Here is a 62,248-nt window from a genome sequence, read left to right on the forward strand (position 1 = left end):
AGTTCTGAAATTTTTTTGAACAGTTTTTGTTGGCATGAAGATGTTACTGTATATAAACTATTATATGTTGTATGAATCACATCAATATGTTTGGTTAATTAAATATTTTGTTTTCATCCTTCTTTCAATAAATGACTTTTGTACAATGCATGTAGAACATATTTTGGAGGAAAGTACAAGAACCTTAAATTCGAGAGAAGCTCAGTTGGAGGAAGACAATAAACTTATTGAGGCAATGGAGCATGATATCCAAGCGTTAATATATGAGCAAGACAAAGTTAAGGTATTATAATTCTGATCTCATGGGAAGTTCCTAAAGTCACATGTTTTGCTTTCTTTTGTACATTTAGGTTTTTCTCAAGTCCAACTCTGAAAATACGTGGGAACCAATGAATATTCTTACAGAAGTGCTGCTGCGGATGACTGATATCACATTTAAGCTGTTTCAGTGTGAAGACTGTTGATGATGATCTTAATACATCTTTCTGGGGCATTAGCATCCAGAGGATCTCATTTGTTTTCATTGGCCCCTTCCACTTCACCATCCTAGACTGAGTTTGTGTTGCTTTGGTCCTTATTAATGGCCTAGGACACTGTGTTAAGTCTCTCCATGATAGATGGCCAGCAATGCTAATTGCCACCAACATGGCAATCCTTGATTTGATTACTTGAAATAGACTTTTGAGCTTAGATTTGGTTCACTAGCATCCAAGGTTCCAAGTATTGGAATCGGGATTGGGATTAGCTATCCAAAAATACGATATATATCGGTGGTATTGGTTTGTATGTTAAATTATAATATAAAATATAGAAAAGTTCTAAAATTTTTTTAAAAAATAATAATAGGATATAAATATAAATTTTCATATATAAATTTAAAAATCTACAAATAAATATTATTTTCTTAATTTTATCTCTCCTTTTACCACACACTCTCTTTCCCTTTCATATAAATAAAAAAAAAAAAATTCATACTCTCCCTCACTAACTCTTCTATTAATTTTTTCTTCCACTAACTCTCTCTTTGTCTCACTTACTCTCTTTCTTATTAACTCTCCCACTACCCCTCCCTCTCCCTCACTGACTCCTCTCTCTCATTAACTCTCTCCCTTCCCCTCATCAACTCCCTTCTCTCGATCTCTCCCTCTCCAATTCTCTCTCCCTTCTCGATCTCTCTCTTCAATTCTCTCTCCCTTTTCGATTCTCTCTCCTCTCTATCTCTCTCCCACTAACTCTTCTTTTTCCTCACTGACTTCCTTCTCTCTCGGTCTCTCCCTCTTTGATTCTTCTTCGGCGATTCTTCTCTGACAATTTTGGACGAGGTATCTTCTTCTTTTTTTTCTCTCACTCCCTCTGACAAGCTCTCTTTATATCTCCCACTCTCCTCTCTCTTTTTTCTTACTCTCCCTCTCTTTCTCCCTTTCTCTCTCTATTTCGGTCAGTTTTGGCTGATATGGCTGATTCTGACCCAAAACGGGATTGAGTATCGGTCGATCCGCTCTTGCCGATCCCGATCCATTTCGGCCAATCCCACTTGGGATCGGTCGAAACTTGGAACCATGTTAGCATCATCATAGAATGACATTTCTCTATTTTATCATATTGGCAAGATTTAATTGATTGACTGTATTTCATAAAATTTGCATTTCTTTGGTATCTATATTGATAGGTAATTTTATTACTCTTATTCTACTTAGTGGTGCTTATTCTTTGCTGGAATAGGATTATACAGAGGTGGTGCCTAAAATAATTAAATGACCTTTGCCCTTGTGATAGTACATTTTTCACAATGGTTAAACCACTATGGCATAATACTAGTTGACAGCCAGAATGATTCTATTAAAAATTCTATGTAAATCGTTCCTAACAAATTTTATCCAATCATTCTATATTTGCTATCTAATCCCATGATTTAAGGAATTCACTGCAACTCATTGTAATTGCATTCTGTTAATATATACATGTGATTGCCTGGCTCTCTATTCAACTCTAATAGAGAGGAGAAAATTATTCCGTTTGTTTCTTCATGTTATTAGACATCGTTGTATAACGACACCGATAAGACCTCATAGCATCTTCTGCTTCTACCTCACAACATCTCTCACCTCCCTTCTATTGTTAATTGCTTAGACTCCACCAATTATCTCATTTGGAAGATGCAGTTCAAACTGTTTCTCCACGCCTAGAAGCTACTTGACATTGTCGAAGGTTGTGCTCCTGTTTCAACACCTACGTTCTCGTCATCTACCAAGGACGGTGTTGAGTCTACCTTCTCCTCCAATCCGGCCTATGAATCATGGCTCATCCATGATCAACTTGCATTTTGTTGGATCTTGAGTTCTGTTGTTGATGCTATTGTTCCACAATTGATTGGTGTAGATTCATCACACGAGGCTGGCAAACCCTTGCATGCCATTACTCAATAGAATCAAGCATGTGTTATGCAACTTCACACCCAACTACATCACTTACAGAAGAGCTCTCTGACAATGGTAGAGTATCTCAACAAAGCCAAGATGATTGTGGATGGTCTTGCTTCCATCGGTTGTATTACATCTCGTTTTCTACATGGGCTAGGTCTTGACTACTCGTAGTTGAGAATGGCTCTCAATGCCACCGGAGATGTTCATACTCTTGAATCTCTTCATGAAATTCTTCTTACACAAGAGGCCTCTCTATTCCTTGATCAAACTTCTCCTACTGAAGTACCGGCCACTTCTACGGCCAACATAGTGCAACGCACCTCGAAGCCTTACAAGTCCATCGTCTCGGATTCAACACCATCTCGACCAACTTATCATGGAGGAAAGGGTCATGGCAAAGGACAATGTGGCTTCAAATGCTAAGTCTGCTCTTGTCATGGCCACTCAGCCTTGGCATGCCACAATCACTTTAATTTGAACTATCAATATCGTGCTTCTACAACAAGATCCCATTCTGCAAGCTTATGTCGCTCTTCTTCCTAGTCCCAACACACTTGTTGGTGATTTCGTGTGGCATCCGGACCACAGCGCAACTCACCATGCTACATCTGACCTTGCCAATCTCTCTATTCAGTCAGGCTATGCAAGATCGGATCAGGTCAAAATCGGTGATGGTTCATGTTTATTGATTTCCCATATTGGCTCATCTTCTTTTATTTTCAATAACAATTTTTTTCGACTTGATAATAAATGACGTGTTCCTTCTATATCTCGTAATCTTCTCTTTGTTTCTCAATTTACCCAAGACAATAATTGTACTTTTTAGTTTTCTCCCACCTTTTGTCTTGTGACGGATTAGTCTGCGAGCAAAATACTTCTCAAAGATCCTTTGCAAAATCAGTTATATTGTCTTCTACCTTCTAGTCCATGCTTTTCCCCAGTAGCTCTCCTTGCTGTCTGCATCCTCCCCATCTCTTTCTACATGGCATCATCATCTTGGTCATGCTACTATGGATACTACTCGTTATCTTCTTCGTCAAGAGTCTTTGTTGTTTTCTAAAAGTAATGATATTTTCTGTTCTTCATGTGTTATGACTTATGACTAAATGTCACCAATTGCCTTTCATTAATCATATTGTGTGTTTCTAGCCCATTGGAATTAGTTCACATGGATATTTGGGGTTCTAGTCCTATTTTGTCAAAGTATGGTTATTGTTATTATATTCATTTCTTAGATGATTATTTGAAATTCTCATGGATTTATCCTATCAAATTTCATTATGAAGTATGTGAATTTTTCAAAAAGTTTTGCTCATGGTGAAACATTTTGAATGTCAAAATCAAAGTTTCTACAATCTTATGGCAATCGTGAATTTTTATCCAAACACTTCCATTCTCTTGACATATGGTATTGGTCATCGTATTTCTTGTCCTCATACACCCCAACAAAACGGAGCTGCAGAACGAAAACATTGTCATATTGTGAAGTCGGGACTTGCTCTATTGCATAAATCTGGTGTTCCATCTCATTATTGGGACTTTGCTTTTGATATAGTATTATATGTTATCAATCGTCTTTCTACTTGGTCTTTATGTTGGTCATAACCATGGGAAGTCTTACATCACAAAAGGCCTGATTATGCTTTTCTTCGTGCCTTTGAGTGTCTTTGTTTTCCCTATCTTCAACCTTATACTCATCACAAGTTGGAGCCCCGTTCAACATTGTGTTTTTTGGGGTATCCAACTGGGTACGTTGGCTCTGGTTCCCTTGATATTCAATCCGGTTGCATTTATATTTCTTGTCATGTCTTCTTTGACGAGAACGCGTTTCCTCTTTAAGTCATCTCCACCTTCTTCATCATCGTCTCCTTCCTTTATTCCTCTTTTCATCCATTCCCATGCTCGGGAGTATTTCAACCTCACCCGCCTATTTTTCCTGTCTAATGTTTGGTGGTCTGTAGGTAACTCTGGTGTTTTTGCCACATCAACCACTATTGAGTCCTTGCGACCTCTGCCACTACAACTCACTATCCCTTTGACAGAGCACCCCTCTCAGTCGTTTATTCCACCTGTGCCACCATTGCTGAAGGTATATAGTCGACAACCACATGGAATCATCATTAGTGTTTGTCCGACTACCACCAACTTTTCAGTCCAAGAACAAACACTTCCTTGCGATGTCAACTCTACTTCACACGTCAGTTCCGGGCAAAATACTAATGTTGTTTCATTTGCTCCTGATTTTGACAACACTCATGTTCATGAGGTGCCTATGCTTGGTGATCCTGGTGATCCTGTGACTACCAATTCCATGTTGGCTGTTGCTGATTCCTGGTTGGCCTATGTGATTCCTCCTATTCAGCCATGTGTCAATTCTCCCACTCCAGCTATGGTGCCTCAATAGCTGGAGTGATGACATGAAAATAAGATAAAAAAGACCATTTATCAAAAGAAGTCCAAAACTGATACGATGAAACTGGAACCGAATCCGACCAAGACGTTTCGTTTAATAACGAAACCATAACCAAAAACAAAACTTTAAACTATGGGTGAAAGCTGTTGTTTACCTGTGATAACCAAACTTTGACTAAGGATGATTTGGTTAAGAGGAGGTGGCCTGGGAGGAAGAAGGAAGGTTTTTATGTACTATTTCCTCCCTTAGCATGTGATTGATTTACTTGATTGGAAGAGCAGATCTGCTAGTGGTAGGCCATGGTGGAATATGTGTACTGCTGCAGTAATTTGGGATGTCTGCTTAGAAAGGAATAGGAGAATTTTTCAGCAACAAGAGAAGACCTAGAAGGAGATTTTAGCTAGTATTAAAGCTATTTTCTTGTGTTGGACAAATGCAGTCAGAGAGGAGTTTAAGAGCAAGGCCTGGAAGCTTATTCACACAGGAAATGAGCTAGATCCTGTGATTCTGGATGAAGATTGAAGCTGATCCCCTGTTATATTGCTGGAAGCTGTACTTTGCTTTTATTTCATAATGAAGTATATATGGGTTTAGTGGTGTGGTAAAGTCCTTGTTTTGGCTTACTGGTAGTAAGCTTGAAGTTGTAGTGATGGATAGTGGTATAGTTTTGGTGATGGTTGTTGGTCTATGATTGTAGGTAGACTTGGTAGTGCTGTCGTTTTCTGTTGATGTATTTTGGGTGTTTGTTTTTTGGTATCAGAACAGCCTGTTAGAGATGTGATCTTCTGTTGGCTTTGTTTTGCTACTAATGGTTGGAACTCTTCTGTTTTATAGTTTCAAATGAAACTGGACATTTTGTGTGTGTTCTTCAAAAGATAGTCCTAATATCCAATGGATCTTCCGTATAGCATAGCATGAGCAGTATTGGACTACCCATCTAGGAGAAATTTGATAAATTCTTAATTTTGTTTCTGATTGATTCTTTTTTGTTATATTAAGCTTGTGGCATATGGAAGAGGAGGCCCAGCTATTCTCAAGAAAGTATTAGAGCTATGGCAGAGGAGATCTCACTCTCTCTCTTCCTCTGCATGTTTTATGTAATTATATATGTGTGTGCCTGTCTAACTTTATGTGGCATTGACATGGGTAATAACTAGGTGCAGCTTTTAAAGGATGAGTCAAGAAAGATGAACTCCAATATTTACATTCTAGAATCATTAGCAAATGATTCAGAGAAAAGATTGGAAGCTCTATCTTCAGAAGTTAAGAAGGTGAGTTTTATACACAACATTGATTGCTTTAAGCATCTTACAGTAGCTTTAAGCAATGTCACTTATGCTACAAATTTGTACAGATGACTTGCATTAAATTTATTTCTCTCGGGTATTAAGTTCGATTAGTTTGACTATGTCAAACTTCAGAATTTTATTGTTTCTTATTGCAAAGCTAAGCAGAAGAAATATTGATAACTATCATATATGTTAAATCTGGGGACCTATACCAGAAAATGGTTGTAAGTTAATTTCTTGATAGATTAAATTCATGAGTCATAAATATGTCTGCTCCTCAAAATGTTTCTCAAATTAACTTAAGAAAAATCATCCATGAACGCAGCCACTTATTTGCATAGTCTAATTGTAAAACTATAAAAGTTACTAAATGGAGATTATAGGAAGTCTCAAACTTGAGGACTGGAAAGAAAGCAAATTTCTTTTGAGGAACCGACTAACTATTTGGAGTAATGCTAAAATAGTTAGACTTCGTAAATCCAGTATGAGTATGCCATACATGCTACAGACTAATAGTTAAATTCTACATGGTACATGCTAATTTACAAATAAACATGAATTATTGCTTTAGTGAAAAAAATGAATTGTTTTTTTGTTGTGCAAAATTAATCATACTAATTAAGCACTACACAGTTATATGATGGTTGTTGGTGTTGGGAAATTCAAAATGAAAAATTAAGCATGAAACAATGTCCTTGTTTTGGGGACGAGCGTTATTAAATGTCTTTTGTTATTAGAGTCTAGAAATTATGTACTATATTATTTGCTTTTCATTTTTCTTCTTTAGCTTTAGAATGCTAGAGATATTAATCATTAGTATTAAATTGGATATTTAGGCTTATTTAGCAGATAAAGGATCATTCTAGGACATTGCCCTTTGACCTTTCTGCTACTCTCTTAGAGTTAAGGACAAGACATTGTGTAATGGCTTCTGATCCCATGAGTTTCATAGAAGGCCTTGGAGATCTTGATGTAAGTTGACTATCAATCAGTCTATCACTATAGTTAGAATGTTTGTATTGAATTATGTGCCTAGGATGCGGAAAGCAAGAGTGTTTGTCAATGAGTGTGATTTATTTATAAGAATTCATGGGATCTTATGATCAATGATCATATGTCGGAAAATTTGCAACATAGGATGTCAACTTGGTGCACCTGTTTCTCTTGAAAGGTTTTCTGACTAGCTTTCTATCAATACATAAAATGCATATTGGTGATTGGAAAGCTGACGATGATCCTAGCAATCTTCTGTGGCTAACTACGGCCTAGGAAGCAGTGATTATGTGTCACCTGAAACTATTCATGCCAAGTACCTTTGTGTGTAAGGGTCAGATTCAGGTTTGACCTGAACTGAAACCTACTCATTACCCTTTTTAACTTAAGTTAAAAGGTTTCCGACTTGTGTTTCAATCAAGTCAAAATTGAATACTACCTGACCTAAAAGTCTAAAACCCTTCTAACCTAAAGGATTTCTAGGCTGGGTCCAGGTTATGTCATATTTTAAGAATTCCTTTAATTGTTTCCTGTGAGCTTTTGATATGGAGCAAGGATTAATTGGTAATGAACTAAAATCCTCTCAAATATTTTGTCTGCAAAGGCTCATACTCACACTTTTCATATTCTTCTAAATGCATTATGTTTTCAGACTCGGAAAGTATCATGAAGTTATAATCAGAAAGAATCCTTTGAATTAGTTATTTGTCTATAATGATTAGATTGAGAATGTGATTGCGGAGCAATGGATTCAAGTTCGTCAATTTGAGCAAGCATTTCAATTAACAAAGGTATGTTTCCATGCACTAATATTTTACTTTTTGGTGACACAAACAAGCAGAGATGCTCATTGAACTTGCTTGTAGATGATGGCATCAAAGGTTCGTAGGAGAAGTATGCATAGAGATGGGAAATATCACATATGGCCTAGCAAGTACATGATGTCGAAGGTACTTTGATATTTACCATGTTTTTTCTCAATTAGGGATTAATGTAGGAATGTTTGAAACTTATGGTTCAAAGGTGCATATTTTGAGAATGCTATTACATTAGCATTACCGCTGAAAATTGTTCTGATTTATTCAGAACCAAATCTGTTTCTCTTTCCAATCATGGATCAAAATTTTGATTTTGGTGTCTGTCAGTTTCTCATTCAATTCTAGAAATAAACAAAACATTTTGGCCACAATAGATTGGTTTCAGCTTGGGGTAGTCCAAAACCAATGTTGAGACCACCAATCTTGCTAGTTGAGCCTTTGAACAGTGAGTTCTGGTTATTGTTTTGGATAGTTCTTGACACAAACTTGAAACTATGGTTTTTATAGATTTGCGCTGACGGAATGTGTTAACCCAGATTGGGTATTTGACTGAGATACTAGATTTCTAACAGTACCCAAGGTGTTGATTAGTAGGGCTCAAGGTTCGAAAAATCGGGATCGGGATTGGCCTTTCGAAAAATGTTATGTATAAATCGGATCGGCCGTATCAATCGCCTGGATCGAATTGGACTTTTTAATTACATGACATTCTAAATATTATTTAAAAATACAGGAAAACTTGTAAAAATTTGGAAGCAAGTTTACCAAAAATAAGAAAAGAAAAAAGAAAAAATTGTGATGCAATAAAAATTAAAAAGAAGAAGAGATTATAAAGAGCGTAAGTGGAAGAAAATCAAACCACAAAAAAGACCATGATGCAGTGAAGAAGAAAAGAGAAGAAAAAAAGGGAGAGAGTGGAAGAAATGAAAAAACTGAGAGAGAAATAAAAAAAATTTAATTAAAAAATTATATATCGGAGTTTGTTGGAGTTCGCCGGAGTTCGTCGGAGTTCATCAGAGCTAGATATCTTCGTAAGAGAAATAATAATTATATGTAAGGAGAGAATAAAAGAAAGAAAAAGAGGAAGAGAGAGTGAAAAGAAAAAGTGAAAGAGGTGTTCGGATCGAGCCTGAATCGGGATCGGGTTCGGCCGATCCCAATCCGGATTGGCCGATTTGTATTGGGATCGGCCGATACGGCGAACTATGGGACTAGGCCTTTTTCATCTTTACTATTTTCTCCCTTTTCTCTTGACCTCATCAACATAAGTGTGGCTCTTCTTAACTCCTGAAGAGTGCATTCAATATAAATTCCACTTATAAAGTTATAATAGATCTGAGTCCTTTCATTGCCTCTGCCATCTATTGCCAAATTCACCTGTGGAGAGTGAGAGCTGGTTAATGTCCCCGGAATGGTATTCTTTCATAGAATTATGTTTCCAATATAGGATTTTGTTCTATCGGTTGAAGGAATCAATTAGTTGAGGCTTATATATTGGTTATATGGTGGTGAACAACGGGGCCTCTTTTGGCAGTCGATTGTATGCTTAAATGCCCTATTTATTTGCTATTTGACCCCTGCATTTTCCTAAAAATAGTCAAGACACACCCTATTTTTAGTTTCTGTAACAGACATAAATCTTGGATATAGGTTAATTTAACTAGACTTATAAACTTAGTAAACTGCCCTTCTTTCGATCCTTGCTCAAAATGCTATTATTGTCAGAGCCACTTGGTGTGGGTCGGCCTTTCCATCAAGATGGTCATGGTTGCTGCGACAGTAAAGTTCTGTTGAGCCTGACCTGTAGCATGTGGCAAGCTCGGTTGAAAGAACTGTGAGGCTCTCCCATTCTCATAGTAAATTGACGTTCAACCCAGGACTTCAAGAATAAAAAGTAAATACCAAGAAGAAAGAAGCATTGAGGACATGGACAATCTTGAAGTACAAGCACAAATTTCCCACTTTATAGGGAAGATAACAGTTAAAGATCAAACACCTAATCTAATCCAAAGTCCATGAAAATTCCTCTTCTTGGCAAAACCAGAATTCAAATAGAAACCCAAAGTGGCTTTTATACTATCCTAGTGTCAATGGCCTTGAAGAAAATATCCTAGTTGCTCCACTGCTGCATCGTGTGTTTGTTGCCAACAGAGGTGCTCGGTGAGGAAGCCGAGATGAACATCGTAATAAAATATAGACCACCAAATGTGGTGAGGAGAAAGAAGCAATGGGTAGCAAAGGTGGCATGGTTGCCATGGACACCACCTTCTCTCCGACCTTTCCTTTTGCTTCAATGCCAACATTTGGAGCCATGGTTTGTGTATATTGTTGTACGGCAACTTGGACGGAAAAGGGCAAAAGGTATAATGATATTTTGGGTGTATAAGAATAACGAAATTTGGAATCAAGATGGAAATTCTATTCTATTAAAAGCTTGTCCAATTAAATCTAACCCAAGACATTTTTTGCAGTTTTTTATAGAAATACAAGGGGTGAATGGAAAATAGGGATAATATAGGGTGTGAATTGCAGAATCACTTAAAAACAGCGTGTTGTTTGCAAATTTTCTATTTTATATTTGTTTTATTACTCATTAATAAAGGTTGAAAGCAACGATAGTCGTGCCACAGGCACGGAATGTGCCGACTACCGATTGGCATAGCACGGTATCGCACGTGTCATAAAAGAAGAAGAGAAAAAGGTAAGAGATATTCATCTTCGTCTTCACCGTCGTCATCGCTGGGGCTCGCATCGAGTGCCCTAGCCCGAGAGAGAGAGAGAGAGAGAGAGAGACTTGAGTTTTTTGGCGGTCGATTGTATGCTTGAATGGTGCCCTAGCCCAATAACCTCTCTCTCTCTCTCTCTCTCTCTCTCTCTCTCTCTCTCTCTCTCTCTCGATATTTCTTTTTCCTTCCTCGGGCTAGGGCACCCAATATGAGCTCGGGCAACGACGACAGAGTGCGGCGATCGATGACGGTGACGGGTAGCTCGACGACGAGGTCAATAGCGAGCAAGGCAAAACTATTAGGAGGAGTGTCATGCGGCACCTTTCGTGCCACGTGTCGGTATGCTGTCGACATGGCCATCCATAGTTGAAAGTAAGGATTGGTTTTGGAGCTAGTGATACTAAGTCCTTCAAACATTTTGGAAGTTATTGAGGAAGCATCTATTGGCTTATTTAGAACCAATTCTCATTATTCCACTCCTTTTGCTATCTTCAATTTTTCTCTTTACACATGATTTTTGAATCGTCTCTCTCGCCTTTTTTTTTACCCTTTTCCTTGTGAATTTCAATTTTGATGCTCTATGCTTCTCTTTGTCACATATAGACTCAGTAGTTGAGCTGGTGTACAGGCTATAGAAAAAGGCTGTGAGAGGGGTGCTTCTTAGTCTGTTCGTACAAATAGATGTAGAGATAGTGGGGCAGCATGGGTTTGAGTGAAGATGGTCCTGAGTGTATTTTGTGTGATTCCAGAGAGAGGAAATGGTAGTTTGAGGTCAGTGGTATGGGTTGGGTGAGGCTGGCATTTCCTAAGCTCCTTAATTTATTATTGACTTATCTTGTGTAGGAGTGTTATTGGATTCATTATATTGTGCAATCAAATGCACAATATTTATCTAGTGTCTTCCAAGAGCACTATTATCACAATTTATATATATTGTTTGAAGGCAATAGCGGAAATAGACATTCATATAACAGTTGAAACAGACATGTCATATACATTGTGGTTGTATTGATTGAGATTAATTGCTATTGTACTGGTGCCATTTTGTGGAATGCTGCTTGTGTTTTTCTGACCGTTATAATGTTCTTCTAGGTCCGACAGTTTCTTAAATGCATTAATCTCCAGCATATGACAGAGGTTGCTCTGCCTGATTCCTTCTTTTTGGGGGGTTCAGTCTCACAGTCTTTCATATCTCAAGCTTATAGTCAGAGTGAAAGAATCATGTCAGGAGCTCAAACGTATCACTATAAGGTGCCAGTCTTTCACATTCTCCTTTATTGGTTGGTAGACGACGTATTTTGATTATTCATGTTAACAAAGGATGTCTATAAGTGCAGATGGCTTTTTTTTTAAAGTCTCTTCCATCTCCTGCTATTCACGTGCAGATAAATATTTTCACTTTTTGTTAGTTCACTCTCTAGTCAGTATAGATAGCTGACAATTGCATGGATTTTTGTTCCGCAACTCATTAACACAACCATAGCTTTTTGTTGAAAAATGTTCAGTTGACCAGAATAAATACTACTTTCTTGTGTAGGTTAAAGAGTTTATGAAATATGTGATGGGATTGAACAAATATACTGCACCATTCGCAGACACAGTGATTGGCTTCTTGGTATGCATTCGTTCACCTGTCTTTCTTACTTGAGCTTTATTGTTTCCATGTGTTTTATGGCAATTCAAAATGGTGATTTGACTGATATTGTTCTTTAAACTTCAGGGACATGCTATATTGATATTCCTAATTTGGATGGCTTGGTTTTGGCCAGCCAAAGAAATCATCCATGTCCGACAGAGTGGTCAAGTTTATTTTTGTTTTTGTCTTTGTTTTTGCCTTTTCCTTTTGTACTTTTATTTCTTTTAGATAACCGAGGCTGGTCTAGATTTTCTGATCTCTTTCTTAAGCAGGTTATAATTTTTAAGTCAAATGTCTGCTTTATATAGGTGTCTGCGTCTTGTAAATATTGGTTAAAGTGATTAGAATTTTTCTTAGTTATTACTATTTTTTTGAGTTGTATCTGTATCTCCGCTACATAACAGTGAAAAAAGCATTTATATGCTCTCTGCTTATTTTTTTTAGAGAGAGAAGTGAGAATTTTGAAAATGTCTTAAATTAAATCTATGTTGCTGGAATTCGAATTCAGAAACATTCATACAATATAAATCCCTTTAGCACTATCCTATTAGCTTTTGATTGGCATTATTTTAGAAGCATTTTATTTCATTGTGCATGAAGATACCATTAATAGGTGGATCGTGAGGAACAAAACACTACGCTTGGGCATCTTTCAATTGAGAACACATGACCACTACCAACCACGAGCAGAGCATCACACAATTACCACACCTCAATTTCTTTACTCTCTCTCACCTTTCCCTCTTGTTCAGCTATTCTATCACCATACCCCTCTTCTAAGCTCTCTCTCTCTCTCTCCTATTAACCCATCTAGACATTTGTTGGTGAGTCCACTTTCCATTTCTTTTGTGTAATTTGAGTTTGGGTGCATAGTGCAAGTCTTCAGCACCACCCTGCTGCTATCCTTCCCTAGGAAAATTGGCCGATGGTTGAGTTTCCATTGGTGACCTTAGAGGTCCGGAAGGTAAGCCCTGTCAAGGACTCCCATTATAGCCCCTCTCCATCCTCTTTTATCAACCCCTAGTCGACACTCTCGTCGATGTCTTCCTTTCGAAACCAACCATGTAGGCTTCATAGTAGCAATCCCATGCCACGAGGGTGTTCTAATACCATCACTACTTTTCCTAGGTCCTAGCAATGACAACACCTTGACTCCGATCGAGCTTCCCCCTGTCGACTGCTAGAAACCTCCTCGTTGCTTCAGAAAAGCAGCTAGGGAGATGTTTTTCTTTTCAAGAGCCCATCGATTTAATTGGGCCACCCTCTTTTCCCTTTCCCGTAGTTGCATGTGTGCACAGGATTAGTGTACGTGGGTTTGCTAGTGATTGATAGACAACTAGCAACGTCGCTCCCTTCCCCTTATACTTTCCTCTTCCCTAATCGCTGTAGGCATGTGGTTGTAGAAAAGAAGTGCGTTTAGAATGGAGCCTCCTCATCACCAGGGAAACTAATGACTTCATATAAGTGGACTAGCCCATTACTAATAATTAATGATAATATGTGGTGATAAATTTATATAAGAAAGGGCCTAATGCATAGTGTAATATAATTTATTAGAAGAGTTTATATGGTTGACATAGCATGACACTTGTCATTACTCATGAATTGTCTAATTGATTGTATAGTTGTTGTAGCATGTTTACAATAACAATATATAATTATTTTATGATGACGTTGAACCGTGTATGAGTATTGATTGCCATATTGGTATCTTACTTACACAATAACATGTTACTAACATGCATGCACTAACTAACACACCTTTCCGGCCATGGTAAAAGGTAAAAAAAGTTATATTTTTATAGTATATAGTATGATCCACACTTAAAGTCTCAATTATGGATTACAAATAATAATGTATGTAGTTTGCTGAGCTTAGAAAGGTGAGTAAACTATCATTAAATAATTAAACCTCTTTGGGTATTAAAATTAGAGGTATACTGAACCTAGTGGTACTTGATAGGCACAGGGTAAGGTGCCTTTAATGAGCTCAATGATTCCACGGTTTTAATGCTTGTGTAGACGCATCATACGAGTGGTGGTTAGAATGATGAGCTCATGACTAAGGTTTTCAATTTATGCTGGCAGATGATTAGTCAGATGTTAGCTTGGTGATGGGCATACGATTTTACCATTAGGGTTTACCCAACCTCTTGGGGGTGTTTATTTTGGCCAGCAAACCTAGTGGTAAGTGTGATAAGTGAGCATGTATATGCTTAGAAAGGGTGTAAACATGTAAATCTTGTTATGTTATGTAATTTCTTAAACATTATCATGTTAGAGATAGCCCCATTTGTTGAGCATTAAACTCATCCATATTTGATTTATGATAATAGCTTAAGAAAAAAAGAAGTGACTACTATTATACTGGAAGCAATTTGCGATTATTTACTTAGTGGATGCATTATGTCTTCCTATTATTTATTTTGTAATTGCACTACTAAAATTAATTTAACCAATGTATAATCAATCACGTTAAACTCTAATTATAGCTAATTTCTTATTATGAGCAATTCATAATGGAACTCTCATGCCACAATCTAATTTATTAAAATTGATTTATAATAATTAATATATCCTCTAAAATTGATTAATATTTAAGCCTCAAGTTTGACATGATTAGTTAAACAAGATTAAAAGAAAATAAAATAGATTTAATGAGCAAATAATCCACTTCGGTCAGCCTAAGGCTAAAGCAATGGGTTGGGTTCCAACCAACTCAAAGGCCACCAACTTGACCCACTAAGCTTGGGCTCAAAACCCTAAACCAACTAAACTATGTTATGAACCAATTTGAAATGATTTGTGCGTAAAAAAATATGAAAATTTATGTAGTGGTAGCCTCAAGAGTTCGGGTTCCAATAGTTCTAGTTTCATATAAATCTGACATTGAGATGAAAAGTTATAAATAAAGGAACGGAGGAAGGTCAGAATAAAATAAAATAGTGAATATCTGACATTGCGGTGGTGATGGCTACTGGTGGAAGGTGGTGGCTAGCGTTTGAGTGCTTAAAGGTGGATCTAGGGTTATGATCTACTACTATGAAGATAAAAAAAGATCTAACGTCTATAATAAAAAATAAAGACGGAAGAAGAATTTTGGCAAAACCTAGATTCATTCTAGGACTCTAATCAACACATGTTTATTGAGTAAAAACCTTAGCGAATTGGATCCACATGTGGATTATTCGATTTATTTGAAATGTAAAGCAATAAGAGAAATCTAACTAACTGACTTAACTCGACTCGACTTAACTCACGTAATCAGATCATAACAATCTACCATGCTTCTAACACCTTGTCCTTAAGATGACTAGTCCCTTATGTCCTTATACTCGTATGGCTTGTCATGCCAATCAGTGGACTTAGGTTCATCCTCTTCGAGTTCACTTAGGAACATGATGTGGGCTGGCTGGTGCTTGCATTTATGACCGGGGGTAAATCAATCATCATAATAAAAACACAAGTCATTCCTTCTATGCTCCTCTAATTTATTAGCTACAAAACAGTGTGAGATCATATAATAGTTGGGCCGAGCCATCTGTGCGAGCTGGGTTAGGGTAGGTGCAATCTCTAGTGGCCTTTGGGCTTGGGTCGTCTTTATTTTCTTGTCTTTGTGTATCTGGTTCAACTAATCTAACTTAGACTCCAACAGAACAGCTAAGGAGAATGCCTCATCAAAAGTAGTGGGCCTCAAAGCCTTGACCTCAACTTGAATGTTAGGCTTGAGCCTACTAATGAATGTGCTCTTTAGAGTTGAGTTTAACCAAGTAGTGACCCGATTGCAGATCCATTTGAACTCTTCTTGATAAGCTTGAATTGTTGTTGACTGAGTCAACTTAGTCAACATGGCCTGAAAATCTTTGTACTGGGTTAGACCGAATTGAGTACAAATTGCATCTGCGATCTTCCTAAGACTTGAATAGTTAAGTCCGCTTAATTGATTGGTACCACCTAATCGTCACGCCCTCAAAGTGGAATGATGATAGCTATACCTTTTTATAACACTCGAACCCTAAACACATGTATGGGGCAAGTCCATACGGCACATGCAAGGCACCTAGTAACTTAATTAGTTGTCGACAATCAAATAAACTTGTATTAATACTAAAATTTTATCCACGACATCTAAACTAAGAATAACTTAAGTCTAACTGTCAATAACATACAGATAACCCTAATAGGACCCCACATAAACCACAACACATCATGAAAAGCATTTCACTATTACATATACACAACGGTGGTATATACATAATTCAACAAGTATAAAGTTACCTGCTAAAATATAAGACAAGGATAAAGACACTTTGAAATGTCAACTGATACATTATATAACATAACGCATCTAGCATATAACACTAACCACATTCTACTTTTCACCCGTTGGCAAGACCTCTAAGGGAGTATTATGCTCCACTTATTTACCTAGGTTTTTGAAAAGGAGAAAACAAAAAGAGTCATGAGCTAAAGGCTTAGTAAATAGACCTTATTTCGAATTAGAGATGTCAAATAAAGAGTAAATCATGTACTTGATAATATGAATTAGAAAGAAGTATCATGCTATGAATGAGCATATAAGCAAGTCCCCGCTAATCTTAGATTTATAATATAATCATGTTATGACTAATCAAGAACATAACTCTCGACAATATATAAATAAACCTCCATGTCACACTATCATCGTACCACTCTCAATATAACATATATGATGCATGCCAACTATGACCATGTTATGATATCAAATGCAATAGTATCTAAAACATGATAGCTACTCGATAATCATATGCAATTTTCAGTATCACAATCATCACCGACATCTTGGTATAACATCATCATATTATACCAATGTGTATAGTTAACATCGAGTACCAGGTCTCAAATCCAGCCCGAAGGCTTAGAGCATACCTTGCCAACTGTTAAGGATATCTCAATCAAATAATCATACCCTGCCAACCGTTAAGGGTATCATCATCATCTAGACCTAGGTACCAAACTAGCTAATAGAAACTATATGATGATAACTCGCCATATATGCTCTAACAAATGGCATATGTTCGAATATCTGCTATGCACACAGACTATTGACCTCAGACGTAAAGCCATAGGATCGTGACTAAATTTAGCGATCAATCAACTCCAGGCACACTCTAACCCTCGCGCCCACTTGGGTATCCTCATGCTTTCTACCAACTATCTTATCAATGAAATTTTATGCTTTCTTTCTAAATGACAGATCATATGCATATATCAATATGATAACAAGTCAATGCATAACATGAATTTAGGTGGAATAGGAGTCAAAAGAAAAATAATATAATGTAGTCTCCAACCATGTAGTCAACGCATGCATACCCATACTAGTCTATCACACTATAGATCAACTCGGCATAAAGTGTAGATAGTCTATTCATCTCCAATCATCTCTATATATCACCAGTATATTTATATCCCAGATTAGTCTAATAAAATGCATGATAAAATATGCTTAACTGAAATTATCTCTAGATAAGGTCATATAATTATATTGGAGGCCAAAATATGCATATACATAATTAAATACTCCTAATTTAAGAAAGGCATTTGGGGGATAAGACTTCTCACCATAACTGTAATTATTAAGTAACCACTCTTTCCCGTTTACTACAACAAGGAGCAATCCTCGATAGCAAGGTTCACGGGATCTTGAACATGGGGCTTAGAATCTAAAATTATTTATAACATATAATGTCAGTCTTTCCACTAATTAAAATTAACCTAACTAAAAGATAATTCATCATTGTAATCATATACTATTAATTCCTATTTTTGTTTGTTATTTATTAACCATAATTATATTATCAAATAATTTATTTGGGACATAATTATCTGCCTCTTAGATAATTAAGAAAATAAGAATTAAATTAATGCAAGTAATGTACATAACTCTAATAATTACTATACCTAGCTAGGATTAATATAGTAATTTATATTACATGTATTTTGCTAATCCTTACATAATTAGATTTATTTATTAACCATGATAAATTAGATTTAATTCATATAAATTAAATACATTATATTAACTACAATAATTAAATAACTAATAACATAATCTAACCTAATTTAAATAGTAAATAAATTAATTAAAAAAAATTACACACAATGCTGGGCTCAGCCTAGCACCTCACAGCCTTAGGGTGCTGAGCCAAGCCTAGCACCACAATCCTACGGGCGTTGGGCTGAGCCCAGCACCCAAGCGCACCCGCTGTAGGGTGCTGGCCTGAGCCCAGCACCACTACAACAAACACCTGAGAGAAGAAGAAGAAGAAAAAGAAGAGGAGGAGGAAGAAGAAGAAAGAGGGAGAAAGGGGGTCGGGCTGCAAGGGAGGGGAACAGCTGCAGGTGGCCACTCAATGGCCGCCCTCTCAACGGCGGCTTAGTCCTCCGATGACCTCGAGGAGAAATAGTGAGAGGTAGAGAACTAAAGAGAGAGGGAGAGAAGGAGAGAAGGAATGAGAGAGAGATAGAGGCTCACCGACGCATAGAAGGGCCAAGGACAGCTCTTTCCAGTGGTGGGATGTCACTAAGAGACTAGAGGGGGAGAGAGAGAGAGGTTGAGAGAGAATGAGAGGAGAGAAAACTAGAGAGAAAGGAAGAGAGAGAGGGGTCGGGGTGGTCACGTAGCAGCGGCGGAGTGGCTGGTGGGCTCGGTCCCACCTCCACACGCCACCGCGATGCTAAGGCAGAGTGGCTTGATGGAGGTGCGTGGCACCTCCACCATTTCCATAGCATGCAAAGCACAAGGCCGACCACTACGTGGCCGATAATGTTGTGCCTAGCTATTTTTTTATTACTACTTGGGTTATTACACTTTTAGTGGTGGGGTGTGTCATGTGATGCGAACTGGGTCAGATCGGATCACATCAAGGGGAGATTAGACTCAATGGATTGAGTCTAGTTATCTTATTTGCTTATTTGATTTAGTTAGAAGGTTAGGATTTTATTTAATTAGCTAAATTCAGCTCTGCATAGTTTCAGGAAAATATTCGCAGAATATTTTACAGACATCCGAATAATATCAAACTAGTGGAATAATATCACAAACCTCCAGATCTAAAACTTTGGTATTTACAACTTCTCCAGATTAGAAATATATCTACTTAGAAATGAAGGATTAATCTATGAAAGATAAAGAAAGGCTAATTTAGTTAGTTAGCTAGCTTTATTTTGTTATTTGAATTTCAAATAAATCGGATAATCTGCATGTGGATCCGATCCGCTATGGATTTTTACTTTTATAAATAGGAGTAGACATGTATTGATAATTTTATGGAATTGAATTGAGAGAAATCTGAGTTTAGTCAGTTATTATTCTCGTCCTTATCTTTTTACATTAACCGTTTGATTGTCTTTATCTTCATAGGAGTAGATCATAACCGTAGATCCCTTTTAAGCTTCCAAACCCTAGCCACCTCCTACCTCTAGCAGCCATCCTACTACACTACCGTCCACCACTACCCTTGGCCGTCGACCACCCTCCGACGACCGTCACAACGGTGGATATTACTGTTCTGCCCTCCCTAACGTATCTCCACTATTTTATTTTTATCTTTTCATCCCGACCTCCAATTTAAGTGAAACTAGAGTCATTAGAACCCCAACTCACGAGGCTATCTCCACCTAAATTTTTATAATCATCCAACGGATGGATCGTTCTAGATCTAGTTCGTAACATCATGAAATAGAAAAAAAATTGCTCCACAAGATAGGTCCAATCTAGTGGGTCTCATTTAGAGAATATTGGGAATCAAGTTTGTTGATCATCGCCAGCCAAGTGACCTCGTGGTTGAGGCTGGTCACATGGTCATAAGCCTATGGTCCGGCTCTTGTCACGCTCAAGCCACATGCAAGTTCGGCTTAGTCTTATGGTGCGAGAGTACCAAATCATTCCACCAGTTCTCCTTAGGCTTGTACTCGTGCTCGGGGATCATGCACATATCTCACAAACTAGTTTGCACGATGTGGTCGAATTGGTTCGCAAAAATCTAGCCCTCTCAAAAATTGTGCACTTCATCACCTCCATGCACTTGCCCTAGCCCTATGGCTGAAATTGGCTTCCTACCGAAGGGCGCTGTAGCCTTGGTGGATGCAAGGTAGGGTAGGTGGCTGGAGGTAGTTGCCATTTAGCAGGGTGCCAGGAAGAAGAAGAAAGAAAGAAAGAAAGAAAGAAAGAAGAATAAGAAGAGAAGAGAAGAGAAGAGAAGAAGAAAGTAAAGGAGGGGTGCCCAGCCAACGGTGAAGGGCTCGGTCGCTACTGTCCAACTAGCGGTCGGCCTCTCGCTGGCGGCTCAGCTCCGACGAGCCTAACCCCAAGGGCAAGAAAAAGATAGCGAGAGAGAGGGAGAGAAGAAAAAGAAGGGAGGAGAGAAGAGAGGAAAGGAGGCTCATCTTGGCCACTGTGGTGACGGTGGCAATGACGGCAACAGGCGGGTCGACGGTGGTAGTAATGAGAGAGAGAGAGAGAAAGAGAGTTTGAGAGAGAGGAGAGTGAGAGATAGACTGAAAGAGAGAGAGGGGAGAGAAAAAAAAGAGAGAGAGGCGGTGGGGAGAGAAAGGCGACGGCTGCGGCAACGTCGAGGCACGACACAACCAGTTGGCTGCAACTGGTTGGTTGCGACAGTGACACTAGGGGTGCGTGGCACCCCCATGCCACATGCCATTGCATGGGCATGAGGCCGGCCACACTGTGGCCAGCCACATCGTGCCCATAATAATTTTTTTAAGGTTAGGTTGTTAGAAAATCGACTAGAGTGACTCCTTCTCCTCCAATGGCAACCTCTGACTTCCTCGGCGGGATAAATGATATTTGTCTCAAGCCTCACCTTCTTCATTCTCTGGTGAGAGATCGCCTCCCCAGTGCCGACGAGAAGCTGGGCTATAGCTCAACCAACTACTAACTTGAGTAAGGCTACACCTAACCTAAGCCAACTTGCGTGGGCTCAACCCAACTCAAGTCCACCACCAACATTGAGCTAGGCAATAGCCAGCCCAAACCAACTTGGGCTAGGTTGATAGCAGCTCAACCCACCCAATAACTAAATGGGTTAGGTTGGACCCAGCCCAGCCCAACTCCCACTTAGGTTCGGTGCATGTTGGGCTACACCTAGCCCAAACACACTTGGGTTAGGCCACAGCCCAGGTCCTACCACAACACAACCCATGCAGGCCCCAACAGGCCATTTTGAATTTTGGTTTAATCACAAGGCCCCAACAAAAAGAAAAAAGATAAAAAAATTGTCAAAACTACTTATCTGCAGAAATATTGATTTTGTACCACTAATATTGAAACTCCATTTGAGAAATTTTGTATGCAAAAATGTTGATATTTTTACTTTTTATTTTATTTTATTTTTTGATTTTTTTAGCCCCGCCCGATTTAACCTCTACAACCAATACCTAAACTAGGGGTGGCAATCGAACCGAGTTAGTCGAGTTCGGGTCGGGTCAAAGTAGTACTAACACGAACATGACTCGTTTAATAAACGGGTCAATTTTTCTATACACGAACACGACCAGTTTATTAAAAGGGTAAGATGACACAATCTATTTAACCCGTTTAATAAATAAATTATATTTTTTATACAACCCGTTTAACTGGACACGACTCATTTAACCCATTTAAATAAACATATTATATTTTTTATTCAACCAGTTTAACCCATTTATACAACCCGTTTAACCTATTTAATTAATTTGGGTAAAATTGTCATTTAAGCGAATTTTCTATCAAAATAATATTGCATAAAAATAGGGTACCTAGTGAAAAATAATTGTTCTTTCATTTAGCACACTATATACAACTAACAACCCGTTTAACTAGTTTATATCCATTTAACACAACACCCATTTAACAAAAATATCACACATTTACACAAATCCATTAGATTTACAATATTACAGGAATATTTAGTAAAAATAAATTCAAATTGGCTTAGTAGCTTTCGGCGATGGGAGGTATCGCTGGAGTTGGCAAAGCGGCGGTGGCGGAGGCATGGCTTCAGGAGCTGGCTCCAATGGCGATGAGCTTCAGATCTGTCGAGGAAGATAAGGCCGGAGAGGTCAGAGGCGATCAATGCGACCGAAGATGGAGAGGCTGTCGGTGCGGCAAGAGATGGAGAGGCGATGGCAAGAAGAGACGAGGACGGAGGCACTGTGGCAGGCAGAGACAAGGACGGAGGCACCGCGGCAGATGGTTGAGACATGTAGAAACAATGAACGGGGATGACAGGCGAAAATGGGGAGCAGAGACGCAACGGTAGGTGGAGATGGAGACGCGAGAGGCGGCAAGTAGTAGGCATGGGAGGTGGCAAGCAGTAGGCGCAGGAGGAGCATGCGCAAGGTAGGTGTGGGAGGCAACAAGCGCGGCGGCGCTGGAGAAAGAGATGGGGCGATTTTTTTTCTTTCGAAATGCTGACGCAACTAGAGAAAAGAAAATGAAGAGATTGAGATTTAAGAGAGAGTTATATATATATGGGTTAGCGGGTTGACCTAACCCAACTCGACCCATATTTATAGGTCAAAGATAAATTTTTTAATAAATGTGCCAAAGCGACCGAGTTTGACAAAGATAATTTAATAGACCTGTCCACCTCCCTCTTTGTACGCACTAGCAAGGATGAGATTTTTTTTTGGCAATATCTGCTCTAGATTAAAAGATATGAAGATCAAGTATATTTGTTATTGGAAAAAGGATATATAGTGGCAAAATTATTATTTTGGGTAATAGGACTAATCCTGAAACCTCTATTACTTTGGCTCAACCGTAACCTTTATATTTATAGGTGTAGCTTGCTTCAAGTTATGAGAAGTTGAAAAACAAATTAATAATCTAAACAAGTTCCATCCTCTAGCCTTGTCAACAGAAATTTCCATCGGTTTGGGACCACCTTTTAATTGTTCTCCAAGACAATATATGTCTTCTACTCCATATGGTGGTAGGGGTGTAAACGAGCCGAGCCTAAGCGAGCCAGCTCCGATTCAGGCTCGGCTAGAAATCAATTTTAAGCCTTAGAATTGGGCTCAAGCTGGGCTCAACTCAACTTGAGCCAAGTTTGAGCCAGGCCAAACCGAGCTCGAGCCAGAAATGAGCCTATCATCAAGCCAGATCAAGCCCAAGCTAAGCTGAAGAAAAAGAAGAAGGAGGAGAAGGAGGAGGAGGAGGAGGCGGGTTGGCGGGGCACCGCGGCGGCTTGCCGCTACCGAAGGAGGAGGTGGCAACACCGCGGCGACTTGCCGCTGCCAAAGGAGGAGGAGGCGAGGCACCGCGGCCACTTGTGGCTGCTAAAGGAGGAGAAAGCGGCATCGTTGTCGAAGGAGGAGAAAGCGGCACCGTTGCCGAAGGAGGAGAAAGCGACACCGCTGCCGAAGGAGGAGGAGGCGGCACCGCTGTGACACCGTGGTGACTTGTTGCTGCCGAAGGAGGAGGAGGCAGTAGTCACGGCACCATTGCTTCAGAAGAAGGAGGAGGCAGGGCACCGCGGTATTGTTGCTACAGAAGAAGAAGAAGAAGAAGAAGAAGAACGAGGAGGAGGAGGGGGGCACCACGGCTGAAAAAGAAGATAAAAGAGGAAGGGGAGGTGGCACCCTTAACAAGCCTATCGAGCCAAGCCTGAGTGAGTTGGCTCTAGCTCAGGCTCGGCTCGACATTAATTTTAAGAGGAGGAGCAGGGGGGTGTGCACCACGGCTGAAGAAGAAGAAGAAAGAAGAGGAGGTGGCACCCTTAAGAAAGAGGAGGAGGTGGCACCCTTAACGGGCTCGGCTCAGCTTTGCCCTAGCAGAGCCGAGTCTGAGCCAAGTTCGAGCCAAGTCCGAGCCGCTCGTCGAGCTTGACAGCCCTATCTAGTGGTAGACCAAATCACTGGAGAAGCAACTAAGGCAGCAAAGCATCAAAGGCAACCATTATAGGGCTCCTCTATAGGGGACATGAAGGAAGAAACCCATCAATTTGACCCAGCAAATTTTGCCACGTGCTATGCCATTCGCTCATTGGACGACGGAGATATATGGTAAGAATTAATTACTTCTAGCTTTTGAATGTGATCATCTTTATTTATATATTCTTGTGGGTTCGATCGGAGTTGGGGTGAAAACGGATCGGATAGTACTCAACCCATATCCAAAGAAAATTATTGACTCTAAAGATATGGTAATATGGAGAAGACAAAATTGTTTCCCACCCGGTACAGGCATGTGTACGCCCATGCGCCCACACGGCACGTGCGGCACACACGACAGGTCGGGCAGGGCCTGTCACGCACAGATACTCTCCTATACATATATAATCATGATATCATCAAATAAAATATGCTAACTTATCATGATCACATAATCCATCACCAAATAAATCATACTATTAACCAAATAATTTTGTTAACATATGAATATCTAAGTTCATAATAATATACACTAGACCACTACATAATCTGGCAGGACCCACATAGGCCACAATAAACCATCAAAGATACAACTAAAACAACTAATACAAGAGTACGCTATAATTCGACTTGTATTATATAAATCATCGTCTAATACAAAAGAGTACAAATATCAAATACTGGTACAACTCAATTTCTATATAAACTATCATCTATAGCTCACCTCATTTTTGCTCTAAAATATCTCATCAGGATATCTCAAGTCGGTATCATGTACCATAATATCTATGGAGGTAAGAAAAAAGAAATAAAGAGAGTCATGAGCAAAAGGCTCAGTGAATAGACTTTACCCCGAATCAGTGATGCCAAATAGAGAGTAAATCATGTACTAGATAATATGAATCACCAAGAGCATCATGTTTTGAATAAGTATATGAATGTATCCTCAATATAAATAAAAAGTAGATAACATGTCATAACTGATAAAAATATATAATCCTCGACAATGAGTAAACAGATCTCCATGTCATACTATCATCACAACTCTCTCTCAAATATGACATATGATGCATGCTGATCATGAACATGACTATGCTATGATATCAAATGCAACCATATATAATGTATATTGATCACTCGATAATCAGATAACCAAATAATAATAAAATTATATACATTTCTTAACATCTTAGTCATCAATATCAACTCTATATGTTATCATCATACTAGACCACTATACACAGTTAACACTCGGTACCCGATCTCAACATCATATTCGAAGGCTCAAAGTATACTCCGTCACCCACAAAAGTATCTCAAATATAACCATACCCCGCCACCTGCTAGGGTATCAACATCCATCCAGACTGGGCACCCACATAATTGATAGAAACCTTGTGAGAATAACTCGCCACATATGCCCTAGCGAACGGCATGTGTCCGAATGTCTGCTGCACACAGAGACTAACGACCTTAGATGTAAGCCAACAAGATCGCGATTATGTCGAGCGATTAATCATCTCTAGGCACGCCCTCGCGCCCACTCAGGTATCGTCACGCTTTCTATCAACTATCCTATCAATCACATTTCATGCTTTTCTTCTAAATGACAGATCATATGTATATATCCAATACGATAACAAATCAATGCATAACAGAAATTTAGGTGGAATAGGAATCAAGAGAAAAATGATGTAATGCAGACTCCAACCATGTATCTGACACATGCATACTCATGCTAATCTATTACATGCATACTCATGCTAGAGATCATCTCGGTATAAAATCATAATAGTATAATTATCTACAATCATCTCTATACATCACCAATGTATTCATATCCTAGATCAGCCTAATCAAATACATGATAAAATATGCTTGACTGGAATCATCTCTATATAAAGCCATATAATCATGCTGAAGGCTAAAACATACATGTACATAATATATAATATATCTTAATTTGAGAAAGACGTCTAGGGGATAAGACTACTCACCGTCTGATTAGAAGACCCAATACACGTATCCTTCACGTCCATCGATCAATTGTCACAAATCACTTGCAAGGTTCCCGTGGTCTCAAATAAGGGGGTTGGAATCTGAAAATGTTTAAGTAATATATAGCTAATTTTTTATCCAATTAGGATCCGTTTGTGTAACATATAATGATATATTAGGTTTAGAATTTTTTCTTTTGTATTTATTAAATAATTTCATTTACATCATATATTCAATTATAATAATATTAATATGTTATTATTCTAATGGTAGATTTATTTATAAAACCATAGTTTGCTAATTATATATTTAGTATATAATAGTCAATCTCTTTTAATAAAAGAAATCGTAAAAGAGCTACATGTATAATGATATAATTTAAAATACATGTACATATATTATATAAGAATACTTTAATTATTTTGTCACGACTACTCTTACTAAATAAATTAAAAGTTGCATATAAATAATTTTTACTTAATCATATAATATAAACATTAAGTAAGACTACTATTTTATTACATGCATAATAATGTATAATAAGTTGTACATCTATATATATATACATATATGTATATGCACCTTATTGCAAAGACATGTATTATTCTAATAAAAATATATCAAGTTATAAGTATATTTATGTACAAATATCTATAATTATAATCAATTGAAATTACACCAATTACACTTATCCATGTTACTAAATATATATTCTTAAAAGGGAGGCTCACCTAGGCTGCGGCGACTGCGACGACGGCAGGTCGGCGTCGATAAGAGGAGAGAGATAGAGAGAGAGGTAGGTGATTGAGAGAGTAAGAGAGAGAGTAAGAGAGAGAGAGGGAGCACGAGAGTCTTAGAGAGAGAGAACTATAGAGAGAGAGGCGGTGAAGGGGTGCGGCGGCGATGATGGCGACGGCGAGAAGGAGAGAAAGAGAGAGAGAGAGGAGGGTAAGAGAGAGAGAAAGAGAACGAGAGTTAGAGAGAGATAGCTATATATATATAGAGAGAGAGGCGGTGGAGGATGCGGCGGCAACGACGACGACGGCGTGAAGCCATCGGCTAGAAGGAGAGAGAGAGGTGCTAGAGAGAGAGAGAGAGAGGAGGGTGTGGCGGCGACGACGGCGACAGCGAGAAGTCGTCGACGAGAAGGAGAGAAAGAGAGAGGTGCTAGAGAGAGAGAGAGAGAGAGGAGGGTAAGAGGGAGAGAGAGAGTACGCGTGAGTTAGAGAGAGAGCTATAGAGAGAGAGGCGGTGGAGGAGGTAAGGCGGTAGCTACGGCGGCGCCAAGCCCGCCGCAGCCAGCTGGCTCGGTTTTGGGCGCACGTGGCGCCCACTATTTGCATGGCAACACCAAAACTTTTTATTTTTTTAATTTTTTTTAATTTCTTTCCTTTTGTCTTTTTTTTAAATTTAATTTATTATTATTATTTATTTTATTTTATTTTTATTTATTTATTTCTGGGTTATTATATTATATAATGTATTATTAGTAATTAGGGCTGTCAGGCTTGACGAGCAGCTCGGGCTCGGCTCGGGTGAAGCTCGGGTGAAGCTCGAGTCCGGCTCGGCTCGATCAGAGCTGAGCCGAGCCCGAGCCATTATAATAGGCTCGAAATTAATATCGAGCCGAGCCTGAGCTGGAGTCGGCTCGCTCAGGCTCGGCTCGATAGGCTCGATAGCCTGAGTCCCTATGACTAAGGACACGTGGCATAAGGAAATATTGCCACGTGTCCTTCACTAACTCATTCTCACCCGTAACCTACCTCAACATTCATCATCCTCACCTACCCCACCCTCACCTACCCCACCTTCATTAATTACTTCACATTTCCCATCACATCACCTTCCCCATCATCAATTCCCCCACCCTCACCTTCACTCTCACCCTCATCCACCCGATCACCTTCATTCTTCCCTCCCCGTCGGTCTCCATCGGCAACGACGGCAAACCACCACCACGGCACCACACCTTCCTCCGTCGTCGGCCTCCTCCTCCTCCTCCTCCTCCTCCGTCGTCGGCCTCCTCCATTCGTCTCCGACTCCTTCAGCAAGCCGCCGCCCACGTCGCCACCGCCCACGTCGCAACCGCCCACGTCGCCACCGCCTTATCCTCTAATCGAGCTCGGTTAGGCTCAGCTCGAGCTCGGCTCGGGTTGAGCTGAGCCGAGCCTGAGCAACATTGTGAGGCTCGAAACTAATTTCGAGCCGAGCCTGAGCTAGAGCCGGCTCGCTCAGGCTCGGCTCGTTTACACCCCTATTAGTAATAATATTAATATTTACTATTTAAATAAGTAAACTAAAAACTGTAAATTATTCAAAAAAAATATGTGGGTAAATAGATATTATTCGAATTTTTTTTTAAATTCTATCCGTATGATTCGTATTTAAATTGGATTAAGATTCGGATTCTATGTATTGAGATTCGGACTCTATCCGGATCCGTATCCGAATCGGATTGAGATTCCAAATCTGGTCGGATATAACTCCGACCCGTTTTTCACCCGTTTAGAGTCCCGTCTCTTCCGTCTCAAGATCGGACAGAGCTGCTCCTCCTCCTCTTCCAATGGCGGCCTCTGACTTCCTCGGCGGGATAAACGACATACGTCTCAAGCCTCGCCTTCTTCGTTCTCTGGTGAGAGATCGCCTCCCCGGCGCCGACGAGAAGCACCCTTTTCCGAACCCATCGGAGCTTTCCTCTATTCTCGCCTCAATCAAAACCCACGGCTTTCTCTCGGAGGATATTCCTGACCCGCCCAATGAGAAGTTGGCCGAGGCATGGCGGTCTGCCTTCGACGCCTGGGTCGATCGCGTCCTCTCGCTTGTCTCCAGTGCAATGGTAGTTGATTTTTTTTTAATCATATATTGAGTGTCTTTTAGTTTGCTGAGTATGACCGGGGAAAATTTGAAATAGGTAGAAAAATATATCCTTTCTTGAGTTTTTTCTTCTTTTATTTTGCATCCCTTGATAAATGCAAGACTCGATCGCTCAGCTGGGTTTTGACCTTTCTATTCTCATATGTTCATGTGCGAAGAAAAAAAAAAGGAGTTTTAAGATGACTCGGAAAATTTTATATGTTTGACAATTGATATTTGTTGGAAAAAGGACAGGTGAATTGCTTTCTAGAGTTTCCTGTGGAAATTATGCCATGTATATGCTGTTCTAACACCTGAGCAAGGAGATTTTATTGCGAATATTCACTTGTATGCTCTTTGTTATGTTTTGTTCAACTTCTTTAGAGTAAAATATTTATGCCATCTTTTGTGATCTTTTGTCATTTTAAATGATCTAGCCAGACAAATGTTGGGCGGGCACTTGTTTACTAGGCGTGACCATTGCAGAGTGCAGCACTGATCGTCTGGCAGGATCATATTCTCTTTGGTTTGAGAGACTTCTGCCAATTATTCAGGTTATTTATATTGATTGTTGTGCTTTAGATGCTCTCTTTCAGTGGAATCTTCTTGCTAGATTGTTTTTCATGTTTCCTTGGAGTCTCAAATCAAATGTATAGATTATATCAATTTCTGGGGTCCGGTGCCTATCTATGCTATATAGTTATCTCCCTGTTCTGGGAAGAATGAAATGCTTCTTAGAGGCATCTCCCATTGGCTTCTGTCGTAATTTTTTTTTCTCCAAAACCAGCAGAAGAATGTTTGTATGAATTATATGACGTTGAATATTTGATTTCTTACTGCCTCATGGAGGTTTAAGTTCTTTAGCCTTTAAGTTCTTTAAGGTGCATATCATCTGTTACTTTTTATAATGTCCCTTTTATAAACACTAGAGAATTGGTGTTTTCTTTTATATGTAGTCCTATTAAGCTAAAAGGTCTACTTAGTTTTTTTAGGGCACTCCCTTGACTCCACTACATCAAAAGTATTAAGCTTCAGAATTTTAAGTTGTCCTTAGAAAGGGAGATTTAGGGGCATGTGTTTTCTTCTTAACTTTCTTCTATGATCATGACTATAAATGTAGTTCCAAGGGGCTATACTTCATACGCTTCTCAGATGGGAGGAAAGATTAGGGGATTCTTATTTTGGAGCTAGAGACTAAACATCACTAACATTCTTTCTTGGTACGTCAACTGTTATGAAGTATGGATAAAGATACAGATAAGGGATAATGGTTGCAACACAAGATAGAACACCATACGATAGATCTTGAAAAATAAGGATGGAATATGCTTAAGATACATAGCTCATACATGTATATTTATCATAATCAAATTGGACATTTGACTTGGTAAGAGGTTGTCATTGGTTATAGCTTCAACCCATGGGTTACCCAGTTGGACTATCGATTTATCTAAAATAATTTTAATATTTAAAAAATTTATACATAGTTCTAACTAATTCTAAAAACCCAAAAATTATTTATAAAAGTAATATAATCGTAGGTCTTTTATTGTTTAACTTTTTTTTACTAATCCTTACATTTATAAATACATCAAAAGCCAGCCACATATCAATCAATTTCTGAAGTTACTAACTAAACATATTCCACACATAAATGCAGTCATTAACAAGAAATGAGATAAAAGGCTACTCCATTTGATAAAATTGATGTTCACAAAATTTCAAAACATAGTAGAATTTAGCTGACTATGACTTATAATAGAACTATATCATATTAGACTTATCAACTATCATTTTGTTAACTTATTGAGTGCTCCTATTCCATTCAATTCAATCCGTGCAAATCTCTAAACAGGTAATTTGGTTGCTATTATCTATCTCATCGTTAAATGTAAGGTTCAAAAACTCGTTATCAGAATTGAGATCGGATACGTATCGGCCGTATTAGCCATTGTATCGGATTGGACTATTTCTAATTATGTAAAATTCTAAATAATATTTAAAAAAACACATTTTTTTTAAAATTTAGAAAAATATAAAAAAAATTTATCACATATGAAGCCTAAAAATTAAAGAAAAAACCCACTCAAAACCATAATGAACTTCGATTTAAATTTGACAAATTTGTATATTTATAAATTATTCATGGTTCCTAGTTTCGGTCAATCCCGAGTGGGATCGGCCGATACCCGATTCATTTCGGGTCGGGATAGGCCGTATTGGTCGATCTCACCCGAGACGAGCATGAGTAAGAAAGAAAGAAAAGGGAAAGAGAGAGAGAAAGAGAGGGAGCAAGAGAGGGAAAGAGAGGGAGCAAGAGAGAGAGGGAAAGAGAGAAAGAGAGAGAAATTTAGCAAGAGAGGGAAAGAGAGGGAAAAAAAAGAGAGGGAAAGAGAGGGAGAAAGAGATAGAGTTTGTGGGTTGCAGCAATAAGAGGGAGAGGGAAGAAGAGAGAGGAGAAGAGAAGAGAGAGAGACATGGAGAGAAAACAAAAATTAAAAAACTATGTTAAAGAGGGAAAGAGGTGGTAGTCGGTAAGGGAGAGGGATAGTTTTTAAGGGAGAGAGTTAGTAGAAGAGAGAGTTAATTAGGGAGAGAGTTTGATAAGAGAGAGTTAGTGAGAGAGAGTTTAATAAAAAAAAGAGAATTAGTGGAGAAAAGGTAAGAATTTTTTTTATTTGTATGGGAGAGAGAAAGTGTGAGTGGTAGAAAGGGGGAGAAATAGAAATTAAGAAAATAGTATTTATTTTTTAGTTTTTAGACTTTATATGTAATTTATATTTATATCTTATTATTATTTTTCTAAAAAATTAAGAATTTTCTGTATTTAAAAAATTATTTTAAAATACAGGTCGATACGGACGGTCGATACTGCTGATCCGTCGATAAGGCCGATATGTATCATTTTTTCGGATGGTCGATCCCGATCCCGATTCCGATACTTGGAACCTTGAAATTATTATTGCAGAACAACAGTGAAGGAGAAGATCTCTTTCTCATTGTTGTTCTACAATAGTAAAAATAGAGGAGTTAAAGAGTGGGTGAGAAAGAGAAAAGAGAAATGGAAAAAAAAAGAAAAAAATGCTCACTCGAGTTTACTAGAGCGCAGAGTAGCTAGAGAGCTCACTGGATTGGTCACCGAATGACTCGGTAAAGTGTGAGAGGTAGGACAGTGTGTATGAGAGATATGATAAAAACTAAAAACTTGAAAAGAAGGCAACTGATGATATCGATTACTCATGCCTCCTAGGTTAGATATATTTTAGATTAATTTGAATTAGAAAAAAAAGTTTCGGCTGATACTAGTGTATTGAAAGGCGGCCGCGGATTGCGGGCGGTCACCCCACAGCCTAGCGCCTAGGCGGAAGGCGGGCGCCAAGGCGGTGTAGTATTTTAATATATAAAAAATTAAAATAATTATATATGATATATAATATATTCTAATATAACTAAAAATTAATACTAAAATTAAAGTAGCCAAAATAGAATCATAACTAATCCTTTTTTCTCATTTAACAATCATTGAGATCCTAAAAAAAACTAGAAAATTAAAAAAATCCCCACACTACCCTTCAGTACTACTTCAAATGCCAGCCTGTCATTCATTTATAGTAGGGGTAGAATTAGAAATATAGGAAAAAAGCTTGGAAAAGAGGGAAGTAGAGAGTGAGAGATAGCTCAACATCTTGTCGCCAGAGAGAGAGAAAGCTGTAGCGAAAGAGCGAGAGGGGGCAACAGATGCAGATGAGCTCGTGCTACCGCTTGTCGCTGCTGCCATTGCCGCTCGTGCTATCGCTGTCGCTGTCGCTGTTGCTTGCTGTCGTTGCCGCTGCTGCTACTTCTGTTGCTTGCCGTTGTTGTCGCTTGTGCTACTTCTGCCGCTTGCAGTTGCTGTCGCTCGTGTTGCCGCTTAGGGCAGAAAAGGAGGATAGAGTGAGAGAGAAGACTGAGGAGATCGATGTTATTTTTTTTTTTTAAGTTTGCTAGAATCCAACCCGTGTATATCGACCCGACCCGCGTCTAGTGGACCGCCATGCACCAAAGTGAGCTGCTAGGTGCCAAAGCGGCCCGCCCCGAGCACTAATGCGTCCTGCCCACCTTTGGTAGGCCGCATTACTACTTTGCGGGGCGGCTGGTGCGTCGCCTCGCTATGTCGGCCGTCTTTACCGCTTTTCAAAACACTGGTTGATACGATCGAGATAGATCGGCCAATATGGTTGAGACAGATTGACCAATACAGTTGATAGACTGGCCAATATGGTCGCAACAAGTTGGCCAATATGGTTGAGACAAATCGACCCATACCGTCGAGACAGATCAGTTGATACGGCCAAAACTAGCCGATCCTAGATCAAAACTAGTCTCTAGATTGGTTTCCAGTCAAGATCGAGATTGGCCATAGTCGATCCAACTAGAGATTGGCTTTTTTTGGGACCATGGTTAAATGTATTCCCAAAAGCTTTTAATACATTTGCATTCTCCACTCTAATTCTACTTTGATTATCTTGCTCATTTCTATGAAAAGAATCAAATTCACTGTGTTGATTGCAATTCTCTATCATCATCTAAGATAGAATATTTACTATTTTGTTTTAATTTTAGGACTAAATTACCCTTAGAGTAAGTAATAATTGAATGTTAAGGACTGTTAGGTACTTTTGTATAAATTCTGAACTCATTGGTTCAACAATAACATGCTCGGGTCACTAGGGCATCGATTAAAGCTTTTTTGGGTTTTACTGGGTTGACTCCTTTTCCAGTTTTATAGTGGGACGGGCATGGTGGTCGATTCACTCGTTTATTAGTCCAATCACCTAGTTTGGTCTGATTCTAATAACTATGTATATATGTAAATATTTATGTAGACACATATATATTAGTGTACTTATGTACTTGCATTTTCTTAATTGAGGAAGTAAATATTCATAACAAACAGTCTAATATTTTACTAAGATGTAAGATAAATAAGCATTTAATCTATAAATCATAAGAAATTGACCAATGCAATATGATATCCTGATATAGATCATTATATGGGCAGGCAAACTAATTCTTTTCACAAAGAGAAACTTCTAGATTTGATAAGAAATGAAAGGTAATAGTCCCCTTCAATTTAACTCGTATTAATAGAAATCTCAGATGTAACCCCAAAGTATTCACAATATTAACTTTTTTCTTGGATACTTAAAAAGAAGTTCCTGATATGTATCCGGAACTCCAATAGTATCCAATATGTATCGAAGTATCCTATGAGTATCATATCTAATACAGATGCACAAGAATATGGAAGATCTGTGCTTTCTAGGTGAACCACTATCCACCATCAATTGACAAGAAAATGGAAGATCTGTGCTTTCTAGGTGAACCACTATCCACCATCAATTGACAGCAAGAGAGTGAGATGAGGCGTTATGTGAGAGATCAAGAGCCAGGACTTAGGAGCACACCATATAGTGGTGAACAGTAGAGATTGGGTTTTTCTTCTCTTTTAGTGGGCCTTTGATACATCACATAAATCTGCATTCAAGTCTGTTGACATGCTTTTCCATCTACATATCCTCCTACTGCCATTTGCATCTGCCTCACGGCTAAAGGAGGCACCAGTCTCACGGAGGACTGACAATACGGTCCATATGTAGCCCAACCACATTCTTGGTTTGCATATACCATATGCAGTGTGGGCTGGCAGCCATCATGAATGCTACTGGATTATCAATAGAATAGCACCTTGGATGAGCTGTGCTACTTCATGCTTCAACATTAACTTTGATACAAGATTTAGAAGATTAACAGATAGATGCCACCATACCGTCCATCTTATCTAGAAAATTTGACATGTTTTGACATCTATATATCAGTATACCATGATGCAATATTCTTGCTGAAATTTTTTAAATTTTATTGCAAATAGTGTTGTGCAATATTTGAGGTGCCTTGTATTGACAATAATTTGTTTTCTATTAGCAGCTGCCATCCAGTACCTATTATGTAAAAGTGGCTTCTTGTGCTTCCTTTGCTGATCTTTTCACAAGGTTTGTTGAATATGGTACATTAAAGATTCTTCTGTACTAGAAACTATATTTCTCAATATTAAGTTAATGCTCACAATAATAGTTGCGTGGTTGAGCCATCTGCAGAACCCTCTTCTGATATTCTTTTATAATATGTGCTAATTAACAGATTTATTTAACTTATGAAAGTGCTGATTCAATCCTGCACCTTATACCAATCCTTTTCCTGATTTTTGGGTTGAACTAACTTAACATACAGTATGCAGGGAATTTCCACCTTAGGTGGCAACAGAACATAACTTTCTCTAATATTGTGAGACAAGATACTATTGATGATGAGATGATTAGAGTGATTTGTCTATATTAAGTAAACTCATGCTTTTAATTCGGAAAATAATTTAGATATATATGAACTGTATAAATTGGCAAACTAATGCATCAGTCTAATGGTTCTTGGTATTCATAATTGTTTAACCTTATGTACGTTTTGTTCGACTAGTTTTCAGTCAATAGTTTGGCGTATTTCATGATTGAACATATTCTATATTTTGCATGTACAGCCAAAAAGTTGCAGATATCGAAACATACTCTTATAGTTGTATGATATTGGCTCCTTGTTAATGAGCCACTCCTTTTCAGCATGAATTTTCAGTTTTTGTCACTTTCAGCAAATTTCTGTCTTCCTCAAAGACAAAAAATTGATATCTTTTCAGTTCTTAGACTTATTTCTTAAATTATTATTTCCTCTTCTTTCAGTTTGTTACTAACATGTCAATTTCTAGACAAGATTATGGACCACGTTGGTGTTTGTCACCCAAATTTTTTGAAGATCTATCTGAAATTAATGCTATTGGAATTCCACTAGACAAGAAAATTCTGGCAGCAATGGCTTGTTTGCTACATTGTTTAGGTTATATCAATCATGTAAATCAGTCACAGTACATACATTACACCACTGTATTATGCCAAATTTTAGCTGACATATCAGTACCATATTCTAATGCAATATTTCTTTACGGAGAATGATAAATTGATTGTACTACTTTTTTATGCTTATTTTTTTAAATATTATATTCCCAGGTATTCTTTCTTGTGATCAGGTTGGCTGGTCTTTTGTATTTGAAGAAAGATACGACTTCTCTTGCTGGGAGACTTGTCCAACCAGTGCTCCAGTTGTTAAATGAGAATGGTCAAGTGGCTATATGGGTTTGTTTCGTTTCTCAAGAAACTTTCTTTACATCGCTTCCTGGTTGTTACTAACTACAACTTTAAGAATCTTATTGTTTATCTATCCAGGAAGGAGCAGTTGATTTGTTATGTGTGCTTATGAAATTTTATCCATCATCTATCAATCGGTACTATGACAATGTGAGATTGCTTCTTGGCCCTCATTTTGTTCTTGCTGAAAGAACTCTACCATTTCATTTGTCTGTCTTTTCCTCTTGCATTCTGTTGCAATATTTTGTGCACCTTTATGTGATTGACATTTACAAAAGAAAAGTGCTATGACTCTCAGATGTTAAAATATATTTTATTTTATCCGCTTTGATTGAACTTTTCTCAAGAATCTTAATGCAATTTTAACTTTGTTGACTGCAAATGTCATGGTATTGAGTTGTCTCTGAGGTGGAATCTTCAGACGAGCAAGAGTCATTAAATGTTAAAAAGTGTAAATGCATCTTAGAAGCAACATATAAGTTATAAAATTTTAAACCAAGTAGAATTAAGATAATATCTGCATGTGTATTAACATTACCTGGAACATATAGTCAGGTAAGGTCCTGTCTTTCTTGCTTTACTTTGCTAGTTAAACTTAAGTAGAAGTATACCAATGGCGAGAACTTTAAGATTCAATACCTTCTTTGGCCTTTGTTCTCTATTCAATCACCCTCAAGATGTTTAAGATCATAATGGCCACAGATTATTAATTCAGCCTTTGCATTTTCTTTCTATATCTTCTCATGGAGATAATGGGGCAAATATAACCCTGCAAATCAGGAAGCATGGATATTTTCATGTTCTATGTGTGTCAGTGTTGTTAGCAGATAAAATAGTTGTCAAGTATTTCAAAGAAGCATATCAGATACTTATTTGAAGTACTTGAGTTTTAAAATAAAGAAAAATGGGAACAGCTAATACTTCTTCAATACTTTCAATAGCCATGCAATAGAATTAGTGATTTATCTGACCTTTCATGGTATTTAATTATTTGATCTGGATGTTCAATATTACAATTTTTGTAAACCTTTTGACTTTATTTAGGACTAAAATGAGACGCTAACTCAATAGAAATACATGGCAGGTTGAATTTGGTCTTTCATCAAAAGTTATGTCCACAAAATGCAATGTGCATATATCAAAGGTAAGGTGCAGAGATTCCTTTAACTTGAGTACCACTCTTATTTATTTGTTGATTGAAATATGAAGCAGACAAGCTCTTGGCTATGTGCTCATCTCCATCTTTCTTTGTCAGCATATTATATTTTAAAGATAATGATGGTATATTCTGTTATTGCTTCAGAAATTTGCCAGAAGTTTGGCACTACTACCGCAGGTGAGAGGTGATGAAGATAGTTGGTCCTTGATGATGCAAAAGATACTGATATTTATAGTTATGCTTCTTAATGATGCTTTCGAGGGACTAGAGGAAGGTAATCATACTGGATAAATTTTGGTGTATTCAATGTTCTCTCTTCTTCAAGTCTTCTTGGGGTTTAACAGTTAGTAACACTTGTGCACTGCAGAAAATAAACGTTCTGAGGTCATGAAGTTATTAGTTCCCCCAGGAAAAGACCCCCCTCCACTATTTGGAGGTCAGTTAAGGTATGAAGAAGAACCTGACCATGCAACCAGAAGCCTTCATGGGTCTGTTGTCCCAATGGTGTCTACTCTTATTTATTGCTGTTGTGATATGCTGACAAACCCTTATCCTGTTCAGGTTGGTCATTTCTCTATTTTATTTTATGTCAGAGATTGTCCAATCGTATACTTTATTGAAATATTTTGGATTACCTACAGAATACCTATTATTGGTCTTTTGTCTTCTGGATGCTACTAATTTAACTTTTACACGTCTATTGGTCAATAGGTAACTGTTCCTGTTCGCCCTTTGCTCGCTTTGGTAGGAAGGGTCCTCTTGTTAGATGGTTCCTTGCACACAGCCCTATTGCCTTTCACAACCTCCATGCATCAAGAACTTCTCTGTTCAGTACTTCCTTCATTTCATATGGACTGCTTGGATCTTTTGATTGCAATTATTAAAGGGTTGAGGAGGTGAGATGATTAATCTTCTAGTGGGACCGAACACTATGATTCTATGTTGACATACTTATCTTCTTCCTTCCATGATACTGTAGAACTAGTTTTCTCTCCTACATATTCTCTTTTTGTGAAGGTGTTATTGATTATTTATGTTATTCATATTGAATAGTCTTTTTGTACCTACTCTTTCTCCTAAAATATTTTGGGACTTCATATTTTGATGTTGCATTGAACAGCTTATGTTGACCTATCAATTCTAATCTTCTTGCCAACTTTGGTTTATATTTGATTCTGTAGTTGTCTAGTGTGTAGAATAGTTTGACATACTTAAGCATATTCTCATTATGTTTCTCATTTTCCTGCAGCCAACTCTTACCTCATGCTGCTAATGTTGTGCAACTCCTAAGAGAATACTTTAAGAGAGCTAAATTGCCCTCCCTGAGGGTTAAAGTCTATTCTGTCGTTCAGTTATTGCTGATCTCAATGGGTGTTGGTAGGTCATTCTTTTTCCTATTTGTCTTATTTTTCTTATTTATCTTTAAAATGTGTTTGGTTGCTAGGAAGTAGGAAAAGAAAGTGACAATTTTTTAGTAATCTATTACTTTTAAGTGTTTGGATGAAAAAAGTGGAGTGGTAATTGAATTTCATCACTTTCCTAAAGGTCATGTTTAGTTGTCGAGAAGTGGGGGAAATAAAGTGGTCTTGAGAAGTAGTTCTTAGGGAACTTACTTCCCAACAAAAATTTACCACTTTCTATTGTTTGGTGAGACCAAAAAGTGTAAGATTAAGAGTTTCTTACTTTTTATTGTTTGGTTGAGGGCAGTAAAAAACTGAAAGTAGACTTTCTCATGTTTCGGTGTTTAGTTTGAAAACAAGAAAATTGAATGTAAGGATTTAGATATTAATGAGAAAATATCTTAAAACTAAAAATGATGATTCGAATAAAAAGAAAAAGAAAAAGGACAATGATTTTGGGCTAAATGTAAATATGAAGTACTTGAGAGAAAATGACAAGTAATAAATGTACTTTAGAAATAAAAAGTTCTTTAGAAAAATGTAGATCTGGCATTAGAATCATGATTATTTGTAGAAAGAAAAAGGACAATTAGGGTGCACCTTTGTGGATCTGAAATACTTTAGAAAAAGTGTTTATACATCTAAAATGATGAGTAATACATGTCAAGTAAAACAAAAAAAGTACTTAAAAAAAATGTCAGAAGTACTGTGATTCTATTTATATTTTTTTTAATGATGATAGCTAATTAAAATAAAATTTTAGTAAATATTACTTACAATTAACAGTAGTATGATTCTTTCCTATCTTTTTTGATGGATGTTATTCTTGGAAGAGGAAGATGAAGAGATCATAAATGGGGAACTTAATAGTCAGGGAAATAGAGTTAGGAAGTGTGACTCTCTCCTCCTCAAGAGAAAAACTGGATTTGGCTAATATTATAGAAGTCCATTAATTTAGGGGAAGTTAGAAAAATCACTTCCTTACCCTTTTCTTGCAGTTAAAGAATAGAAAGTGGGGTAATTTTTGAAACTATCTACTTCACTTCCCTTCTTTGCAACCAAACATGTCCAATGTCGGCTCATTTCACTTCATCTTCTAAACAGAGAGAGTGACACTTTCCACGTTTTTTTTTTATTATATGTCATCATTAATTATTACAATTATTCACTTTCATCAAAATCTTTCAATTTTTATCAAACAATGTAAGTCATGGTGATTTACTAGGAGTGACTTCACTAGACATTTTTACCACTTTTTTTCGCCATTTTTTATCAACCAAACACACCCTAAAGAAAATTATTATTCACCTAATCATGTAGATTGTTAAAGTCTTGTTATCATTAGTGACATGGAAAAGTGTAATTCAAGGATGCTATCGATTACACCAAAAAGAAAAAGGAAAAGGAAAGAAAAAAGAGAAGAAATGAGGAAATAAAGAAGAACAAGACAATATTCCGTGCCATTTGTTGGCATCAGATGTTATCACAGTTTGCTTAAAATGTTGGTGTGACAGCTGACTTCATGCTTGAAATGCATCCTTGGTAGCCGTGCTTTCTCAAGCCAGATATGGGATGATATGAACTGTAGCTAAGCATTGCACACTTTTTTGAATGAAGTCTTAGAAAGCTCTAATGGACTTCCTGCATTAAAAACAGATTCTATTATTCTTGTCAACAACCTGAACCTCTGGTCACCATAGTTATGTTTTCCAATTATAGCCTATGCCTCTTATTTTGCCAAATTTAGAAGAAATTGTCATTTCATTCTAAATCGTTGTTCAGGACCATTCTTATGGTGCTTCAGTCTGTAATTTTGTATATTTGTCCTTCAATTCGCATTCTTGTATATGAATATGGCAATTTCCTTTATCCTCTATTATGTTGTCGTGCCAATTGGTATGAATCGATATGTATCATGCAAATTAGCAACATTGATATTCTATTATGGCTGTTCACCCATGTCTACTCATGCCACTAAAATAAAACATATTCTTCAAACAAACCCAATTTGGAGTCTTTTCCATATCTTTTGATTGATTTTTAGCTCTTGACCAATACAAATTACACTTCAAATTGAGAAATCAAAGGGAACTTTTAGTTTTCACAAAGTTATTTGCCCTAAAATAGGAAAATTTATGAGACTAGAATCTAATTTTATGTGTTCTAGTTCTTAAGGACATTAATTAGCCCCTAAAACCTATTTTAAGGCCTAGAAAGGTTTATAGATTTTTCTTTTGGGCATGCCAAAGTTATCTAGTTTGCGCACACCAGTTTGGCGTGGCACGTGCCAACAATGCGTAATGTGCTGAGCCAAGATCGACACGCCCCATGCCTCTGGCACAACAATCCTTGCCTTTATGGATATTCCATCGTGCTATGTATCTTGGATATTTTTATTTTCCTCGCATCTCTCTCCGCATGTATCTCTCTTTGCACTTAAATTGTTTTGTGACTAATTCACAAGGTTGGGCTCTTGACCAGGGATGGCTTTATATGTAGCTCAAGAAATAATGATCAATGTCTCTGCTGATCTGGATGATGGATTTGGAAGCGGTTCACAGTCTCTGAGTACATACTCACTAAAAGTAGTAAATGAGGCATCACTCCAGAGGTGCTCTAGGAAGAGGAAACGTGTTTCCTCATCACAGATACAAAATGGTGTTAATCTTGAAACCATGGCTGTTAGCAGAAAACCAACAACTCCACTATCTGTCAAGATAGCTGCACTGAATGCATTGGAAACTCTTTTAACTGTGGTATGGTTAAGATTCAAATATTTTTCATCCTTTACATCATTGTAGCTAGTGACATGCTTTATGTTAGCTTTAAATATTAATAATGCAACTTGCCAGAAAGAATTACATCTGCAACCTTGAGCTAACTTACTTTCTTAGGAAGCAGGTGAGGTAATTTCTTGGTTCAGGAAAGATTATCCGATTCTAATAATTCTTTTGTCAATCTTCTAAAGTACCTATAACATTGGAGCACTTTAAGTTGAAACTGCAGTCAAATGTTGGAGTTGCACAATAGGCCACAAGCCTATGATCAAATGGCAAAATGAAGAAAGTAGGCTTGATAATATTTAATACTGGAGCTCTACAAGAAGAGCACTAAATGATGACATAAGAAGTGTGATACTTATATGCTAAATGCTACTAAGTAGTGGATCTGAGGATGATGTATTTGTAACCTGTCAATGGATTGTATACTATTTGGAAAAAGAGCTGGTATGTAGTGCTAAGTTGCTACACTAAAATCCTTAGTTTAGATGTTTCACTTATTTTTGTTAGTTTACAGTTTTGACTCCTGAATACTTCTTATGTAATTCTTGATGGTTCTTCGTAGGATATGTTTGTGAAGTCACTAGTTTGTTTTAATTTCTCCTGATGCCCTAACATTATTTAGATGCAACTTTGGTAGAATCCTGCACAGCCAGAAATTTTGAGTTATTCATTGTTACATCGGACTTTATGCTTCCTTCTGCACTTTGTTGCATGATTTTAGTTTCTTTTGAGGCAGTGGAAACAATTGACGTCATTCCTTATTGCTCAGGGTGGGTCCTTAAAGTTGGAAAGAGGGAGGTCAGATGTGGACCTCCTTTTGATAAATGTTGCAACTAATGCCTTTGATGCGGGTTGGAGCTATGAAAGACAATCTGCCATTTCAGAGGAATCAGCTGTCTCTCGAGCAGATTTTCAGCTTGCAGCATTACGGGCACTACTAGCATCTCTGCTCTCATCCTCTGATCATTGTGGCCCTTATTTATCACAAGGCCTCGAACTTTTTCGTCGAGGTAACACTGGTAGCACATATCTATAAGTTTTTAGCTTTTCACTGGATAAAGGATGAATGAAAAGCCAATAGATTAATTGCAACAGTCCAAGATATGCTTAAAGCATGTTTTCCTCTTTTATTAAATAGATTTGCATTTCTGAAACCAACATGCACAGATAAATAGTGAAGTATATCCATTTTTACAGTGTTGCCCTTTGAACTTGGAATAGGTGTAGTTGGTTGCTTAGTTTTTTGGAATGAAGGGATCACATTCTTGTTACCTAATTTTCTTTTCAGGTATTATATTTTGTGCAGTAGTTCTTGCTTTTTTGCTATGGGAACTAGCTTCAGTTGCGCTTAGATTGCTGAGGGTAAGAGGTGTATAGTACCTTGCATAAGTGTTCAACTGTCTAAGGCCACCTATTCTTGCTGTGCATTACATTTCAGTTAGATCTTACTCCAGAACCTTGAAACCTCTGTCTATCTTTTAAACTATACAATTGTATAAGCACAAAACATCTATTTCCACCTCTGTTGCATTCCTAAGGTCCCCAAGAAATGGAGCATCTTAAAACCTCACTTTTGGATGTTTGTCTTAAAAATCATGGGATGGAGTTATATATTTGTCTTCTTGTTTTCAGAAAATTATTGATGATATACTGGAACATATTATTGTCTTGGAGGAAGTACTAATTGCTTCTTTAACATTTAGACAATCAAAAACATGAATTTTCCTATTTCAAGTATGAATGCATGCACATATTTGTTGAGCTCGGATATGGCAGCACTGTTGCAATTCCATCACCTTTTATGAGATGGGAAGTCCTGCTCATGATTAATAGATTCTGATATTTTCTTATAGTCTAGAATTCAATCTTCTGCTGATTGCTTCTTAAATAAACTACTTTAGCTAGACCAGTTTCTAGTTTCTATTGTAAATTGTTTGCTACTTTTTCTTACACAGGTAAATTAGAAACTGGAACACAGATTGCAGCATTTTCTGCACATGCATTATTGGCTTTGGATGTTCTTATCCATCCTCGGGCCCTCTCATTAATGGACTTCCCCAATGCCAAGAGCCATACATCTGATGAAGGATTCATTAATAAAGTCCCAGAGGGTACATTCTTTGGCAGTCAGAAACCTTACTTGATCCCGACTTTAAGTGCTGACCTGGGAGCCACAGATGATGCCGAGGATGCTTTTACGTACCTTTTGGACCCTGGTGAAGAGGATCAAACTGTTGGTAGCTTAACAAAGAATTTCATGGCAGGAAGGCATGCAGGAGCTGACAAGCTCAAGGATCATGAGGAAGTACGAGGCACTGAGCAGCCTTTGGACAATGATGATATGGAAATGCCTTCTCCAAGCATCGAGGGAAAAGAAAATATGGTCAAGTTGAATAAGATGGAGAACACCAATTCAGCTGCTGCTGCAGCAGTTTGTGAGGATGAGATGGTGCATAACTTGGTCACCAACAATCTGAGCATTCTCAGCAATAAAATTGATACATCCAAAGGCCTAGATGATGGTGATTTTCCTTCTAAGTCGGTAACTTCAGCTGAAGATGCAATTCCATCACTCAATACGCCTGACTTCAAAGACGGTTCAGGATATGCTTCAAAAAGCTCTACTGCCTTCAGCCAGGCAAAGGTGCATGATTCTGACTCTGAGTCACTGGATTCATTACCAGATATCGTTGTCGGTGAACCAGATTCAGATTCAGATTAGATATTTTATCAAAATTTTCTGCTAGTAGCGATGTAACCTGACATTTTGTATCATTAATTTTGCAGGCCTAGTATTAATTCTGTTTGTTTTGGCGAATTATTTATACATCTGAGTTGAGCTTTCTTTTTTGGAGATGTAAATTATGTTATTAGTGATTAAATCTACACTTCTACAACCTGGGTATTCAGAGTCAGAAATTTCATCACCCTACAACAGGATAGAAATATTTACTTAGGGTTACTTGAACGCTGGCTGTCTCAAAAGGAAAAGAGCTCCTCCTTGGAGGGTGTTGGTTTTTAGCTTGTAAATAATCAAGAAATATGATAGATATTATGATGAATTTATGGCAAAAGAACGCCTACAAGCTTAATCTTGAGCAAGTTGGTAGACTCTTTTCCTGATGGGTTTGAGTTTTGGTTGAAATGGATCATTTTGGTCAAAAGGTATTCGTTTCGAATCTAGGTTAGATGATAGATTTTAGACATGATCTGTCCGACAGCCATCTAAAACTGGTAACTTCAGTACTTCACTAGCTTTGGATAGTTTTCGATCATTCTTGATCCAATCCATTAAAAGATAGAAACAAACGAAGGGGTAGTAAATGAGTAGAAATTCTCATAGTTACAATATTTAGATTTTCCATAGATTGCTTTTGATTTTTGAAATACTTTTTTATTATTCATGTACACTTCTTGAACTAAGAAATATATTCACATATATATCTCATTGATCAACTAAAAAAGTAACTATATGAACCTTTAAATTTAAAAAAAAAATTGGTTCAAGGGTATGAGTGGTAAAAAAAGTATAGAGAGTATTTGAAAAACGATGATAGTTCAGGAGTCCAAGTGAAATTATCTCTAAAAAAATATATTTTATTCTAATATCAAACTTTTAAGTGTCTCCTAGAATTTTATTGTAATTCTAGTCTATACAAAACCATCATCACTTTTCCCATTAAAACTAATGGTAAAGATATTTTTTCTATTAAAACTGCTAATTATTTGACCATTTTATCCTTTATATTATCTTATTTTAGAATATTTGTAATACCTAAAATATAAAAGTGAGAAAGATTGAGTAAATAAGCATAAGAGGATAAAAAGGGTATTTTAATCTATTCATATTAAAATTAACATTTGTTAACTAGTCACTATAAGTTGGGGGTTAAGTTAAGTGACACAAATAAAGATTTAGTGAATTTTGTGGTTTATCCACGATGCCCCAACAAAAAAGGAAAATGGAAAAATATGTATTTTCTATTAATGCAGGATTATAACCTTGCACTAGTGTAAAATTACCTCGCAATGCATGGTTATTTTCTATTAATGCAAGTATATGAAGTATTTTAAGTCTACAGTTATAATAAAAAAATAATTTAGATAAATATGTATTACTACTACTATTTTACATCCAATTAAGAGTATTTTTATCATTTGGTATAAAACATTATTGATTCCCAAGACATTTATTATTTTTTAATACTTTAATATCAACTTTATATCACATCAATGCCATCAGCCTGACTCAACTGTTTGCCGCACATAATTGTTATAACATATAGTTCTACTTGCAAATAGTTAAAATGTAGGGCGTAAACCACAGATTAGTCAAAAGGCAAAGTGTTAAATATAAATTTTCTTTTTTTTTTGTTTTAAATTTACAGTGTTTCTTAATCTTGATATAACATGGATCCAAACGAACTCAGAAAAGGGACCTGAATGTCAGATGCTAATATTTAGGAGTGGAATTATTCAAGAAATAAAGCCAATAATTATAATTTAGAAGTTGTATACTAAAGCAACAAATGATAGTTTCCTAGAAGCACGACGATGACAACCAAATCAAGACCAAAGGATGTTGTAGTGCTCGAAGCTACTTAATCATATTCATAGTCCAGTACTACCAAAGTTGCATGTTTACAATTTTACTCAAAGATACTCAAATTCTATTCGCCAAGCTTTTGGCCTGAATAGGTGCAGAAAGATTAATTCTGCATTTAGAAGTAATTACAAAACCTTAGCGTATCTAGGTGAACGTCCCAGTTACAAATTTTATGTAGGCACAAGCCTAAGAATGATTTCAAAGAAATCTTTCAACAAAAAAATGGAATGATTTCAAAGAAAATACAGTCTGTGAATGTGCGAACCAGCCGGAGATCTAACTCAAAAACTGACCGACATAACCTGCTCACTAGCTTTATGTCGCTAAAAAGAAAATCACGTACCTCCTCTTTCATCCATTAAATGTGTTATCATATGCAGTTGTTATGCCTCTCTCTTCGAGTGATTGATCTACCCCTACGGATTCGTCGGGTTGTGAGAGCATCCAATAAGATATCCAGCGAGGTTTCAACTGCTTCAGCATGTTTGTCCAACCCAAGTTGACTGAGCTGAGGACGGAGGTGCAATTCTGAGAGAAGACCAGCAGCAGCAGCAGCCGTGCAAGTGCGATCCCATGCTGGCTGAGGCCTGTTATAAAGAAGTGTATATAGAGTTCTAATAAATTGCTCAGAATAACATAAAAAAGGTAGGGCAAGAGGACAAGCAAAAATAGAAGAGTTGATCTCACCGTAGCTTATGCATTATAGAGGCACCCAGAGTCGATAGTGAAATACAAGGTGGATTTTCCTCCCCCAATGATAATGTCCACCTCTCCTGCAAAGCAGCTCTTAGTTTACAAGGAAATTTAATTGAGCAAAGAACACCATTTTTCATCAAACAGTCACAAAAGGCATATAACATATCCAACAGCCTAAAGGCTACCATGGAACATCACTTCAGTTCCTGTCGTTACTCTCTTGACAAGGATGTGCTCAGATTGAGTGAACATACATGATAAATATTATTGCTATTTTGATTTAAAGTTCCACTCACACAAATTGGAACTTCTTTTAATTGCATTTTTTCTCTAATGACATACTGTTAAAGAAAATTATTTGACGGACTAACCACATAGAGACACAAATTCCATCTCAAGATTCTGATCTGAATTTCTGGAATAAGAAACCAATTAATTTCTTAAGAATAGAAGCACATTATTAATTAAGGGCCAAAGTTGAGAATAAATAGATATATATAGTTGTTTGCTTAGTTGTTCTGTGAAGTTAATCACTTATCTCCAGATATATAAAAAAGTAAAAGTTAGTCACAAGGAAATGTGGATTTGCATGGCAGTGAATTTCATGAAACAGCAAATTAACTTTCCAGCGATACTTGCACCCTATCAGACTCTCATCCAGCTGACCACATCCATTCGTATTGATCTTATTCTGAAATATTTATCTGCATGACTATATAATATTGGATATCAGTACATAGCATCATGAATATGTAATAATCTCATTGATAGAACATGAGAACCTTTGGCCTTCCAATAACAGTTCTCATTCCAGTATTATTGAAAAATTAAAGAAGACATTATTCAAAATTCAAATAGTAATAAAGTACTAAAGAGGTTAAATCTTAAAGCCATGCCAAAATTCAAATATAGGCCAACTTATAATGCATAATGGGCACACTTTGAAATCACACAAAAATGCTGTTAATATACCTTAGTATTAGGGTTGTAGAAATTAGATGTGAATTGAACTATTTTATCTGATAAAGAAAATATGGATTATCTCATCCAAATAGCTTAAAAAGAATGTTATCATCACATGAACAGAAACTAAAGCTCAGATTTTACCTTTAACCTTCTATACATTGCAGCAGAATTGCTCCAGGTACCATCAATCAAAACAAAGTTTACAGGTTTATCTCTAAGATCCTGCACAATACACATAAATAAGAATAAAGCATTTGAAATCACTAGTATTTGCATTTAAAAGCATACAAGATTAGCTAAACTCCTTCAGTACAATGACAAAGAAGAATTTTGGCTAAAGATGAATTGTTATATTTTTACAACAACTTGTGTTGATGCTTAAAGGTTCGCATGTATGAACAGAGAACAATAATTTCTTTACTGATTTGGTTTTGTTACAGTCATACATGTTAATGCTCTATATATATCTTTACAGCTAAGGAATGGGAAAGGACCTTAATGCTTTTAGCTCATGTAAAGTCCCAGAGATATAGACTGCAAATTGATGGGCAAACACAGGCTGTAAGGAGATTAATTTGCTTTTAAGATGAAAGGCAACAAAAATAGAAAATGCTGTTTTTCTTCTTCTATTAAATATAATCAGCAGGACTCAACATAATGGAAAAAGATTTCCCTAAAACATCTTCTAATCTGTCTAGTGTGACTTGATGAGCCATTTACAGCACTCCAACATTGGAGACTAAGTGACATCCACCTATGAAACTTCTCTAGGCACCTAAGGCTACTGCTGAAATCACGGAATAAGCGGATTAGAGAATTGAGGTAACATCAAAATTCTTATAATTGGACTGTCTTTGGATATTTCTTTTATTCTTCTCCAACTTTCGACTTAAGCTATAACCCATTCCCTTAATTGTGGAACTACTTTCTGCAGTTGATTTTTATATACATTTGAACTATAAGAAGAAAAAAAAAATTCCTCTCTTTTCTTTTCCTTTTGCACCAATACATAAGATGCCATTTTGCATAATTAGCTTCAATGAGATTCCAGCTTATGCAAAGGATATTTGACTTACTATCCTGCAATAGGATGTAACTCATTCTTTAAAAAATTTCGCCCCATCTTAAAAATATGGATGCCTGCCTGTAATTTGCACAAGCTGCAAGCATGACAGATCATCATATTCTACAAAAGAACCCTTCCAGAAATTTGAATCTTGCATGGTTGCAGAACAACCAAAATTGTAAGGAAATCAGAACATTGTGAGTTTTAACAAATCAGTTACAGGCTCAAATAACCAAAATATGAATACCCTCTTTTGATCTTCAGAACTCATAAGTTGCTCATCAAAGAGAACATCCTGAATTGACTTGGGAGATGAATTCTTACTTGGGTATAGGAACCAAACCATGCCTTTTCCTGAGAAGACGAAGGAAAGAAAAAAAAGAAGTCAGGAATAAACTGACAGATGTTCAGAATTATTATGACGAACACAAATTAATCGCATAAAATAGCACCAACATTATGAAGAAGAAAAATTAAAATCATCATGCATTAAGTGATATTCCCTAATATTTGAACTGTGATTAGCCGCTGAATAGGTAAGCTCTATTTGATATGAGAGAGAAATACTTTTCCCACTTAAGACTCGATTGAAGGCACTAAATAAGTATATTAGAGGATAGACAGTGCATCGGACAGAAACTTGACACTGCATATCTAGAGACCTAAATTCTTATTACCATGTCTATCTCTAAGACCAGCAAAGACTGAATGTTACAAGGCCCACCAAAGTTGAGAATAAATGATGCTATAGTATAGATCTCTGTTAGAGTTATACTTAATCACCTGTTGTTATAGTTATAGGTCTCAGTTAATGTCTAAGGGAGCTCAACTGAAAGAGCATGTTCGTTTCGGTGAGAGCACATCACCATTGGCAGCTCCCTAGTCCATCTTCTGATCTGATGGATAATTTCCAGGCCAGAGAAATGAGAATCCATGAAGCAGCTCGGTGGACAGGATAAACTTTTGTACAACTTATCATGGACAAGACTTCATGCTACATAGGTATCCAGATTAGGTTGTAAAGCAAATTGTCCATAACAAACTTGAAAGACAAAACAGGATACATATAATCTACCTATATTTATTTGAATTTCAGGTTGTCAAGAGGAATTTTTGGCTATATTTGACACAACTACTTGCCTTCACATGAATGCTTTGTAAAAGCATGTCACATCATAAATGTTTGAACAATACAGAGTATGTCAATGTTTTATGTATTAGAATGTGTCAATCCTTCATTCTTCTTTCATCAGTGTGACAAATGGCTTTGTCGTGTTAATTGGAAAAGAGATGCTTTGATTTTCTAGTATTAAAAACTAAAACGGCATCACAGGTCAAAAGGGTCCCACTAATGAGGGGTCTAATGAGGCTAAGATATGAGAACCTACCTCCATTTGTAGAGAGATTATTTCCGCCACTCAATCCGACGGAACACTTGGGTGCAACACAGCAAGGATTACTATCAATTAAGTGATGCAAAACATCTTAATTCCCATTTTTCACACCAAGAAGAAATTGAAACATGAAACATTTGGTATTATTAAGTATTAATTCCTAGTAAAGCTAGAATGGCAACATCTAAACTCCATTCCAAAATAAAATTTTCATTTAGAGTTCTAGCAACACTTGATAATACTTACTGGTTGGATGAAACTTAATCATTTGTGCAATCTGTTTTCCTTTCCTGATCTCTCAGATGCATATATCTTATTTAATATCCAAGACAATGAGTTAAAAGGATCTCGCACAACCTTCAATAGCAAAGAAATGTATGATAATTACCTAGTCCTTTACAAATACAAGAAAGTTCAATAAATGGGCATAAAAGTTAGGTTTAAAGTTCCAGTAGAAAGTAGAAACTGATATATGACTCTGGTATGGAGGTTTAGGATGTATCCAGAAAGTATAATTAACAAAGGCAACTAATGTCCTTAATGAGATACATTTGAAAAGCTTGAGCCAACTAATACATGAAGAAACAGTCAGCATGTGCCTACGGTTATCCATGATAGTAATGACTAATAACTTGTTTAAACTCCATGGGATAGTTAACAATTTAGTAGAAGAGATTCAGATATCAAACTAATTCAGCAGTTATCAAATTAAACCAGTCTTCCAAAAACAATATAGAATCTGATTTAATCAAAACAAATTCAGATATAACCTGAATGTCTGAATGCATCCCACATGATTTCCTCAAGTTCAGGAATGCCAAAAAGGCACAACGATGCAGCTTGAGTACCAAATATTTGCCACAACAACTTTCCAGTATTATTTTGGCGCAAGAAGTCCTGCAAAATTAAGTAAACTTAAGCACTGATGACTGAACTATCCAAATATAACAAGTTATATCAAAGGTTATATATGTTGACACACCTTTGGATGCATGTAGAGCCAAAATCTTATTCCACTCCACAAAGTGCATGGAGCAAGTCTAGAACACATACAGTCTTCCATTGGAAGCCAGCACTAGAAAAATTTAGATGAACAATTCCCACATGTGAGTAACAAGAATAATCTAGAAAAGAAGAAGAAAAAGGATTGCAAAATCAGATTAAGCAACATATCTTCTTTTATAAAAGTGACACTCAAACAAAATATTCACTAATTGTACCTTTTGGCAAAGGTATCCCCTACTCCCAAGCAATCGACAAGCTATCTGCCGAGCAGCAAAAAATTGCAGCTTCTTCTCAGAATCAGTTAAAGTTTCATAAACTGCTCTATGTTTCTTATCCTCCTGAGCCTTGAAATTTCCCTAAAAGGTTCATATTAGAATAAATGAGAAAAAAATTAACACCAAATTGCATAATGTTAATACCTCAATTTTGTAAGCCTAAGAATAAATATTATAGAAGTGATCAAGTCCATCATAATTTTCCACTTTCAATTATAAAAGGAAAAGGTCATTAACGTGATATGAAAGACCCAACTGAATGTATTTGTGTTATATAGCCTATCAATCCAACAAGTTAAAATATTATAGAACAAAAAGTTTCAAATTTGAATGATCCAACTTTCTTGGGAACCTTACTAACCTACTGCTACAAAAGATTAGGGTGTTAGAGATCTTGGACTTTATATCCTTTATATAACCTAATATTTACCCACAAATGTGGGCCTGGAGCCTCTCATAAAGGATCAACATGTATAACAATCGCAACTAAGCCTATGGTCCCAACTATTTGAAGTCTCTATATAGATCTTTTTCCTCCATCAATGTCTATTTAGCACAAGGGGCTGTGTCAAGTGTCAACAAGGGCTTTTCCCTGCATGTTCCTTCCAGAACAAATTTGCTTTTGCCTGACTCTCTGGAATGTTTCACTAGAGTGAAATCACTCCTGCTACCACATCATGTGGTGCACATTTCCATCTATCTTAATTGAGTCTCACTAACTTATCCTCCACCGATGCTACTTCTAACATGTATCACTTATAACCATTGCTTAGTCTACCTTTCCTAGTAATGCTACTCATCCTTCTCAATATCTTCATATAATTGACAACTTTTAATTTTACATATAGTTCTTCTACTTGCGGAAAATTCATTGTAGAAAGCATTCCTGGTCTTGTCCTGCAAATTTTATTTCCTCCATCTTAAGGATATATGCCAATCACACAATTCTCAATTCCATGAAATCATGCTACAATAGTATTTGTTATATCCTCATAATCTCCCCAGTCCCCACTTAATGAATTGTGGATTCAAAGTAACGGAAAAACTCCCTCTTAGGTATCTCCTGTCAGTTAAAAATACTTTTCCCTTTGGTTTGATGCCTTGAGCCCTTAACTTTCTAAAATTGCATCCAATATAACTGATCTTAGAATTACATGTTATAAAACCTCTAGTTTCTAAGTATGTTCTCGATATTTCTACCTTATGATTCACTTTTATCTTAGATTTCACCAATTAAAACAAGTTCAGTGACAAACAACATAATCCATGGAAACCTCTATTTGTTGTGTACTTATGTTAAGTAGCTTGACAACTATCCTAAAACATTGATCAAGTAAATTATCAAATATAATATTTCAAAATTAAAGATGCTACATGTGGACAGTCAATTCTTGAAATTTCAACACTAAATAGAAGATTCTGGTTGGACTCCAACTCAAGACACCATGTTATCATACGAGCTAATAATTGATTAAACTGAATTATTGAATTAGATCATGGATTATATACTATTTTAGTAGTTAGAAGCAACCAACTTACAAGAGAGATTCAGTATCTGAAAAAATAAAACAGCACCATACTTTAAAGCACGAGCTCTTAATAGTAAACACTCTGTCTCCATATTGGATAGGTATAGCTGACAATATATGATATGGAAAATGTCGTACTTAAAATTTGACGTTCTCTCTGGAAAAAGTGCAAATACTAGGATACTTGAGTAAACTCAAAATTACACCAGATAACTTTCAATTACATGAAAGGAATGTACATGAATAGACAATTACTCTGCTAGTGAAATTGTAAGTTCACATGACGGTGTCAACGAGTAACAACTTCATCACTGAAGGAGGAGAAGAAATTTGCAAATAAAAAACAGCATCTGGATTCTGGAAACAGCTTAACGAGCATGTGAATTCCCCTAATCTCACAGGATAAGCTCTTTAAAACTTGTCCACATTCTAATCTATCAAGCCCAAAATCGACTTTCGAATTCATCGCAAGTATAATAGCTCAGATCGATTATCAACTACCAACCTGGAGCTTACCACCAAGCCCACCAAAGCTCATGTTGGTCTCCATGTCTCTCTCCAATGCCTTCAATTCTTGGACCACCTGGGTCACCATGGCCGGGACGGGAGAGGAGGCGCCCCAGCCCTGCCACTCGCTCAAGCTCACTGCGTCGCTCTCTACCTCGACAACGCCTTCTTTGGGGTCTGAGGCCGCCATGGAGGACCAACGAGCTGTTAACGTGGGACGGTGCGCGCGAGGTTTATAAGGGGGTGCGCGGAATCGAGGGGCCAAGACACGGGTGGGAGTCGTGAGCATCGCGGGATATGCAGGTTAGGTGTTCGCGTGCAGGTCCGAGAGAGAGACAGTCACACCGAATGTGTTATGGAATAATAATCAATAATGAATATGGTCGAGCTCATTGTTTAGAAAGAAAGACACTATTGCGAGCCAACTTTGATGTTATCTTCTTGTATTAAACATAGGGAGATATTATTTGTAAAATATGAACCAAGAAAATTAAAAATATCTTATGAATATTAACCCTTCTCCTCCCCCAACAGCAAATCATTCATACCTTATTCTTCTTTGCCAGTGAAAGCTCTCCCTTTCTCAAATCCACATTTGTGTACGGCTAAAAGAACCAATGCGTGTAGCTGGGGCTTTTCCTTTCCTTCAAAGAGTGCAAAGCTTACGTAGATCTCATCCTTATTCTCGTTTCCACTTATGTAATGTTAAGTTTCTTCTTTATGAATTGCTTTGCTCATACTGAAATTGGAGGAGAATAAATGGGCTGGTTAGAAGAGATGTCATATTAGATAGGATTGAAGGTTATTTAGGATTTTGGGTATATGTCAATTCACTTTGTCCTTTTACATGGAAGCCTAAATGGTATTGTATTGTATTACTCTATTACATTTGATAATTTATGTAAAAAAATTCCTTATTGTACTTGGTTTAATTTTATATCTTCTAAGGTTGTGATTATTTTATGTTCTTTACTTGCTATTTCGTAGTTAAATACTATGAAATCCATAAATAATATTTTTGAATTCATAGTTAGCATCTTTGAAATCCATAGTAAGTTTGGAATCGGAAGATACCAACTATGAAGTCTACTATTAATAAGTTTTTAGTCTGGTATTACTTAATTTAGTTTTTTTATTCTGAATTTGTGGATAATACTCTAGTTAATTTGTTTATTATGTACATATTCTATTTTTTATGGGTCCCATCATAAGAAAAATCGATCTAAGAATTCAAATGCAGAAGATAGAATATTAGTCACGAGAAGATGAAAACGTTGAAGGTTTTTGAATACTCAAGTGAAATATTAGTTTGCTTATCAATATAGTTTGTTACTAATGAGATCTTTTTTATAGAGTGGATCGTAGGATTTTCTTTATGGAGTACAAGAATCATTTACGAAGTGGCTCACCGATGACATTTGTACAAAATAATATGGCTAAGCTTCGTGCAGAAATTATAACAAAAATTATAAAAAAAAAATGAAGTATCGTTAGAGGTCAAAAAATAATAAAAATTCCAAATAAAACCACAGTTACCGTAACAATAAATATCGTGCTTAGACAAGTAATAGCTCATCTACGATGGAAGAGTACTAAAGAAATCAAGCCCACGTATTAATTTGTTACGATGAAAACTAATTTTATAAAATAATAAGTTTTATTTGGAACAATATATATATATATATCTAAAATGTTTATGTGCAACAACAATTAGTCAATTTCTAAAATGTTTGTGTACTAAATAATCTATAGATAATTTCTAAAATATTTGTATACAATAATTAACTATGAATCCATACAAAATCTTAAAATATGAACTATGAAAATTAATTAGTATGGAATCCATAATTATAACTATGGGATCCATACTTAAAAACTATGCAATCTATATTTAGTAATAATAGAGTTCATAGTTAATAACTATGGAATCTATAGTTATTAATTATAGAATCCGGGATAGTAAGTATGGAATTATATTTGATTGTGTATCATAATACATGTTGTTATATACAAATATTTTAAAATTTATAGATTATTTGCTGTTGTATGCAAATATTAATAATCTACTTATTTCATAATTAATAGTCGTAGATTCCATAGTTACTAACTATGGATGCTTAGGATTTACTAGGTATTCTAGAGAAATTTCATTGAACTTAATTCTATAAATATTGATTAGTAATAGATCACATAAATACAAAATAGAAGTCTATAAATATAAAATGGGAATCCATATATACAAACAGATTAACAAATAAAACTCTAAGAAAATTAGAATGTCGACAAGTACCGGAGCTGATGCATACACTTGGTTATTTGCATCATTAAGATTGTCTTGGTAATATCTTACAATATTGATGTGATTCGGACCACACTAAGTCATCTCATGTATGGATACAACTTAAGGATCATATTTTCTTGTTTTGGTTTATTAGTTTTCTTTAGAAAATAAGAATTCTAGTTGTTGTGTTCAAATGCCCTCGTTCTAACGCCTGTATACGTTTGCATATATAGAAAGCGCGAACTGTGCGTTCGAACGTGCTTAATCCCGTTCGAACTCAATCGCACGAGAATGTATTGTTTCTAGGTTTACCATTTATTAGTTTGGCTTGTTAGGCTAGCCTCTTAATATGTGGATAGAACCTAATTATGGATTATGAATGAATATTGAATTTTCTTCCCTTCCTCCTCTACCTCAACTCTTCTCCCTTCTCGTTCAAGCCCTAGCCGTGTGTCATCTTGACGCCAATTACCTCTAATCCCCCTCGACCATCGAGTCCTCCCTCCTCCTTGGGATCTCGACCAACTTCTCGCCCCTCATCCTCATTCCTTCGACACCACGTGCCATCAAATCCATCACTATTATCATCACCTTTATCACCATCATCACCATCACCCATCATCTCCACCTTCACCGCAATATTGCGTATTTTTGCCCTAGATACATTTAGAATCTATGAAGGGAGTGAATATCAAAAATATAAATTAGGAAGATATGGAACGATCACTACTGGTTTTGTAATTTTTTGATTACGGGAGAATACTTTGAGATTATTCTCCTCCGACTACGCGGACTACTTTCTTGCATCTGAGCTTGATCAGGAACAAACACATGATCCATAATAATTATGCTCCACTTTTTTTTTATCTTTTGAGTATATTTTCTATTTTATCTCGCATTCTTTTCTTTCATTTTTGCCTCTATCTAATTCTCACTAGTGGAGGTAACAATTTGATATCTGGCACAATGGTATAGAGGTAGACTTTTTTGAGCTATTCCATTAGAGAGGTGAAAAAAAAGTTTGTTGCAAAAAGTTTGTTTTGCTGTAGGAGAAGAAAGAAATCTTATCTCTTCTCTTATCTCTCGTTAGTCATATGAAACAAAAAAAGAAGACAAAACATTATTTAATGTGTTGCTAGTGGTACGATGACAATTTATATTTAAATAAAAACTTACGTAATTACCAAACTGATCTTGCAAAGCCAATTTACTTGGCTTGTACATCGCCTCTTAGCTCTAGTAAGGCAATGTCGAAAGGTCGTTTGTTTCGCTTGCATATAAGACGATGCTCAATTGAAGATATCTCTCTAAATTTAATGTTGAGAGATATCCTCAAAATTGGTGCTTTTTCAAAAGTTTGGGTGAAGTTGTGAACAAAACTTATAATACTTTTTATTTTCTTTTGGCAAAATCTCAAAGCTAGAAGAGAGAGAAAATTAGGCTAGCCAAAAATTGAAGTGAGATGCTCACTCTCAACCTTCTCTTTCTCCTTCATCTCTTTTTTTCCTATAAAATTGTATATTCAGAAGTTACATCCAATTCAAGACTCTTAAGAGCTGTACTTTTAGTTCCTTAAAATTGATTTACTTGGATAAAACTCATACTTCAAGTCCTAGTATTTGGTTCCATTTGTTTGGCATTTTATTGACTAATGATAATTGTGTTCTAGCATAATAATAAAGATGTGAATGATATAAGAATTGTGATATAGGTGGTTATGTATTCTTATGCTGCTATCAATTTGCATTGCCCTTGAGGGGCTTATGATAGATGTTTGCTGCATAGGTAATCCAAGATCTAGGTTGAATTTATAGGTGGTGTCGAGTCTTTTGAAGGTGTCTTTTTTATAAAAAGATATATCTATTAATGAATCAGTTAATTTAACTACCCTTCTCAATAGTCATTTATTTGAATCATCCGCTACCAATAGTCGATTAATCTAAACTGTCTGATGTTATCTTCCTTTGAAGAGCACATCCAATATATAATATTTCTCGGATTGTCAAATTATATTTGTCCAAAGAAATAAATGGCCACGATCTTCTTATGGTAACTATAATGGTGCTCATGCGAAATGCTAAGCACAGCAAACTCTAGTGTCTTACGTCCTTGCCCCGTGCATATACAATAGAAAACATGCTTGTATCTTTGACCTAGTTGCACTAGTATTTGTGGTAGATATACTTTTCTGCTTGATTGCAGAGAACAAGGGAAGTGAACCAGATAGTTTTAGGAAACCCTACATTCTATTGATTGTAATTTGATTGCAGTAAGTGAGTGTGAAGTAATTACTAACCAACCAACTCTAGTAGAGTTGGTAGGTACCTTGCTCATGACCAAGGAAGACATGAGTTCAACTCCAATCTCAAATAATATTATGGAGCAATTGTTTGGTGGTTTGGTGGCCTGACTCGATTCGGTTAATGACTCGGCAGTGCGGTTAGCTTGGTAGAACAACTTAGCAACGTAACAGCTTAGAGCAGGTCTCGGCGGCGTTTAGTTTGTAGCAATTGTTAAGCAACACATATGTCTTAAAGCCTACACTAGACAGCTAAAAGCTCGGTGAAGCCTAAAGTGCTTATGTATCTAGGGAGGATTGGCTTTTTGTCCAGCCCATATCTAAGGTTCGTACTCATGAATGATCAAAAAAAAAAGTGAGTGTGATGTAATTTATTTGACTTCCATATTTTCAGTCCAATTTACTTCTCAAGAAAAGTCCACTTTTCAACTCTAATTCTAAAACCACTATATTCCTAAAAGGTTTACTTCTGGATACATATTATTTTATTTCAATTTCTTTTTTCTATACGTATCTTTTTAACTTTGCTATTCATGTTTATATCCTTTAAAATTATTGGATTTTATATGAAAACATTTTAAAACTTTTTTTAATAACCCGCTAACCTAAATAATCATTAAAATATTATCAAGTTGACTAAAAATAATAAAAATACCATTTTTTATTTTACACTCTTCAGTTAATGTTATTTATGTCTTATATATTTCAATTACTACTAAATTTAACCTTATATTTATTAGAATTAATTTTTTGAAAGACATCTATGCAGAAACTATTGCATTTGAAGGACATGCAACTATTGCATGTGAAGGACAAACACATAGATTAAAAAAAAACTCTAGAGAGGTATAAATGTAAATAAATCCATTTACTTTTATTTTAAAGTTCTAACTTCTATTTTAGATATTATTTTTAATCAAACAATAGATAGAAAAAAGGTACGCTTTCGATCTTTCAATCCCACACCGTCTACCTCACTAAATATTAGGAAGATTGAGCTTTTATTATGTAGTTCACTTCTAGTTTTCAAGATCACTTCACTTCCCTCCCTAATGTATTTTCTTAAATAATATAAAATAAAGATGCATAAAAATACTTTTAATAACGTTTGGTAAAATTTAAATTTCTTTCTAGATATTTGTTACAAACAAGTTCTAAATTTTTATGGGCGGTGGTGGCCTTATGAGTCTCAGATTTAATGACTTTAGAATGAAATGATTCCTTAGTCGGGTAAAAAGATACAGCTGAAATAGAAATATCGACGTTGAGGCAATCATCGGCGAGTGGTGGACAACCATGTGGTGGTGCAGGTCGGTCATATGAGTGGGTGGCTCATGAAGATAAATAGTGGTTAGGGTTTGAAGGTAGATTACGGTTCCTAGTTGAGATTTACTCTTATGAAAATAGTTAGGTTTTTATTTGTTGGCAATTATGTATAAAATATTCTAAGTATATTTTTTTACATGTATATAAGCTTTACACAAGTCTAAAATATCTCTGGTTTGAAAAATTACAAGATTATCGGAGAAAAACCGTTGAGTTCACACCGCGTTCACAAACGCCTTCGAACGCGAGTACTGCGTTCACACAGACAGAGAGCCGCGTTCACAAACGCGTTCGAACGTGGGTACTACGTTCACACAGACAGAGAGCCGCGTTCACAAACGCGTTCGAACGCGGGTACTGCGTTCACACAGACAGAGAGCTGCGTTAACAAATGCGTTCGAACGCGGGTACTGCGTTCACATAGACAGAGAGCCGCGTTCACAAATGCGTTCGAACGCGGGTACTGCGTTCACACAGACCGAGAGCTGCGTTCACAAACGCGTTCGAACGCAACCTGAAGAATTCAAGCTGTCGCGTTCGAATGCACTCGAGCCCGTTCAAACGCACTCGAGCCGGTTCGAACGCACCTGAGATTAAGTCATGCCGTTCGAACGCACCCGTGCCGCATTCGAACGCACCTACGAAGTTTGTAATTTATTGGATTTTTGTGAGTACGGATAAGACTTGGATTTGGCTCTATCTTGGAGATCATATATAAGGATTGTGATGCCCTATCTTTAGGGTAGTTGAAGAAAGCATTATTGAAGGAGACTTCTTGAGGCTACATTGGTTCTTCAACGAACAAGATCCTTCTCATCTATAAATCTGAATCTTTCGTCTTAAGGGCTATCTAGACGAAAGATCAATCTCGAGGACTACTAAGGTTGGACATCAATCACAAGAAGCAGTGAATCGTGGGTTCTAGCGATCAAGACCGAGAAGAACAAAGTCGTTTGGATCGACGGGTTGTTTTGTGAGTCAGTCTTGTAATTGCTACTATCATAGTGATTGGTTTTTATCCAAGTTTGGATCCTTGGTTTTTTTTCCCGTTTTGGGTTTTTCCACGTTAAAATCTTAACGTTCATCTCTACTTTCGTTTTTAATATTTCTTCCGACTTTTACTTAAGCGACTGAACAATATTATTGCCTAAAGGTTAGATACATACGTGTATCTAGGGGTTTTTTCAAAAATAAATGGCTACGATTAAATGGTAAATATACAATAAGAAATTAACTTAAGGTTCATTCACGATATCAAAATCTCAAATAAACAATGACCACTCATATTTATGAGATTAGAGACATAGCGGGTCGAATCCAACTTGACATACTTGGCATACATACACAGATTATTCGCTTTAGTCTCTAACTAAACTATATAACCAGAATAAATAATATAACTAGACTTAATTTATCGAGCCCAATATCCTTATAATGTGATCCGATTTGATTCAGATCTCATAGTGCATACACTTTGCAACACTTGCAACATTTCCTTCTCAAATTATCTTTAGTAAAAAACCTATTATTATAGGCTAATCAGAGAAAAGCTTTAATATCTAAAGCAATTTTTATTTGCTAAATCTTAGCAAGTCCTTCAAAAGTAATCACACCATCATCCAAAATTCCACAGAGAGACATCACCGTATATATGTTATTCTTCTCAAACTATCCAATAGTTGTATCTTTTCCCGTAGTGATCTGCACATTGCTGTTATTAAATCTAATTAATCATATTTTATTTCGCCATAATCAAAGGCTCTATTAAATTTTTTCTATATTTAAAACACCAATTTTGACCATTGTAGACTTCCTAAACCAGTAATATCAAACAAATGCGGCTAGCACTTAGCTAGAGAGCAATCACCAATTTAAATATCAATCGAGAATTTAACCTTTCTATCCTCATAAACTTGCAATTGTAAGTCAGCCTTGAAATTATGCCTCTTCTACAAAACACCTTTGCCAAAATTGAGCTGAGTCGAGCCTGAGCCAGAGCCAACTTGCTCAAGCTCGACTCGTTTGCACCCGTATTAAGGACCACATTTAATTATTTGAGTTTAATAACCTCTATCATCATTTTGCTAAAAAAGGCCTCATATAATTCTTTCATATTAAGAATACACATATCATCGTATACCTTTCTCATACAAACTTTATCTCAAATAACCAAAACATAACTTTTCTTATTACTCTGAGTTCCATGCCACAAAAAATCCCTTCTCAACCATTTTCAAGGGTATGTTTGATGCATTTCAATGGTTACAATCTGATCAACCAATACTACATGGAATTGATTGTCATTAATTAATCATTTAATGTTTTCATTTTCCAATGCAAGAATTCATTGCAAGAGCAGTCCGGTGCTGCAAGTTCTCATGACCCACTTCACAACATTGCATAAGGCTGCAAAATGATAAGCTGCTAACGGATAGCAGAACTTTAACTCCTTGTGGGATGTTTCATCGAGCTTCATTTCCAGGCTTGTTGTTTAGTTTCCCAATAAATATTTATTCCTGCATAAACTCGCTCGTTAAATGCCAGAACCCTTAGCCTTGATAAAGAGGAGAACAGTGAAATAATTAAGGGTTGATGAATTAATGACCAGTTTCTTCCAAACAACTTTCTTTCCTAAGGTGAAAATGGGTCCAGTAAAACCCAA

At 36.7% G+C, this 62,248-nt stretch overlaps 3 protein-coding genes across 6 annotated transcripts in view; 2 read left to right on the forward strand and 1 right to left on the reverse strand.

The window, feature by feature from the left end:
• Positions 1 to 12,840, forward strand: part of LOC140765107 (uncharacterized) — a 15,592-nt gene extending 2,752 nt beyond the window's left edge. Inside the window, exons 2-8 of one of the 2 annotated variants that reach the window (XM_073104028.1) lie at positions 156 to 283; positions 6,000 to 6,107; positions 7,841 to 7,909; positions 7,985 to 8,068; positions 11,755 to 11,913; positions 12,200 to 12,277; positions 12,383 to 12,840. In XM_073104028.1, the coding sequence (XP_072960129.1) occupies positions 156 to 283; positions 6,000 to 6,107; positions 7,841 to 7,909; positions 7,985 to 8,068; positions 11,755 to 11,913; positions 12,200 to 12,277; positions 12,383 to 12,526 (770 nt within the window). In that variant the 3' untranslated portion in view covers positions 12,527 to 12,840. Of the gene's footprint in view, positions 1 to 155; positions 284 to 5,993; positions 6,108 to 7,840; positions 7,910 to 7,984; positions 8,069 to 11,754; positions 11,914 to 12,199; positions 12,278 to 12,382 lie in introns of both variants that reach the window. The other variant, XM_073104027.1, reaches the window with a different exon arrangement.
• A 15,792-nt stretch (positions 12,841 to 28,632) lies between these two features.
• On the forward strand, positions 28,633 to 44,509 carry LOC140765416 (uncharacterized). 2 transcript variants are annotated; one of them, XM_073104492.1, is made up of 13 exons: positions 28,633 to 29,048; positions 29,503 to 29,619; positions 35,033 to 35,097; positions 36,177 to 36,282; positions 36,373 to 36,444; positions 37,379 to 37,438; positions 37,598 to 37,727; positions 37,821 to 38,014; positions 38,165 to 38,349; positions 38,703 to 38,830; positions 41,335 to 41,609; positions 42,406 to 42,646; positions 43,592 to 44,509. In XM_073104492.1, exons 1-13 carry the CDS (start codon positions 28,776 to 28,778, stop codon positions 44,356 to 44,358), a joined length of 2,613 nt encoding a protein of 870 aa, XP_072960593.1. In that variant the 5' UTR covers positions 28,633 to 28,775; the 3' UTR covers positions 44,359 to 44,509. The 2 variants fall into 2 exon arrangements, with proteins under 2 accessions (XP_072960593.1, XP_072960594.1); XM_073104493.1 differs by having other exon boundaries at positions 28,851 to 29,048; positions 29,507 to 29,619.
• A 1,710-nt stretch (positions 44,510 to 46,219) lies between these two features.
• Positions 46,220 to 54,069, reverse strand: LOC140766244 (uncharacterized). Of its 2 annotated transcripts, none has more exons than XM_073105732.1 (8): positions 53,679 to 54,069; positions 51,585 to 51,713; positions 51,347 to 51,439; positions 51,135 to 51,261; positions 49,218 to 49,324; positions 48,046 to 48,126; positions 46,930 to 47,015; positions 46,220 to 46,829 (listed from the first exon to the last, which is right to left on the reverse strand). In XM_073105732.1, the coding sequence occupies exons 1-8, from the start codon at positions 53,967 to 53,969 to the stop codon at positions 46,613 to 46,615; spliced, it is 1,131 nt and encodes a 376-aa protein (XP_072961833.1). In that variant the 5' UTR covers positions 53,970 to 54,069; the 3' UTR covers positions 46,220 to 46,612. The 2 variants fall into 2 exon arrangements, with proteins under 2 accessions (XP_072961833.1, XP_072961832.1); XM_073105731.1 differs by having other exon boundaries at positions 51,585 to 51,725; positions 53,679 to 54,066.
• Positions 54,070 to 62,248: the final 8,179 nt, after the last annotated feature.

The sequence above is a fragment of the Typha angustifolia genome, chromosome 8, assembly GCF_048772165.1.
Source record: "Typha angustifolia cultivar Huaian chromosome 8, ASM4877216v1, whole genome shotgun sequence".
NCBI classification, from domain to species: domain Eukaryota; kingdom Viridiplantae; phylum Streptophyta; class Magnoliopsida; order Poales; family Typhaceae; genus Typha; species Typha angustifolia.

Bases quoted from the DNA above. Each gene is read 5' to 3' on its own strand.
- LOC140766244 (XM_073105731.1), bottom strand. From the start codon at position 53,969: ATGCTCACGACTCCCACCCGTGTCTTGGCCCCTCGATTCCGCGCACCC. The intron at 47,016-48,045 runs GTAAAATCTGAG...GCTGCTTTGCAG, and splicing joins CAATGTATAGAAGGTTAAAG to GAGAGGTGGACATTATCATT. The intron at 46,830-46,929 runs GTGAGATCAACT...TCTTTATAACAG, and splicing joins TCTATAATGCATAAGCTACG to GCCTCAGCCAGCATGGGATC.
- LOC140765416 (XM_073104492.1), top strand. From the start codon at position 28,776: ATGGCGGCCTCTGACTTCCTCGGCGGGATAAACGACATACGTCTCAAG. The intron at 37,728-37,820 runs GTAATCATACTG...TGTGCACTGCAG, and splicing joins TTTCGAGGGACTAGAGGAAG to AAAATAAACGTTCTGAGGTC. The intron at 42,647-43,591 runs GTAACACTGGTA...TTTCTTACACAG, and splicing joins CCTCGAACTTTTTCGTCGAG to GTAAATTAGAAACTGGAACA.